Below are 58,731 nucleotides of genomic sequence, written 5' to 3' on the forward strand. Positions count from 1 at the left end.
GAGTTACCACATAATATTAGAATTAGTTGCGAGTACACGAAAAGACGCAATTTGATATTATTTGCTCAAATCATCGAGAAAATTACCAACTCTCATCTCGACTCGTACTCATTTTTAATATTTGTTTTTGTTTTCTTTTTTCTTTTTTAAGAGAGGGATCTTGACGACATTTTCCTCACATTTTTTGAAAAGCAAATGGTTATTACCGGCATTGAGACAATTCTTCTAACATATCCTGTTAAAGTCGAAACATAGTTTAAGGTGCAAAAATATCGATTTAATCTTGAAATGCCCTTAGTGTGAATTATAGTTTTATTCTTGTTTTCTGAATAATTTAGAATGCACTTATTGCGATAAACGACATATATTTCATGATTATTGTGTTTTATTTTATTTATTTTTTGTTTAGACTATTTGGAATGCGTTATCGGTTATAGACGTCTTACATCACATCGAGTTTGAAAGAAATTGCATATAGAAGACAATCACTCCTCTTTGTTGTTGTTCTTTTCCATATTGAGGGGACAACATCTAAATATTATGCATATATCAATCTAGTTTTTCAATCAAATAATGATATCCTTTAGTGCGCTTACTTGGTAACATTTTACTCCTACTATGTTTGAGGGTTCTCCATTGTGCTATCATGGATAAATGTCTTATTGCTTATTTTATTTTATTTTATTTTGGTTTAGTGGACTTAGAATGCACTATTAATGATAGTTTTATTACATCGCGTCGTTATTTGGTTTTTGATGGTTTACGACTCGTCATTGGGGATAAACGTCTTATACAACATCCTTGTTCGAATAGGAAGACGAGCACAACTTTTCATTTTGCTTTTTCCATCTTTTGGGGTTGCATCTGAAGATTTTGTATATGTCAATTTGGTTGGTCATGGGAGTTTTTTCTTCTTTTACTACAAGATTTGGACTCATAGTCCTTTTCATTTGGTTTTCCTAATCTAAGCATTTTCCAAAAATGACTTGGACTAACCTTGTTATTTGGTCAATGCATTGAGCATTTTCGCGCCTTCTCGACGGACCAATTGCGTTTGAACGAATTTAATAATGAAATGCACATTTTAATTAGACATGTCTTGGGTTCTAACAACCGGATATATAGAAACTCTTATGGAAACATTCTCGTTCAGAATCTTTTTTGCGTATAAAAATCTTTGTTTTTTTTCTTATCTTTTTCTTTATTTTTCAAATAAGGATCATTGCCTTATTTATTTTTCACATTTAAAAAAAATGAGGATTATGATCGGGCCTGATAAATAGGCTGTCTACGTATCTTTTTGACAAAAAAATTAGAACATGACGTAGTTCATGGTCATTAATTTTTTTCTTCATATTTTTATTTTTTTCTATTTGTTTTTGTTTTGAAAATTCTCTAGTGTATGAATTATAATTTTATTTTATTAGAAAATTTATTAGCATGAAAACTATGATTTTATTTCCATTAATTATTTTGGTGATTTTTTTTTTTTTCATTCATTCTTTTTTTGTAAGTGTAAAAACTAGGATTTTATTCTTACTGATGTTGAAATTATTATTTTTTAATTATGTTGGTTGATACACATATTTTCAATACATATGATTTTAATGCATGCATACGCAAATGCAATACTAAGGGTAATCATTTTTAAAATTTTCAGTCATGATATTTTCAAAGTTTAGTGTATCAATACTCATTTATGGGAATAAATCTTACTCAGGTTTTCTGAGAGATCTTCCATTGTCTTTCATTATTTACTTTGGATATTTGACTAACTAACTTGAGTAGACATTGAGATTCTTCTTTTATAAGTACTGTTCTTTAGTCTGAGAGTAGACATTGAGATTCTTCTTTTATAAGTACTGTTCTTTAGTCTGAGTTGTAGTCGCAGTAAGTCATCATTTATGATTAAGAGATAATGTCCTAATCTTATGTTTAGGTTTTTCGAAAAATACTACATAGTCTTTCTTATTTTACCTTGAATGTTTGACTTACTAACTTAGGTAGACGATGAGATTTTTCTTCGACAAGATTCGTCCTGGGGTCTAATTTTTAGTAGAGGCCCTAATGCTCCTGCTCCAACTAAGATCATTTTTTCTAGAGAAAAGAGTCGTAACAATAGCGGAAAATCATTGTTTTCTACTTCAAAAGGATCATCCCCTACATAGATACATAGATAGACCATTAGGACTGGCTTGATTTCTTATCATCTACTCCAAAAGCTCACTAGTACGTTTTAAAATCTTTGCATAAGGATCAATCAAAATATTCGATGACAGTTTAGCATCCTTTTTGTTAGATATATCTTTGTTCAAGTTTTTTTATAGACCTGCTCTAATATCATGTTAATGTGTTTGAAAGATAGGTCATCAAAAGTGATAGTCCTTACAGAGCTATCTCCAGTTTATACAAATCAAATTGTTACACATAACTATATATATTAAAATAGAGACTTAATAAGATAGGCATATGTGAACATAATATATAAATTTAACCTGTGGTAACTTTTTTAGTAATAAATGTTGGATGAACTGTGAGCTAATCATATAAATAATCACATGATTAACCTTTAATAGGTCAAACATTTATTTATTTATTCATTTTTTTAAGGAAGTTGATATGACCTAGTGTCATGTCTCCCTTTAGGACGCCTAATCACAACTAACAACTTATAAGTAGGTTTTCCAAATGTATAATACACAAAATGTCTATAAACTCGTTACAATGAACAATAAAATCAATCATTATATTCTCTTTTCTAGTCTAGTGGTAAGCAGATGTGAATATTCTCAATCTCTGTGAGGTCTTGGGTTCGAGTCTGTTCTGCGCCTGATTAAATGATTAAGTGAGTTTGCGAGCTTTATGTTTAACACAACGAAATGGAAAAAAAAAAAATTATCATCGTACACATTACATTCAAACACATTAACTTTTTTTAAACACAAAATCAATTAAAAGTTTCAAATATTAACCCTGTCATTTCTATAACCGAAAATGTCTAACTCAGAACTAACCAAATATGCCACTAGTCTAGTTTGTAAAAGTGAAAAATAAATTCTTCACATACATTCCTTCACTGCTCATTCTGGAGGCTATGTTTGGATTTTTTTTTTTTGAAATTTTGCTTTCACCCTAATCTAGATTTTGTGAAATGGATTCTTCATTTATTTCTTTACCATAGAAACAACAAACTTTAACATCAATAAGCTTTATTACATTGCCATTACTACTCATCTTCTAATATTTAAAATTAAAAATAGGCTGGGATCACCTTATCCCTTTAATAAATTTAAAATAAATATCAAAATAATTATCCATCTAAACTATACTAATCGGTTAAAATATTATAATTGTTTTTAAAATCTCCTTATTTATTTTTTAAATAAAATCGTTATAAAACAAATCACCTCGAAAGTGAATCCGTTTTACATGGTGCTTGAAGTGAAATATGTTTCACTTCCGTTTTACATGGCGCTTGGAGTGAAGTATGTTTCACTGAAAACAACTTCTCCACATTCTCCAATGGGTTTACATACATGAATGAATAAATGTTTTTACATGAACGCTAAAATTACATTGATGTGTTCAGTGGCGGGCCCAGAAATATTTTCTCGGGGGGGCCAAATACATAGTAACGTAACATTTTTTTGGCTATCAAATAAATGCATTTTTTAATTAAAATTTTACTCGATAATTACATAAAAATACTAACAAGCACAATTACTAAATTATTCTTGTCCATGAGTCGGTACAAAAGAAGACAAAATATCTTCATTACGTTGACTATACCAATCAATCAATTCAAGAAAATTAACTTTATTTGATGAACTACTTGACTCATATGTTCTTGAAAAGGTAATCATTGCCTCAACAGAAAGCATGTTACATCAAACATTGTCGTTAAACGGGTGCGATAATTTATTTCTATATCACGACTATGTGTACATAAAACGTTTCTCACGTTTTGACTTTGATCTTAAAATGATTCAAATTGAACTCTAGTTTCATTATGACAACTATTTGAAGTTCTCATATGATGATTGAATCTTTCTAATGTCATTTTCCAATTTTTGTACTCATCTCCTATAAATGTATCATCTACATTTTCTTTATTTAAAGGCTTGAAAAGATAACACCAAAACAAAATGATGCATCTTTTGATATGCTATATTCTAACCATGTATATTTGATCAGTAACATTAGACTCATTAGTAGGCTCATTAATTGATTGAAAAGACTCATGCTGGTCATGTGATGTAGAAGTACAAATTCGTTTATAAAATTCGTTTATAGAACATCCCCATTATTCTATATCATACATAAAATAAATAATTAAAAATAAATATGTGTCAACCCTAGACACCTAAATAAAATCTAACAAATACATTTATTTGTTGAAATAATTTAAAACTAATTTAAAATTAAGAAATATAAAATAATATTTTATCCTTATATTTATATAAATGGTTATTTTACCCTTATATTTATAAGTATTTTGTATTATTAATTTTATTAAAATTAATAAAATATATATATATATATATATAAATTATAATATAAATGTAGTTTTAAAATAAATAATAATATTATATGATTTTCATTATTTTATATATAATTCTTTATATTTTAACTTATATAAATAAATATTGTATCTTAGAAAATATTTTTTGTATAAAATAAAATATTAATAATAATTACTTTAATAAAATTATATTTGAAATTAGAAAGTGTTAGTTTATTATAAATATTAGAAAATAGTGTTTGTATAAAATAAAAATTTTATAAAAAGAAGTGTGAGGTTATTATAAAATAAATGTGAGAGGCAGGGTTTGATCACCTGACCTCTATTATAGAGTTCAGCTCCAAAACCATCAGGACAAAGTTTTATTTAGTAAACATATATATAAAATATGATAAAACTTTTACCCTGGTTGGGGAGGCCTGGCCCCTCAAGGCCCCCTTGTAGGTCCGCCACTGGATGTGTTGGAGGTTTTACATGAACCTCTCTACATTCTCCAATGGGTTTACATACATGAATGAATAAATGTTTTTACATGAACGCTAAAATTATATTGATGTGTTGGAGGTTTTACATGAACCTCTAGGCATATAAATAAATTGAAGCGAAGTATGTTTCACTTTTTACATTGCGCCGGGAGAGAAGTATGTTTCACTCAATATTGTAACTCTACATTCTGTTTTACATGGCGCCTGGAGTGAAGTATGCTTCACTCAATACCGTATCTCTACATTCCGTTTAACGACGTTTGTGTTGAACTCAGAATGAAATCTGGGTTCCGGGTTTTTTCTCTTTCTTTCAACACAGTTTTGATTTATTAATATAATAATGTTTATTGGTCCGCAACAGGGGAACATCCTATTAGATAGCAGAGGATCTGGTTTGCGAGTTAGAGTATTACAAAATTTTCAAAATAAGATAGGTCATAAACTTTGTTTCATGTGTTAATAAGTAAACAAGAAAAGAAAAGATTTGATTGATCAAGTAATTGTCCCTTATTCTCCTTACATGATATATTATCGTTGGAATAAATTCATTTGGTTGTCTTATTTTGTGATTCCTGATTCTTATCTTCTTCTTCTTCTGGCTTATCATCAAAAACAGGAAACCTCAACTTGATCTTTTTAATTGTCGACTGGTCAGTATGCTTATGATAAAAATCAAGAATCTTCATCTTGATCCGTTTAATTTTCGAAGTAGGCATTTCAGCCGACTTCATCAAATTGGCCCGTTCCTTGATTCCTGGAGGAATCTTTTCGTATAGATCAGTTAAAGTCTTCAGATTGGATTGCTTCAGCCTATCAACGATGAACTTCTCCAGGCTATCTTCTCTTTCAATTTCGGAAAAGAATTTCATTAAAAGGGCTTCGCGGCTCTTAATGCTCAATTGTTCGAGGCAATCCACGAGAATTAGTAGAAGCTCATCCACAGCTTCTTTCTCCCCTTTTGGTGTTGAAGAATCAGATGTGGGAAATTGATTAATATCATGAGGAGTGGAAGAAGAACCCATTATAGTGAAAGAAGAATGGTGTAATGAATGAATAATCAAGAAATGCTGATTGATCTGAAATTTTGATGTTTGCTATTTATATAGAAAAATTCAAAGTTGAAAAATAAAATTAAAAGATTTATTTTTTTGGTTAGAAGTTAGGTGGATTCCTAGAGACCTAATTGTTTGTATAGAGGATGTTCAAACTTCAATAATTTATTAGGCTATGTATTTTTATTTGAGATTTGTTCTTTATATTTTTATTTTATATTTGTTTTTATAAATTTTTTTATTTTTAAGACAATATTATATTTGTGTTATATATTTAAACCTTTCTCATCAATTTTCTTTTATCATATATTGATTATTTTTAAATATATATATATATATTTATGTTTAAATAAAAATTTATTTATTTAACACTATATTTTATAATTATTAAATATTCATTAGGTTAATTTATAATATGATTATATTTGTTGAGTTATTTTTATAAAATAAAATTATGTGTTATTATTATTATTAAACAAAAATAATACTTAATATTTGTATTTAGTAAAAAATAGTTAAATTATTATTCAAAATAAATACTGAATTTCGAATAGAATAAAAAATATATAAAACAAAAAGTTGAAATTATTATATTTTACTGTAATTAATTTAAAAAACTATTTCAGAATACAAATTTTATTATTTTTTTTTGTTAATAAAACTAAAATTTAAAAATGCGCGGTCAAAATCAGGTCACCAAACGAATTCACCCAAATATTCTATTTTCGAAAGGTTAGTCATTTGTCTTTCTAAACCTATACCGAAATTTTAATTTGATCTTGATAAAAATGAGAAGCTGAGAGAGATAATAATAATATGATTTAATATTCTAATCAGAATTTGCATTACCAACGAATTTACCTTTTTATACTTTTCCGATAAATACATATTGCGAAATAGATCATAGTAAGTGACAATCGAGCATCTAGAATATCCCCAAACAATCCAAAAAAAAAATTGAAAAAATGCTTAAGTTTGGGTGATATTTTTTTTTTTTTTTTTGTCGGATATGGCCATGTGCTGATGTGCATTAAAGAGAAAAAAAAATCCGAAAAAATGCTTAAGTTTGGGTGATATTTTTTTTATTTCTCCTTCATGCAGGCCAACTCAATTTCGCAACTTTATTTTCGTTCTCAGATCTGTTGTTTCTATTGCGCTCATTATATTAAAAGTTAGTGACAGAGACAAATCGAGCCTACGAATCTGATGTGCCATGTCACCGGTGTCGGCCTCGAATTTTGGGCTACCCTAGCCTAAAAAAATGTCAATTTTGACAGCTAAAAAAATGATAAAAAGAAAAGTTTTGGTCATGTTAGAAACTCATGACCAGATTAAAATTTACATCCTAAACCACTAAGCTATATATATCTATTTATGTTTAAAACATACTAGAAATGTCTTCTTTATTTTAATAAATGAGTTGCCCTAGCCGGGGGACTTGTTGGGCTTACCCCATGGTCGGCCCTGCATGTCACTTGTGTAGTGGAGAGAAATAAAAAAATAAATTCAAATATAAATTAATTTTCCGAAAAAAATATATATTTTTCATTCTCTTGCGTATGGCCAAAAAAATCTCCCAAACATTATAATTTTTCCGAAAAATAAAATTAAAAATAAAAAAATCTCTATTTTCTACACATGACCACAAAAATCTCTCGAATATGGGCATGTTCGGACTAAAGTCTCGGGAAATTTTTTTTTCCGAACATGACCATGTTCGAAACAAAATCTCCTCTCCCAATTTGTTTTTTCTCTCTTCTGCACATGGCCGCAAAATCTATAGACAAAAATCTACTGAAAAATGTTTTCTCTCTTCTGCACATGAGGCCATGGCCGACCAAGATTTGTACATAAGATTTGTGTTCTTAGTTTAGTTTGATTATAATTTTGTTGGGAAATCATTTTTCTTATATTAAATAAAAAATAATTGAATATTAAATAGAACTGTAGAAGTCTGTTTTTATTTGATGAGGAAGTTTCCTTAAATTATTGACTTTTCTCTATATTATAAATTAAGAGTTAATAATGTATAGTCGATCCCTTATGCTACTTTTAAATGAATAAATTAGTTAAAAAGTACAACATGTAAATCACTAAATATTGAAAATAGAAATAGAAGCAAAGCACATTTCTTAATTATATATATAAAGTTATATTATCCCGTTTATAAAATTTTGATGATACCCACCATCTATAAAATAAGAATCGGATAGATCATATCATTGAGCCTAGACAAATTAGCCTAGGGGAGGTAGCTTGTAAAGGTTGGTTGGCTAATATAAATAAGAGGATCACATCAGGAATAACAAATTGTTGAATGACTTTGTGAGCTAATATAAATAACCACACTATTAATAAGAAATTGATTATGTCAAAAACATTTTAAGAGGTTAGAATGACTCAAATCATGTTATATAAATTTAACTTAAAACGGAATTAGTCAGAATATTCAGGACCGGACAGTCAATCCTAGGGTAAGACCAACTACACTCCCATAAGGGCATCTATCCAAAATAAAATAAAAATTAATAACATTAACAAAATTTGATTTTTAGGTCACTAGGTTAAACTAACATTTTAACTAGTTAAATTATGTTATGTTATTAAAATTAATACAAATTTATCTCAGCGAAAAAGTCTCTTAAAAGATTAAAATAGTGTGAGTTTGATTCTACATGAAAAATTTTAAATGGAAAAAATAATTAAAAAAATTAAGTTTTAAAAGTTATTAATAATTTGTTACAAGTTAAGTTGGATCACATTGAATTAAGGGTTCGAACATAGTTGATTCATAGCAAAAGAAACTTTAAATAGACATATTAAAATAATTATATGATTAAAATTTGATTAACCAACATTTATTTATATGATTTGCACTAAAATCACATATTGTTTTTCAAATATTAAATATGGCATAAGAATATCAATCAATAAACGTAGTATAAATTAAATAAATTAAAACATTATATATAATATTAAAAAAACATAAATTTTGTAGTAGAATTATAATATTAACTTTAATCTCTTTTACACCAATGTCATTATAATATATATAATAAATTTGAAAACATTTTTAGAAAACATTAAACAATGTCATGATTTTAATGTATGTGAAAATGAAATTAGAAATAGAAGGGTTATAGATAATAATAATAATAGACATGCCAACTTGTCAACTTAGTTATCTTTTTCAATTAAGCTACATTTAAATAAATAAATTAGTTGTTTTTTTTAAACCAACTTGCCAAATAAACATATTAATTTGCAAATAATAAATACAAGGAAGCCACATTTATATATTATAGATACAAAGTCCACATAATTCCCTGGTTACCTATTAGGAGATGAGTGTGTATAGAACTGCGATTTTGTGTCAGGTCGATTACATAAAATATATTTTTTTTATCAGGTTTTAGTTTTGAGGTTGGTCAACACGATTTTAGATAATCATTGTTTCTAATATATATAATCTTTAATATGGATGTCATCTATAATTATAAAAATAATAATACAAGTAACCAAAACATAGAGCCTTATTTCTAATTTGAGTAACGATAGAGAACGAAAAAAATGACAAGAAGAAAGTGTGGGAAATGATGTGTCATTTTTTAGTAAATTAAAATTTTAAAAATTCTCTCTTTTATTAAATTTTTAAACCACACAGAAAATGACACATTATTTTTCTACATTTTCTTGTCATATTTTTTTCGACTCTCTATTATTTTTATGTCGTATGACATACCTGTAAAATAGGTAACTACAACTTATTTTTTTTTAGACAAATAGGGCTAATAAATAATCACACGAATAACAAGATATTGACATATTATGATAGGAATAAGTTTATATTTGTTGAACATATAATATTAAATTTTTAAAAAATTGGATCATATAAAAGATATATGTATTTTTACTAATAAATTTAAAAATTATATTATAACTTGAAGAAAATTTAATTTCATAAAAAAAAATCTATCATAGTCAAGAAAAAATTATATAAAAAAGATTTTATATATTATCAATTTAACGTTTAAAAATTTACGTGACAATTAATAATATTGGAGGATTATAAGAGATTAAAAGTTATAAATTCGATTTTACCGTCTTAATTTGAAATACAAATCATAAATATGGTGTTATTCTAACCTTCAAGATTAAAAAAATAGATATTATAAATTAATCGTGATTGTTTGTAACAAAATATCATACATTTATAGAAAAAATTAAATCAAATATATATATATATATATATATATATATATATATATATATATATATATATAATATATTTTAAGATCTTAGTATGTAGATAAATAAATTTATCATTTATGAATAGATTAAAAGCTTGAAATTATTTCTAAAGTATTCAAACAATTTAAATCGATATTAGATGCCTCCTTAAAATAAAATTTAAATATTTTAATAAATAATTGAGATGAAAGAACTTTGAAGAACGGTTTACGAAAGAGCTTTGTTTGGCGTTCACTTTCCCAAACTAACCTAGTTTGTTCATTCATTCCCAAACTAACATAGTTTGTTCATTCATTCCCAAACTAACCTAGTTTACTATTCAAACTCAATTTTATTTATTTTTTATTTTTTTTACATTTAAAATTTATTATATATAAAGTTTATATTTTGATATATATTTTAAATTATTATTTATATAAACTAAATTATTTATATTTTGATATATATTTTAAATTATTATTTTTATAAATTAGATTATTTATATTTTAATATATAATTTAAATATAATTATTTGTTATAAATTTGATTATTGCAAATTATAGAATATAGTCTAGTCAATTTATGTCATGTTGATGACATATCTTTAAATGAGGTAACTTGTTGTAGATGACTCATTATATAATCGAGACTAATTAAGAAGTTATTATTATTATTATTATTATAATAGGAAAAAGTTTATATTTGTTGGACTTGTAAAATATAATATTAAATATTAAAAATTGGATCATGTAAAAATTATATGTATTTATATCAATAAATTAAAAAAATTACATTATAACTTAAATTTTGATAAAAAAAAAATTATAAAAAAATTGTATTACAATTATGTTGAATTATAGTCCAACTCATATATCAAATAAAGAAAATTAATAATTTAATCTCCAATCAAACACCAAACCTATACTAATTTTCCACTCTAACCCGAATGACAAACTCAAACTCAAAATATGTATTTCTTCTTTGTATCTAAAATAAAGAAACGTGCCTTGCTTTTAGTTTCTATTTGCAATATTATTATGTTTATTTATTTATTTATTTAAAAATAGCTTTCTTGAAATAGATAATTAATTTGGCATGTTTATTATAATTTGTAACCGAATATCTTAGCGTGGACCATTTACTCGAAAAGAATCATATAATGTAAATGATCGCGGTTGACGGTTGAATTGATTTCATAATAGTGATATTATAAAGGTTTAACCGAAAAACTGGTGGAGTATTCCTGTGAACTCATATTTAATCGTTTTATATTTTCTTGTTGATTAAACTTTTTTTGTTTTTTTTCTCAAATTATTAATATAGTTGTGTTTCGGTCTTTTTTTAGTGTTTTGATGACACCTTACATATTTGTGTTTTTGTATTATTTTTGGCGTTAGGCTTTATAACCCCTTGTATTGAATATTTGACGATACATTCCGTACCCTAATAAAAAACCGATCCTTGTTTACCAACCACACATTGTCTAACCAAATCCAATTCTCTCTCAATACGTTCAAATCCGATTCGTGCGGATTCTTCCCCCATTATGCCTCTGAGATAGCCTAATAGGCCGGACATTCATCCATTGAGTGCAAATGTCATTGCTACTCATTTTATTTTTTTAAGGTTTTCTTACATAAGTCAATAGCTCGGGCTAGCAATCTCGTACTAAAAGATAGTTATTTTATGTTTCTTTTCTAAATATTCATTTTCATAAGTTATTAATTTTTAAACCTCAATAATCAGAATATTATAACTTATTTTTCTCTCAAACGTAAAAAGAGATTAAATTGGAATGATAAATTCGACTAGAAAAAAAATAATTAAATCGATGTTTTCTCTTTTGTGAAGCATGGTTTTTTGACATTTTAGGGCCGTCAGACCCAAGAAATAAATACTTTGCGTGTGAGAATGCATTTTAAGAAAATTCTGATGTGGTTCGATATTTTGTGATCATACCCGAGAAAATCGTTAATGCTATGTCTTTCGTTGACGATCACTATTTACAAATTTTAGCTATTTTAAAATTTTAAATTTTAAATTTTATTTATTAAATTATTTCACCAAAATCATAACAATGTGCCTAGGTTTGACATTTTAATTTTAAAATGATAGATTGAGTAAGTACCTATAGTTCATGTCGTGATGATAAAAGGGTAGCTGAAAATATAAATTAAGGATGTTAAATTTATAAATAAATTCAAATGAGCCCTTAATAAAAAAAAAACTCTTTTTTAAATAATAATATTTTTAACTGTTTTTTATATGTTTAATTTAAAAGGAATATATATCTAGATAGGTTTAAAACCAAAAATAGAAAATTAAATAGAAGGGGCAAGCAAACAAATAAGGGTTATTGGGTCAAGTCTGTCAGCTCCGGTCATTGAGGGAACGCTTCGGTTGGACTTTGGAGCGGATCCATGTACAAAGCTACACGGGCATAGCTTAACACTTTGTATGTATTTGACAATAACGACGGGTTATTGACATGTTTCCTATCGCTAAATAATAAAATTCACATTAAAACTTATTATTATCAAGCTAGACCGGATAAATTTTATATAAAAAAAATTAGACCGGATAGATTTTATATAAAAAAATTAGTCCGGATAGATTTCAAATCCTTGCTCCGTCCCTGGTTGGACTAGAGACCGAAGGAGACTGGCTCGACGCATGGGCGAATCAGGCGCGATGCAAAACAGAGGCTGAGTTTTGGTCAAGAGTTGGGACCTTCTTCAACCTCACACCTCTCCATTTTTATTTTTATTTCAAATCTTCATTTTCAAGATTAATCACATAGTTGTCATAGAATTACATTTTAATTATTATTCAATATTGTAAAATAACATGATCCCCATCGTAATGCAATGGGATTCAACTCTTAAAAATGAATTTTTATATTCAACATGAAAGTCTATATTACTATTTTAAACAAAGTTTATTGTTGGAATGAACTAACACTAACCCAATTATGAACCGAGGTCTATTAGACATGTAGATTGACTTGTCATAATATATATTTATGTTTCGAGTCTCTTACACAATTCAGAAAAATACCAATTACCAATTTGTTCAAAGTTATGAATAATAGAAATCCAGCTTCAGCAGATGAGAATCAAGTTCATGAGAACGGTGAATGCTCGGTCAGAGTATGGGAATTCAACACAGAAAGATTGAAATCAATGAATAAGAACATCAACACTACACCAAATCTACTCTCGAATTGGTCCGGTAAGAATTCCTGCAGCATATTTCGTGTCCCACAGAGCTTCGTCGACGTTAATGGTTCAGCATATCGTCCTCACATCGTCTCCGTCGGACCTTTCCACCGCGGAGAACCCGACCTCCAAATGATCGAACAACACAAATGGCGTTTCCTCGGCGATCTAATCAATCGCACCAAAATCACCCTCGAACAACTCTTGGGAGAAATTCATCCGCATGAAAACACAGCCAGAGAGTCTTACTCCGAACTCATTGATCTCACTTCCGATGAATTCATTGAAATGCTTGTACTCGACGGCTGCTTCATTGTCGAATTCTTTAGAAAAATTTGTAAAGTCGTCAATATTAAACCCGATGACCCATTAATCTCCATGTCTTGGATTTATTCCGTCTTCCTCAGAGATCTAATTAGAATGGAAAACCAAATCCCATTCTTCATCCTCCAAACCCTCTTCGATCTAACGAATACCCGTGAATCGAATCGTTCGCTCTCTTCACTAGCATTGGAATTCTTCAATAACTCACTTTGCCGTCCAGCTGAAGTTGTACACAAACACGACAATCTAGTCGGAAAACACCTCCTAGACCTCCTCCGGAAATCATACATCACACCGGAGCTCGATAAACCGATCAAGGACATTAAGAATATCCCGTCACATGTCATCCAATGCATCTCGAAGCTGAGAAGGGCCGGGATCTCCATTAAACCAGGGAATGGTGAGAGCTTCTTGGAAGTGAAGTTCAGACGGGGAACACTAGAAATGCCGAAAATTACAATCGACGAGTTCATGAGCTGTTTCATGATAAACTGTGTAGTGTTTGAGCAATGTCAGAGGACTTGTTCGAAACAGTTCACAACCTACACGACTCTTCTTGACTATTTGGTGAACACTTCCAAGGATGTGGAATATTTGTTGGACCAAGACGTAATCGAGAATTACTTTGGGACTGATGAGGAAGTGGCGACATTGTTCAATAATTTGGGGAAGGAGGTGCCGTTTGATGTAAACAGATGTTATCTGTCGACGTTGTTTAAACAAGTTGATGATTATCACAAGAGTATTTGGCATATTGATTTGGCAAGTTTTAAGTATATTTATCTTAGAAGCCCTTGGTCTACTATTTCTGCTTTGGCTGCGGTTTTATTGTTGGTTTTCTCTTTTCTTCAAACCATGTTTTCTATGTATGCATACCTAAAGCCTCCACACTAATTGATTTAAATTGTTCAAGAATGAATAAAAAGGAAACCAGTATTTTGATTTTTTTTTTTTTTTTGAGAAAAAAAAAATACTATTTTGATTTTAGTTTGATTTGTGATTTGGACTTAGCCTATAGTTTTATGTATGGGTGTTCAAGGGTTCTCTTCAATTTTTCAATATATATATATATAATATATATATATATATATATATAATATATATATATAATATATATATATATAATATACAATAATGTTTAATTTTGAAAATATTCGAATTCTCGGGTCGAGAGTTATGATTAATTTGGATATATATGCAAGAGTAAATGAATACTTGGGTCGGATTCTGGGTTGACTCGCCCATAAACTTAAAACGGTTAAAAAAAAATTAAAAATATTATAAGTATATTTCGAACTCGCAACCTAATAAAACAAGTACAAGTATTTAACCAACTATGTTAATAACACTTTGTATTTTTAATTCAACACCAAATTTAATGAATGCGGGACGTTGTAACAATATATTTTTATTCGTTTGCATCGCACGAGGATCTTCTTAGTGATAAGTAGCGAGAAATTAGAGTAAATCAATTAAGTCTTGTTTTACCAAATATTTTAAGCTACAGTAATAATTTAAAATAAAATATCAATTATAATATCTTTTATTAAAAAAATGAATAATAGTAAGGTTAAAATAATAAACTACTCGAAAAAGTAATTGAATTAGAAAAATATCTCAAGACAAATCACATCAACTAAACAAGACCATATCAAACAAAATATAAAAAGAAGACACCTTTTAACAAAAAATAAAAATAAAAAATTGGACACATGTAAATGAAATTATTTATTGTTTTCTCCTAATGACCTCAATTTCAAAACTTGCTATACTAAATTCTATATTCATAATAGACTTTATAGCATATATATTTTTCCAAAAATATATTATTAAAATTAGAAAACAAGTTATATGATTTTTTTAAAGGTGAAACCATTTTAATTGAAATATTTTTTTATCATTCAACAATTTGATAGATATAACACTAAACCAAAAAAAAAAATCATTATAACCCACTAAATGAACAAAAAAAAAATAGTTGGGTTTGAATTTAATGTAAAATATTATATATATATATATATATATTAAAATTAAATAAATTAAATTATATGAGATTTTAAAAATAAAATCAATCTATAATAAAAATATATTTATATAAACTTAGCTAAATCTCGTTCAGTATACCCATCTTTGCGTTGGTGAAAATATTCTATTACTAAACATTTAATGTTAAATAAGATGAACAATATAGTCACCCTAACACATTAATCTCAATTGTGGACTGGGAAGAATTAGGTATATATAAATACATAATATAGTTTTCAAGAAAGAAATTAAAGAATTTGATATATATATATATATATATATGCCTCAAACAAACTATGTTCATCGTAATCGAATATCCGATCGAATTTGAATTAATCGCATTCGAATATATCGAATTCGAATTACATTTTTTTTATTTCAAATTGAATTTTAAACTAATTCAAATTTAAATACATCATAATTTTCGAATTGGGTTAAACTCGAAACCAAACCAAATTCATTTTTTATTATTTATTTTAATTATATATTATATAATTATACGTTAAATTAATCAAATTCAATTCGAATTTGGTTTGATTTAATTAGAACTTATTTGAATTCGGATATGTTTTCAAATTGTTAAAAAAATCGAAGAACTCAAAAATTGAGAATTCGAATAACTCAAAAACTAAACCGATGATATCACCCTATATGATTATGATTATGGGCATTTGATGTTCCAGATTTTATATTTCAATCTGTACCCTTTCACAAAAATTAGTCATTTTATAAAATAATCAAACATAATTAAGAGAGAATTAAAGTCAACTTATTTTTTAGGTGCGGTAAATATTGAAATACAAAATCGGAGCAGCAGATTTGATCCCATATGATTATGGAGTTTAGAACAATGAGTTAGAAAATTCTTTTCTCAATTTTAAAGTGTTTTTTTTTATAAAAAAAAAACTTAGATAATGTTGCTACAAAGTTTGATTTAATTTATTAATGTAAGAATTGAAATGGATTGATTATCCCACCTTATAAACAAATATAATTTTTTTTTAAAAAGTAAATTTATTTATTATTTAGATATTTATTTATAAAAAAATCAGTTTAACCATTAAAAAAAAATTATTCTTTAAACTTCAATGTTAATTCCATTTACACCATCTTCCAATATATTTATTTTTCTAAAGAAAATTGGTATATATATATATACTTTTATAAATGTAATAGAAGAAATAATTTTCTCACTCTAAACAAACTAAAAGAGAAGTTGAAAATTAATCTTCTTCTTTTACTTTTTCTTTTTTTTTCTTTTTTTAGTACGGTGTTTTGTTTCCTTTTTCAATACTTAGATTTGAGTTTATATTTTGTTTTATCTTATGTGATAATTTATTTAGTTGGATCAGATTTTTTATTTCAAATTTTTGTAATCCAAATAATATTCTCATTTTTTGTGAGTTGTTTACTGCTCATATCATTCAATTGTGTTGGTGACAATTTCGAGGATGTATTCATCTCTTTCTTTATAGCAAAGGAGATGATGATGTTGGATTTGAAGTACTTTTTTATTTTTTTTGTATAAGGAGTTTTGGGAATTTATCTTACATCTAGAGGTCCTTTTATCTATCTTCTAATAATTTTATGGGTTTCTCGATATTTGACTATATTTGTAAAAGATCCGTTATTATTTGGCAGAACCTTTTCCAGCGTTAATTACCAACCCTTGAGCAAACATAAATTTTAATGTCTCTAATTCTGGTATAGATTTTACCAACAACGCTTAAATTGTTTATTCGGCTGGCTCTTTTTCATCCCTCATTGTTATTGAATTCAAATGAATTTGCCTTTAGAGTTTACCTTGAAGAAACGTGTAAAAGTTTAATTACTTCTTTTGATTTTTTAGATGTATTTTTATTATTTGCAAATTAATGTTCTATATAACTACTTATCTATATACATAATGCTGAAAGTCAACAAGTCACCACAATAATCGACGTCATCAATTCTCTCTCATACTCTCTTATTTAAAGTCAAAAAACACAACAAAATATATATATATATATATATAATATATTTCAATACTTCAATCGACAAAAATTAATACTTCTTCGGCGCCTCTTTCCATTCCAAAGCAAGGTCGAGGAAATGTTCATCTTCTTCTAATCTTTTTCTCAAGAATCACCTCCGAATAATATATATATATAACACAAAAAAATATTTAATATTTTTTACGAAGAAAATTAGTTAGGAAAAAAATGATATTAATATTTATATATAAAATAAAATAAATAAATATGTAAAATTAAATAATTATTATATATTGAAAAATAAATTAGGTGAAAATATTTTTAATTAGAATAAGGTATATATAGAGAGATGAGTGATAGGGTGAGAGAATTTGAGTGAGGGAATGGGGGATTGAATAATGTGTCAGGTTGGAAAAATGATAAAAAGTGAAAGGATAAAAGGTGAGGAGAGAGAAAAGAGAGAAATTTTGTTATTTTTTTGGCTAATCAAATTGCAGCACATCATTCTCTCCTCATTCCCTCCCTCAAGTTCCCTCTCTCGGTCCCCGAGAGAGATAAGAGAGAGAAATTTTATTATTTTTTTGGCTAATCAAATTGGGCACATCATTCTCTCCCTCAAATTCTCTCTCACAATCATTTCTCATATATATATATATATATATATATATATATATATATATATATATATATATATATATATATATATATATATATATATATATAAGAGGAAAAAAAATAAAAATAAAATTATTTTTATTAATATATTTATATAATATATTGAGATAAATTATGATAATAAATTTAATAATTTTAATTATATATAATGATAAAAAACAAAAATAAAAATAGGACAACGAATTAAGTATGTAGCCCCCAAACACACTTAATCATTTAACTAGGCGCAGATTTTGTTGTTTGACGGGCTCGAACCCAAGAACTTAAGGTTTGTATTGACCTTTTATTGTCGCGAGGCTAGAAAAGGGGATTATATATAATATTATATCATTATTAATAGAAAGATTTGTATTTAATATTAGTATAAGAGAAATAATTATTTTTATTATAATTTTTTATGTGTATGAAAAATTTACATAATTTATATAGTTATTCAAAATCTAACTTACAAAATATATATACATACAATCATAAGTGGTCTAGCAATTAAAGTATTAAAATTTCATATTAAAGATTAGGGTTCGAATCCCTCCAAAAGAAGTAATTATTATATGTGAGTGCGCGAACATTGGTAGTTGAAACGGAAGTGAGAATGTTGGCTTGAGTAACGCAAACATTGGTGAAAAATATTTAAGGGTTCGTCTATGGAGGAAATGTTGGCTTGAGTAATGCAAACATTGGTGATAAAAATCTAAGGGTTCGTCCACGGATGATGATTTAGGGCTTAGGGTAATGCCCAAGAATGTTTAAGAATGCACCCTTGAATTTGGTTATTAAATAATCAAAATCATATAAATATAAAAACTTAAATTAATTGATTAGTTGATTTTTTTAATATTTTTATATTTTCAAATAAGTATATAATAATAATAATAAGTAATATTAGACCCCGTTATATAATTTATATAATTATTCAAAATCTAACTTACAAAATATATATATACACACAAAATTATAAAATTATTTCAACAATCGTGGAAATTAGGGTTCGAATTCCTCTAAATAAAGTAATTATATAATTTTATCCCATGCTAATATATAGAGAGCAAAGATTTGTTTTGAGCACTCTAATTTCTTTAAAGTAACAGCGCTGGAGGCACGACCCGATAGTTGAAACAGAACAAACATTGGTGATAAAAACCTAAGGGTTCGTCCATGAAGGGAATGTCGACTTAGAGTAAAGCATAATTGGAGAGAAAACTTAAGGATCTGTTAAGGTTTGAATTATAACTTAGCTTTCTGAGTTCTTTATTTCAAGAATCGAGTTCTTGATCGCTGGGATCGAGTGGGGATTTTATAATCAAAGGGCTGCGGAAGAGTTTTGTAGTGAAGAATTTGAGATGAGGGGAAAAGAAGAATCAATGGTGAGAAAAGAATATTGTTGGTCTATACTAAACAGTCCAAAACAAAGGTTCAAAACCTAAAATAAAATATGGGAGAAGAACTTTCACAAGAGAATTCAAATATTCATTTTCATAGATAGGTCCTTGGGGAAGGGGGATTAGCCTTATATAAGTGTTGATTTACCCTAGAGTATTCAGGATTTATTGTTACAACTACTAACAAAATTCAGTTGGTTAAAAACAGAAAAGTAAGACAAAACAAAATATAAAACTAAAAAACAGAAATCTAGCTCAAGTGCTCCATAGGGTCGTGGCAAGGTGCTGGAATTATATTGGGACCGCAAAACTAATTTGGAGACCCTAACATTATCTCCCTTTTCAAAATTCGTCGTCCTCAACGAAAAGACCATGGCCTGGTCAGCCTCTAATTCGCATCATCGGAACTTCAAAACGAACTCTTGCTGTTCGGTCGGATTTTCAACAAGTCTAGCAAGTGTCGGAGTTTAGGACTGCAATCCTTAAAAAAACATTCGGCAGCATCCTTTCAATGGAGCTGGTCGGGACTTAATGCATATATAAAAATAAAACGTCTTTCAGTTTCGCTTATACATTATGGTGTTATCAAAAATTCAGAATCAGACTTTCTTTCGGCTCAGCACCACAGTGGCAGCAAAAGAGTCATTCTTCTTCGCTTCAAACATCCAAGCCTAGTCATTTTTCCGAACCAGCAGCGCAGAGGCAGCCAAACAGTCATGTCTTCTAATTACTCTCCTGGCTGGTGGTCAGTCTTTGGGTTGCTGGAATAGAGCACTGAAGACTTCGATTATGTGCTGGAGATCTTCATGAGTGTCTCCCAATATCGTTGCCGCGAGTGAAACAGTTAGGCTTTCATGCTTGTTCGTTATTTGCACCATGGCAACATCACTACAATTTTCCAAGGTCTTGTCCAATTGGTTTTCTTGTACCATGTTGACCTGCGCTTGAGGCATATTCTGCAAGACCGTGGCTTTGTCTTGGTTCTCATAAGAAAGGGTCCACGCATGACGCATGCAAAGAAATGGCAAGTTCACTTCTTTCCTTAAGCTGCATCGGAGGATCATCAAAAACTGATTCTTGAGTGGGTTCTTGGATGAGTTCTTGATGATTAGCCGAGTCCATGAATAATTTAGATTTTCTGCTTGGTCAGGTTGTGTTAACATTGGATGTAATGGGCAGCAGCGACGATCCAACATTGTACAAGGGCTTGCTGCTCATTAGGGACGCCTATGTTGCTTCTTGGACAGTGCTGACCTACTTCAAGTTCATCCGTTTCTCAAGGGGGTGTTGTGTATGGACGGACCAAATTGAAGCAATAGATCTCTTTTGAATATCCCACGACAAGGTTTCTCTAAGGTTGCGGTTCTGCAAATACGACCCATACCACATTCTTGCTTCTTTTGAAAAGTGAATGGGGGCAATGTAAAGTTTCGTGGCATCATTCGCCTTGTCCACCCTAAAAAATTGCTCGACAAATATGAGTCAGCCCTCCAAATTAGTCCCATCAAATTCAGGAAAATCAACCTTTGTGAGCCGGGTTGGAGGACCGTAGTGTTGGCCATATTGGAAGGGCTTGTTCGTAGAAGGACCGTAGCAAGAAGCATTAACATAGGGTCGGGTGCGGGAATCTTGGCCATTATTAGACGCACCAGTTTCAATGACTGCCCTTCTTTCTTCGTCGGCATTGAACGTTCTGTCCATTGAAACTTACATAGCAGCCATTTGTTGGGACAAGCCTTCGATTAGGGTCTTTAGAGCGTCCATCTTTGTTTGCTATCGGGTTTCTGTCATTCGAGAATCGTATAACTCTGATACCAAGATGTTAAGGTTTGAATTATAACTTAGCTTTCTGAGTTTTTTATTTCAAGAATCGAGTTCTTAATCGCTGGGACCGAGTGGGGATTCTATAATCAAAGGGCAGCGAAAGAATTTATAATGGAGAATTTGAGATGAGGGGAAAAGAAGAATCAAGGGTGAGAAAAGAATATTGCTGGTCTATACCAAACAGTCCAAAACAAAGATTCAAAATCTAAAATAAAATAGGGGTGAAAAACTTTCACAAGAGAATTCAAATATTCATTTTCATAGATGGGTCCTTAGGAAAAGGGGGTCAGCCTTATATAAATGTTGATTTACCCTAGAGTATTCAGGATTTATTATTACAACTATTAACAAAATTCAGTTGATTAAAAACATAAAACAAAAACAAAACAAAATATAAAATAAAAAAACAAAAATCTAGCCCAAGTGTTCCATAGGGCCGTGAAAAGGTGCTGGAATTATATTGGGACCGCAAAACTCATTTGGAGACCGTAACATAATCCATCCACGGATGGTGATTTAGGGTTTAAGATCGTGCCCAAAGAATGTTTAAGAATGCACCCTCAAATTTGGTTCTTAAATAATTAAAATAGTTATAGATATAAAAACTTAAATGAAATGGTTAGTTAATTTTTTAATATTTTTATTATTTCAAATAAGGATATTTTTTTAAAAGTTAGTGTAAGAAAGAAATATTCTTTTGAATTTAGAAATGAATTTTTGAGTTAAAGATGAATTATTTTTAATGTGACATTTACTGCATTTTGAGAATAAGTTTGTGAGTGGGAGATGGTCTTACTTTACCGAAATCCCCGTAAACTTAACAATAGTGATTTTTACTTTAGGCCCGGATGACTTATCACGCCTATGTCCATTTTTTTTAAGGCCTAGTTTAGCGTTGCGCTTAGCCCGATTTGACTTGGTATATCATTTTTTTTCTTTTAATCTCAAAAACAAAACCAACTTAAACTAAAAAAAATATATATATAAAGTTCATTTAATCCTATTTTAATTTGTTTAATTTATTAAACTATTTTAACTTATTTATACAATAAAAATAATCAAAATTTTACTTATAAATATATTGATAAAATTGTTTATGCCTAAATGAACTAATTTCACCTTTTAAAAACAAAAGTAAAAAGTAAATTAGAAAAATATATAAATATATAAATATCAGGATTAATCTACCAAGGTAACATATATATATAATATCTTTTTGTTGAAAAAATTGAAAAGACACTGCACCCGTGAACAACCCTAGATAAAACTATTGGCTGTCCAAATCGCCAAATAACCATTGTTTTATTCTTTGATAAAAATCCAATTTCATCATCGACGAGGATGTATGTATGAATACATAGAATAAAAGGTTTGAAGGAAAGACATAATCAACAACAAAACCGCAGCAAAAGCAGAAATAGCAGACCAAGGACTACTAAAATAAGTATACCTAAATGTTTCCAATGTAACATGCCAATTGTTCTTGTAATAATCATCCACTTGTTTAAACAACGTCGACAGATAACATCTGTTTATATCAATCGACACCTCCTTCCCCAAATTATTGAACAATTTCGCCACTTCCCCATCTGTCCCAAAGTAATTCTCGATTACGTTTTGGTCCAACAAATACTCCACATCATTGTAAGTGTTCACCAAAGAGTCAAGAAGAGTCGTGTAAGTTGTGAACTGATTCGAACAACTCCTCTGACATTGCTCAAACGCTACACAATTTACCATGAAACAGCTCATGAACTCGTCAATCGTCACTTTCGGCATTTCTAAGGTTCCGTGTTTGAACTTCACTTCCAAGAAGCTCTCACCATTCCCCTGTTTAATGGAGATTCCGGCCCTTCTCAGCTTCGAGATGCATTGGATGACGTGTGACGGGGTATTAATATTGCGGTTTATCGGTTTATCGAGCTCAGGCGTGATGTATGTTTTCCGGAGGAGGTCTAGGAGGTTTTTTCCGACTAAATTCTCGTACTTGTTGAGAACCTCAGCCGGACGGTTGACTGAGTTATTGAAGAATTCCAACGCTAAGGAAGATAACGACCGATTAGATTCATGGGTATTCGTTAGATCGAAGAGGGTTTGAAGGATGAAGAAGGGGATTTGATTTTCAATTCTGATTAGATCTCTGAGGAAGAATGAATTAACCCATGACATGGAGATTAATGGGTCGTCGTGTTTAACAGGGATGGTTTTACAAATTTTTCGAAAAAATTCGATGATGAAGCAGCCGTCGAGTACAAGCATTTCAATGAATTCATCGGAAGTGAGATCAATGAGTTCGGAGTAAGACTCTCTGGCTTTGGTTTCGTGGGGGTGAATTGTCGTCAAGAGTTGTTCGAGGGTGATTTTGGTGCGATTGATTAGATCGCGGAGGAAACGCCATTTGTGTTGTTGGATCATTTGGAGGTTGGGTTCTCCGCGGTGGAAAGGTCCGATGGAGACGATGTGAGGACGATAAGCTGAACCATTAACGTCGACAAAGCTCTGTGGGACACGAAATATGCTGCAGGAACTCTTACCCGACCAATTAGAGAGTAGATTTGGTGTCGTGTTGATGTTCTTATTCATCGAATCCAATCTATCTTTGTTGATTTCCCATACTTGGATCGAGCATTCATCGTACTCATGAACTTGATTTTCATCTGTTAAAGCTGGATTCTTCTTATCCATAACTTTGAACAAATTGGCCTCCCAGATAATTGATTATTGGTCTCTCTGTCTTGTATGTATGAAAAGATAGACAATTGGGTGGTTGGATTGAATTGTGTAAGAGACTCATATCATAAATATTATGACTAGTCAATCTTGTCTTATAGACCAAGTCTTCGGATATTTGATTTAATTTGGGACTTGTTTGAATTTGATATGTTGGTAATTTGAAGTGAAATTGGATGAAATCACCCTCATAATTACTTTAATTGGGCAAACGATCAGCAGCGTCTAATAAAAATTGTACAAATGATCGTTTCCTATTTTCGGACAAAAGTACCTCGGTCGCGTAAAGCAACAGAACCCTAATTCGTGAGTGTGTCATCGAATGGGGTATTTTTGTCCGAAAAATAAAAAGGGGTCATTTGCATAATTTTTGTTAGGCACTGATCACCTGCGCAAATTGCCTTTATCAAATTTCCCTAGTTTAAATGATTGGTAGTAATTTTAATGTAGAAATTTAAAGATTATTAATATATAATAATAAATAAAAAAATAATAATTTAAAATATTAAACAAAGTTGAGCATGAGTGTTGATGCTCAAATGTCCGGATCTCAAACATCTCAGAAAACTTACCTTTCACAGCCCGCAAACTCCACTTGCATGTCTCATCCAAACATTTGAGTTCCCAAAGATTTTTTCTTGACTTCTCCACTTTGAATTCAAAATGATTGGCCATCGCATATTTATATAGAGCAAGTTGAAGTTCTTTTTTATTTTCAAAGAACGAACCAACTTCCAATACGGTTTCACTAGTTAATGCCATCGCAAATGTGGGGTCTGGCGGTGATGTGTCTGTCGGGTCTGTCGATGGTGTACCCATTGAAGATCGTCTTGCACTAGATGGTGTACCCATTGATGATCTTCTTGCACTTGTTGGTGTACCATTTGATGCCTTTCTTGCACTAGTTGGTGTACCCAATGATGATCTTCTTGCACTTGGATGTATAGGTATTGATGCTTTTTCACCACTATTAACATGCAAGTCCTGAGTAAGTGGGATGTGAGGCAAAGAGGTTTCTCCGGCTTCATTTTGACTTTCAACAAAGAATTCCAAGGGTACAACAGGTGGAACAAATTTCTGAGTAAGTTGTGGTGGTAGTATACTTTCTTGAGTTGGGTATGTAAGTAGTGGTATCTTTTCTTTAGTAAACGCTGACTTCTCCACTACAGATACACACAATGGTGACACTGTTCGACCCAAAATCAAGCGTGATAGATATGTGTTCAAATCCCCATCATTATCAATAAAAACAGGTTTTGGATTTCTGATATTCGGAATATCATACTTCACTTGGAGCACTAAATCGTATGCTGATATCTGGAGATTAAGTCTATTGTAGAGTATATCAAGTAATTCAGCATAACGAGTATTTTGGGGTAGATCAAATGTTTTGATTGAAGATGCATCAAAAAACAGTATTCCATCAGCATCAAGTTTCCACTCTCCATTATAGAAAACGAAAACTTCAGCTGCAATATAAAAACATGATTTGATTAAGAGACGGATAATTAAGACTTAGCGAAACGGGAAGGCCTTCGCGAATCGCTATGAACTTAGCGAAACGGGAAGGCCTTCGCGAATCGTAAGGCACTTAGCGAAACGAGAAGTCCTTCGTGAATCGTAAGGCACTTAGCGAAACGGGAAGTAAACCCTAATCAATCTCAGAAAACGAACATCAATAAAACATGCTTCAAATAGACGTACCTATTGGAACAGTGCTCGTGCACGTCGTCGAGCTCATAGTGGATTTCGAACGAACTTCTCCGACGAGATCGCCGCCGCCGCCGCCGGAGTTTAGAGAGAAGGAGGAGAAGAGCGGGAAGAGAGAGAAGGAGAAGAAAAAAATGAAAAAAAAGTACACCAGGTTATATTAAATAGTAAGGGCAATTTGGACATTTCACATGTCGTCACTTCGCGAAACGCTAAGTGACTTAGCGTTTCGCGACAAGGGCAAAATCGTCCAAAAAAAATAAAATCACCACGAGCGCAATAAAATTATCACTTTACCATCAGATCAAATAACCTCATCTTTGAGGTTATTTGATCAAATTTCCCTACAAATAGTGTTAATTCATTCCAAAATTTTGATTTAAAATAATAATTTAGACTTTTATGTTGAATATAAAATTTCATTTATAAGAATGTTATTATTATTATTTAAAATGCTTCAAGTTCACATTACATATATCGCATTCAAGGTAAAAGTCATATATTATGACATTTGATATATTAATAATAACTATTCTTACATTTTTCAACTATTCTTCATTTTGAAAAGTTTTGATTTGAATGACTATTATATTATTGCTCTATCATTGTTTACATGATTATTTATAAGAGAATATTGTTTTTATATTTTATTGTTTATTTAATACCAAAAAAATGCTTTATGATGGTAAGTTGTAACCGAACAATATAAAATGTGTTCTACATACAAGCAAACCAATGATATAACACTAATATCACATCAATTATATTATATATTTAATTTAAATATAATTTATTTATATTTTACTTAGGTTAACAATTTATATAATTTTACAATTCCTTTGACCTTATGCTAGTTTATTATAAATTTCTATAAGAATAATATATATTTTTATATTTTAATGTTAAAAATTAATGTAACATTCACAATTATGAATTGAATTGTATTATAGTTTAAAACATTTTAAATGAAAATGACGTTTTATCTAATCGTTTCGAACTTACGTCATTTCTATTAAATGAGATCTATCTACAAAAAAATTTTATTCCGAAGGTAAGAAATAAATATAAAATTAACTCATTCAAATCTTTTCTTAGATGACAAACTTTATTAGTAACAAAATCAAATTCAATAAAATATGATGGGTAAATTTTGAAAATATATTTAATTCTACCCAAACAGATACGTCTAAACATCTGTAAATATAATTTCAATTACAAAAGTGATAAAATAAGAAGACTGAAATTTTGTCTATTTTAAGAAAAATCTCAAATGTCTAGAACTTCATATATCAAATATTTATGTATGAACCAACTTATAAAAAATATTCCTTATTAAGTAATTTACTTTAATCTACTTCAAATTATATAAACACCATAGTCTATTAACAAACAAAATAATAAAAGACTTGTGATTATAACATAATTCAATCTATAACATTACATATTTTAAAAACAATCATTAAGAACATACATATTTCTAAATGAAAACTTATCATCTCTAAATGATTTCATAACCTAGGACCAGGGGCAGGAGATTGATAAAATGTAAGAATTGCATAAATGGTTTGAAGTAAAGAAAGTATCAACAATAAAGTTGCAGCAAAAGCAGAAATTGCAGACCAAGGACTACTAAAATAACTATACCTAAAAGTTTCCCATGTAACATGCCAATTATTCTTATAATAATCATCAACTTCCTTAAACAACTTCGACAAATAACATCTGTTCAAATCAAACGAAACCTCCTTACCCAAATTATTAATCAATTTTGCCACTTCCCCATCTGTACCAAAATAATTCTCAATTACATTCTCTTCACACAAATACTCCACATCCTTGTAAGTGTTCACCAAATAGTCAAGAAGAGCCGTGTAAGTTGTGAACTGTTTCGAACATGTCCTCTGACATTGTTCAAACGCAACACAATTTACAATGAAACAGATCATAAACGCATCGATGGTTATTGTCGGCATTTCTAGTGTTCCATTTCTGAACTTTACTTGTAAAAAGCTCTCACCTTTACCAGGTTTGATGGCGATCCCAGCCTTTCGTAGCTTCGAGATGCATTGGATAACATGGGATGGTATTTTATTAGAATTTTTCGGTTCCTCAAGATTTGGGTCAGTGGGTATGAATGTTTTACGTAGGAGATCTAGGAGATGTTTCCCGTTCAAATCACTGTATTTTTTTAAAATCTCATCCGGTCGTTGAATTGAGTTTTCGAAGAATTCTAACGCTAGGGAAGAAAGCGACCTATTAGATTGATGGGTATTCGTTAGATCGAAGAGGGTTTGGAGGACGAAGAATGGGATTTGATTTTCGATTCTGATTAAATCTCTAAGGAAGAATGAATTAACCCATGACATGGAGATTAATGGGTCGTCGGTTTTAACAGGGATGATTTTACAAATTTTTCGAAAAAACTCGATGATGAAACAGCCGTCGAGTACAAGCAATTCAATGAATTCATCGGAAGTGAGATCAATGAGTTCGGAGTAAGAGTCTCTGGCTTTGGTTTCGAGGGGATGAATTGATCTCAAGAGTTGTTCGAGGGTGATATTGGTGCGATTGATTAGATCGCCAAGGAAACGCCATTTGTGTTGTTGGATCATTTGGAGGTCGCGGTGACCGTGGTGGAAAGGTCCGATTGAGACTATATGTGGGTGATAAGAGCTGTGGCCGTTAACTTGAACAAAGCTATGTGGGACACGAAATATGGAGCAGGAATTGTTACCTGACCAATTAGTAAGTAGATTGGGTGTAGTGGAGATGTTTTTCTGCATCGATTCTAATCTCTCTATGTTGATTTCCCATACTTCGACCGACCGCTGATCGACGTGATCGTGCCTATGGTTGTGATTTTCGTCTCCTATATGTGGTGGATTATTGCTGATATCCATAAAGATTAGATCTTTCGTTTCCCCTGTTTTTTATGATAATTGTATTTGCAGAAAATCTTGTGAGAGAGAGATAAGAGGCTTCTGAATTTTCTCTATTCTAATAGTTTTAGACTTTTGACTTTTACAAGTACACAAAAATTCAACGAAATATTGAGCATGATTATATTTGAATTGACTTTTCTTTTTTACTTTATTTAATTATTTATATATATATATATATAAAAGTGTATGGAGTATCGGATCGAGAACTATGATTAATTTATATATATAAGTAAATAGATATTTGAATCGGATTCTAAGTTAACCCATTTATAAACTTAAAACGAATTAAAAATGATATAGATATGTTTTAACTCGCAACATAATAAAATAAGTACAACTTTTTAACCAATTAGACTAATAGCATTTCAACATTAAATTTGATAAACGCGGGACATTTTTAACTAACTAATCTATATATATATATATATATATATATATATATATAATGATGCTTAATTTTGAAAGTGTCTGAATTGTCGGGTCGAGAGTTGTGGTTAATTTATATATATGAGTAAATAAATATTTGAATCGGATTCTAAGTTGACCCATTCATAAACTTAAAACGAATTAAAAATGATATAGATATGTTTTAATTCGCAACCTAATAAAATAAGTACAACTCTTTAACGCGGGACATTTTTAACTAACTAATCTATATATATATATATATATATATATATATATATATATATATATATATATATATATATATATATATATATATATATATATATATATATATATATATATATATATATATATATATATATATATATATATATATATATATATATATATATATATATATATATATATATATATATATATATAATGATGCTTAATTTTGAAAGTGTCCGGATTGTCGGGTCGAGAGTTGTGGTTAATTTGGATATATATATATGTGAGAGTAAATGGATATTTGGATCGGATTATGGGTTGAACCCGCTCATAAACTTAAAATTGTTAAAAATAAAATTAAAAATGCTATAGGTATGTTTCAAACTCACAACCTAACAAAAACAAGTATAACTCTTTAACGAACTAGACTAATTACACTTTATATTTTAAATACAACACCAAATTTGATAAACGCGGAACGTTGTAAATATATATATTTATATTTGTTTGCATCGCACGGGAATCTTCCTAGTTTATAAGTAAAATACGATGTAAAATAAAACTTTGTTCAATTCTCGCAATTTTTTTTTTAGAAAATAGACCAGACAAAAAGCAAAATATGCTTTGGCCAAACAAAAACTCAAAAAGAAAGTGAAAGAGAAAGCAAAACATTTTAGAATATACATTTTATGTAAACTAGCATGTAAATGCACGAGTAATAATATAAAAAATCGTGAAAAAAAATATTACGATAAAATTTTTATAGGCGGGTCAATCCACAATCCGACCCAAGTATCAATTACTCTCACATATATCCAAATTAACCAAAGTTTTCGACCCGACAATCCGGAAACTTTAAAAATTAAGCATCATTATATATATATATAGATTATTTAGTTAAAAAGTTGAAATTATATTGTTAAAATGTCACGCGTTTATCAAATTTAAGGTTGAATTTAAAATATAAAGTGTTATTAGCCTAGTTGGTTAAAAGATTGTACTTGTTTGGTTAGGTTGCAAATTTGAACCATATTTATAGCATTTTTAATTTTATTTTTAACCGTTTTAAGTTTATGGGCGGGTCAGGGTCAACCAACATCCGACCCAAATATTCATTTACTCTCACATATATCCAAATTAACCACAGCTCTCGACCGACAATTCGGAAACTTTAAAAATTAAACATATTATATATATATATATATATAAGAGATATAATTCTAGTTATTGTTGGTTGATTATCATTCCAATAATAATAATAATAATAATAATAATAATAATAATAATAATAATAAACGAAATGTTATAAATAAATAATATTTAATATTGACTCTTCAATTTACCTATCTATTGATCACGCCAAGCCAAGAGTTTATTTTTAAAAAAACTGAAGAGACTTTATAAAGAGAAACCCAAAAGTCTCTAAAATTAAATTCAAAAGTATTTTGAAAGATGATTTTCAATTAATTAACATTAATGATGATATAGTTTTTAATAATAAAAATACCATAAGAAAATGTTTTCTTTTCATAACCAAACTTGAGTTGGGTTGTTGAGAAAATAATTTTGATATGTTGGGTTGTTTATAATTTTGATTAGTTAAATAAAATATATTATTTAAAATAATTATTTAATTTGTAATTTAATTTAATTATTATAATGTCTTTTATATTTAAAATTTTAATGTTATAAATTAAAATAAAGATGTATTGATGGACTAAAAAAATTATGAAATGATTATTGATAAAAAAAAATGTAAACATAACTCTTTGTTTGTAAGTTATTTTTAGATTTAAAAAAAAAAAAACATTGTTGCAACCATACTATTTCAACCACAAATTTTCTTTATTTATCAACTAAAATATCTTTAATACTTTTATTAAATTAAATTTTTAAATATTAACATCACAAAAAAAATTCTAAAATAACCTACTTTATCAAATAAATCTTTCAAAAAAACAGATAAAAACCCCAAAATCAAACAAGCTCTTAGGGGGAATATTAGAAGGAGAAAAAGAGAGCTTGTCATATTTACAAACATGTTTAAAAAGAAGAAAGTACAATGATAAATAAAAATCATAATTAAAACATCATCATCAACAAATTTTCTTAATAAAATAAAAAAACTAAAAAGGATGAAAAGAAAACACATAAAATACAAACCAGCCCCTAAAAGAAGCAAACATATGTAAATATTAGACACAAGTCTTCACCCCCTAAATACATACACCCAAAAAACACACTTAGAAAATTTCCCTTCCCTGCCCTAATCAGTTTAATCTGCAATCAGGTTTGGTTGGTTGGTTATCCACTATCATCATCATCAACATCTTCATCTTCTTCATCATCATCTTCTTCAATTCAACTATCTATTCTATGCTCTTGCTGATCTCTTCCAGCTTCTTCATAGTGGTTTTCTCATTCTCACTCACCAGCTGTTTATTCAAATGGAAAATCTTGTTAACAGAAGATCAATTGTTTCAGAAATGAAAAGATGAACAACCATTATAACTGTTACCTCCATCAATCTTGAAATTAACTGAACTTTCTCCTTGTTCTTTTCATTGAAAGAACCAAGAGCTTCTTTGTATTCCTTTTCCTGTAAACAAATTGGAAACCCATTCACAAATTCTACTTCTAATACTAGCTAGGCTAATCAATCTGCAAATCTTACCTTCTTCTGGCAAGCCTGACCCAATGGTTTCAACTCTTTGTTCACTACATCAATCCTCTTTCGAACAACAGAGACTTCTTTCTTCATCGGATCGGACAACCCTTCAAGTTCCTGAATATCATCCAATTGTTTCCAATAAACAACAAAACCCACATCTATTTTTCTCTAGATTTATCCTAAATGTTCTTGATTTTCATGAATCAAACCATAGATCAAGACCCAGTTCGAAAATTTTAAAGGGTTTGTTCTGTTTAGCTAGAGAAAAAGTTAACATGCAAAATTTACCTCACGAATAATGGCTAAACGTTTAGTTTCTTCTTCGATCCGGCCTAACTGAAGTTGAACTCTTTCTTTCACCTCCAATTTCTTCTTCTCGATCTCATCTTCCTTAGCTCTGAAAGTTGAAAGAGCTGATTTTGAAATCTCTTCATCTTCTGCAGTCAAGATACCGTTGAAGCTAACGGTCCCAGAGATTTGACCAACCGATTGATCTGAACCCACTTGTTGTAGTTCACTTGTCTGCCTCTGGGGTTGCATCTTTCTTTCTTTCTTTCTGAAACCTGTGAAGAGAAGAAAGAAAAGAAACCCTTCTTCTGCCCTTGAGTTTCTTCTCTTTCTTGTTCTTCCTTTTTCTCTCTCTATCTCCTTCCGCTTTTGCTTTGGAATGATTAGCGTTTTCTCGTGTCCTTTGTCTTAGCCGGCTGCTTAAGATCAGAGGCTGCAATTGAATGAAACCGCTAGTAAAAGTCCAAAGAGGGGTTGGGTTCAATTTTCATGTAACCCCAAAATTTAGATTTTATAATATTTTTAAATTGATCCTTAAATTTCATAAATTGTTCAAATGAATCTACCATTTTTTTTTATTTTTTTTTTTTCATTTTAGTAGTTAAATTTTTTAAAATATTTTATTTATTTAAGAAAAGAAAAAATACAAATTGTCATATTCATATTCTCATCACGGGTTAATTTGAATTTTAGATATTTTTTTAAACACACAATTTGAGACAGTTAAGATTATAAAAAACGATGGTGTGTTTTATCTAAACTTTATAAATAATTAAAAAATTAATTATACTAATTTAACAATCGAATTTAAGTGAAGGGGGTTTTGACTATTATTTTTTTTTAATTTCGTAATTAAAACCTCTAAGTGGTTGAAATTCGATAGTTAAAATTAGTAATATAAATTATTTGTTTGTTTATTTAAGATAATATGTTAAATGTGTTACTAAATGTTAAGGTTTTGTACAACTTTATAAATAATGAGTCTCAAATTGTAAATTTAAAATAAGAGGTCCAAAATTTATTTCAAATCCAAACAAATTTATAACATTGTTGCTATTTTCTATTGTTTAATAAATTACAAATTTAAAAACTAAATCACTACCTACAAAATCATATGTTTATCAAGACAACCATAAACTCAAAACTAAATCAAAAATACAATTATCTCACATTTGCACAAATGTATATTCATTTGTAACCAATAATAAATATAAGATGGACTTATGGATTTAGAAAATAACCAATAATAACATATGTTACAATGGTTAATTATATATTAAAACTTTAAGGTAAATTCTTAACTAAATTGATTAATCTATAATCATAAGTTGTTACCTATCAAACCTACTAATAAACTATATGGTGGTTACCTTTTTGATGGAAAAGTTCTTACATGTTAAACAATCAACAAAAGCATGAAAATGGTAATTAAACGTTTTGGTGATGAGAAAATGACATGAAGAAGTGGTTATAAGAACATTCTAGAATATGGCTTAGATATTATTATTATTAAAAAAACAAAAACAAAAACAAATATCAGATGTCTTTAATGAATTGGGGTCCCATATTCACACCACTAGATGAAAAGCAACATCGACGGCCTAGATGGATCGATCTATCATCTATCAAGATGATAATGATCCAAGAATAGGAAACTGTCAATGTAGGACCCACACACAACGCCCTCCTCTGCAATTCAAGTAATTACGTTATTGTTTGGATTTTGTCATTTATGTACGCCACACATATTCAATCAATTTAGAATCTTATTTATTTTAATAAATAAAATAAATGCATAAAATATATGAGCCTATTAAATATTAAAAGTTTATATAAACGAATACAATATTCAAAATTAGTATAGCATAAGAATAACAATGGAGTGTATCGAGATAAAATCTTTTTTTTAGTTTGTTATATGTTAAGATTCTTTCATTGATAGTTTCTCAAATAAAAGTGAGATTTTTTATAATATTTTGAAAGAACGAGTGATAAATATAGTTAGTTTTGAAATTGGAAGAATATGTTGGATAAAATTTGTCGTCGGTCTCTAGATCAATCAAAAATGGGTAAGTACATTCATGAGAAGAGTCCGTCATTTTTCCACTACGATAGAAAGTTGTCTATTTAAAGAAATTCTCCAAACAAATTGATTAATTAGATGTGATACGAAAATAATTTGTCACTTTAGCCTTATTTTTATTAGAAATCACAAAAGGTCATGGAAAGAGCTTAAAAATTTTTCGTTGGGTGCTACGGATAATTGCAAAAATCGATTTTCTTACCATTGCTTAACGTGCGTAGAAGTGAGAAGGAGGTGAAGTTTCTCCCATGTTTTAGTGATACGGCCCATGAGGCTTCTACGCATAAACTTTCTCCTAAAGCGAGACATCCATTCGTAATATCGAAGTTCGTACTTGGCGATGATTGATTTCTTCTAGATTCTTGCATTGTCGTTGAGAAATCTCCACCACCATTTATAAATGAGAAAAGTGTTAAAAAGGGAGAAGTCATTGATTTTGAGTTCGTCGTCAACAACATCAAGCTTCGATATGTCTCATCTCACAAAGTAATTGATTTTAAAAGAGTTGGAGCTGATAAAATAAAGAGAGAAAGGCTAGGGTTTATTATTAGCAAACATAAAATAAACTGAATGTAATGAAAGAGTTTATATAGTTAGTGATTACAATAGACTGAAATACCCTTAAGTGTTAATAGACTAAAATACCCTTAAATGCTAATAAAGATAATAAAACTAATGTATTTAACATCCCCTCTCAAACTCACGATACAACAACAATATGCATTGAGAGTTTGTCAGTCAGAAAATGAAAGCGCGAAGTCGGATGCGCTTTTGTAAATACATCATCAATCTGCAAAGAGGAAGGAACGAATGACAAAGTGATGGTGTGAGTCTGTAGATGATGACGAGTGACATGACAATTAATCTTGATATGTTTGGTTTGCTCATGAAAGACAAAATCCCGTGCAATCTAGATAACACTTTGATTATCGCAATGTAGCGGAGTGGGTGAGAAAAAGAAATACCCATATTAGTAAGTAATCTGCGTAACCAAACAATTTCACAAGTAATCGAGGCCATGGCACGATACTCAACTTCTGTAGAAGACCGAGAGATGACATCTTGTTTCTTACTCTTCCATAAAATAAGAGAATCACCGAGGAAAATACAATATCCAGTGGTCGACTTGCGGTCCGTAGGATCACCAGCCAAATCCGCATCAGAGTAGGCACACAAATCTAATGAAGACGTGGAAGGAAACATGAGACTATGAAATTGAGTGCCCCGAAGATACTTGAGAATACGAAGAACAACAGCCCAATGAATTATAGTAGGGGTAGTGACAAACTGACTAACCACATGAACTGCATGCGCAATGTCTGGGCGAGTTACAGTAAGATAAACCAAGCTGCCAACAATGGTACGATAAAGACCATAATCCTCCAAAGTAGTTACATCGGACGGAGAGTATCTAACATTGGTCTCAAAGGGTGTATCAACAATTCGGTTGTTAGTTAGTCGAGCACGCTCAAACAAATCATCAATGTACTTAGATTGAGATAAGAGATAACCTTTTGGAGAATAAGCTATCTCAATTCCCAAAAAATAATGTAGCATGCCCAAATCTTTCATAGCGAATGAGTGTGCTAACTCAGACTTCAATGATTCAATACCATCATGATCATCACCTGTAATAATCATATCATCAATATACAAGGATAGAAGAATGTATCATGTTGTTGTACGCTTGACAAATAAAGCCAAATCATGGTAACTATGAAGAAAGTCAAGCGAAGTGATCACCATAGAGAATTTTTCAAACCAGGTACGTGGTGCTTGTTTGAGACCATAAAGAGCTTTGCGAAGCTAGCAAACTTCACCAAGTTGATGAGGAACACCTGAGGGAGGCATCATATAAACCTCTTCATGAAGGTCACCATTCAAGAAAATATTCTTCACATCCATTTGATCGATTTTCCATTGGCAAACCGAAGCAACAACAATCAAAGTGCAAACTTTTGTCATTCTCGCAACAGGAGCAAATGTTTCCTCATAATCCATGCCATATTTTTTAGAATAGCCTTTAGCAACAAGCCGAGCCTTGTATCGCTCAATGGAACCATCTGATTTTGTTTTAATCTTGTAGACCCAACGAGAGCCAATGACATTTTTCCAGACGATAGTGAAACCAAATTCCATGTATGAGTCTGATGTAAAGCAGTAAGTTCCTCAGCCATAGCAATCTGCCAAAGGGGATCGCGAACTGCCTCCTTATAGGATGAAGGCTCATAAAAATGATGAACATAAGTGACAAAGGAAGAAAATGAAGTAGAATAAGAGGAGTACTTAAAATCAGGAAGTTTAGTAGACTTACGAATGCGAGTTGAGTGACGGGGAGGAGGATCCGCAATCTCATCTGGCAATTGGGTGGTCGTAGGAGTAGGGACATGGGAGGTGGATGTATCATGAACCAAAGTATCAGATAGACTAGGAAAGGATCCGTAATCTCATCCGGAATTTGGGTGGTCGTAGGAGCAGGGACATGGGAGGTGGATTATCGTGAACCAAAGTATCGGGAACTAAAGTATCAGATATATATTCATCAGACTTAGTGTCAAAGGGATCAATACGAACTAGATCTACTTGGGTCATATGATTTAAACTAGCAGAAACATAGAAGAATGAAATGTGCTCTAAAAACACAACATGACACGAAACATATAATTTTTGACTAACTGGATCAAAACAACGATACCCCTTTTGACCAACACTGTAACCCAGAAAGACACATAAGACAGACCGGGGAGACAACTTATAACGTTCAACGTGTGGTCGAAGGACAAAACAAATACAACCAAAAACACGCAACGAGAAATAATCAGGTGAATGACCATATAATTTTTCAAAAGGGGACAAACTTGAATTATGAGATATTGAGATTCTATTAATTATATGAGCAGTGGTAAGAACTGCTTCCCCCCAAAACACACTAGGAACTTCGGTTGATAGCATAAAAAAATTAGCTATTTCAACAAGATGACGATGTTTTCTTTCACCCACACCATTTTGTTGAGGAGTGTCAGTACATGAGGTTTGATTAATTGTACCATCAGAGTCAAGTAACTGAGAGAAATAATTAGAAGTGTATTCACCTCCCAAATCACACCTAAAACATTTAATGACTGAAGAATGTTGTGTTCTCACAAGAGCTCAAAAATTGGTGACTATAATAAAAAATTCAGACATGTGTTTCATTAGATAACCCAAGTATATAACGAGTGAACTCATCAACAAACAAAACATAATATCGAGAACCTCCTTTAGAAGAAACAGGAGAAAGTCCCCACACATCAGAATGCACGAGATCAAATGGAATAGTGGAAAAAGAAATATTTTTATAAAAGGGCAATGCTGAAAATTTAACCAATTTACAACCACTACAATCAGAAATTTCATGACTTTCTAAACTACCCAAAGCTCTAGTAGACACTAAAAACTTTAAACAAGATCTAGAAACATGACCCAAACGAGAATGTCAATGATAAAATTCCAAAGATGAACTATTCAAACGAAATGATGACAAGTCAATGCTGGAGGCAGCAACATCTAATACTTTGAGTTCATCTAAAACATAAAGTCCTCCTTTCCTACGGCCTGTCTCAATCACCTTTTGTGACTGTGGGTCCTTAACACAACAATTGAAAAAAGTAAACAAAACTGTGAGACCAGAATCACACAATTGACTAACAGATACAAGGTTTAAAGAAAGACGGAGAATATGGTAGACATTTGGGAGAGAAAAACAAGATGTATTTATAGAACAAATTCCTTCCAATGGCATTGGAGTACCATCGACAGTCATGACGGAAGATGGTGGAACAAAATTGACTGACACAAATGAGTTAATATTATGAGACATATGATTAGATGCGCCTGAATCTAATATCCATAAAGGAGACGATTTACCTAAATTATCAGATGATGACAAACCATTATGAAAGAAGGCGGACATAGCATGTGGCTGTGAGGCGAGGGACTGCTCAAACTGCTCAAATTTCTCAAGCATATATGGATCCATGGCTGGAGAAGTAATTGTATTATCAATATCAAACGAGTACAAATCTCCAATGACAACCCAAATACAACATCACAAATATTGGCAAAACTATGTAAGGACCTGGTTTACCAGCCCAAAATCAGCAACAACAAATATTGCACGACACAACACGATGCAGCACAAATAAAAATCTCCAACAACAACTCAAATACAGCAGCACAAATATGGCACGAAACGGCACGATGCGACACGACACGGCATGACGCAACACGAATACAAATACCAAAATCAACAAAAAAAAATACAATAACATGAATATAGCACGACGCGTCACGTTGCGGTACGATGTGGCACGATGCAACACAAATACAAATTTCAAACTAAATCAGCTAGAGAAAAAGGAAGCGAAAACGAAAAATATCATTGACGATTGCAGACTCAAACACCAAATTCAAATTGAAAGATGTAGATTGAATGATTTAAGTTGAACAAAGAGAATCCATAAATGGAGGCTCTGATACCATGATAAAACAAAGAGAGAAAGACTAGGGTTTCTTATTAGCAAACATAAAATAAACTGAATGTAATGAAAGAGTTTATATAGTTAGTGATTACAATAGACTGAAATACCTTTAAGTGTTAATAGACTAAAATACCCTTAAGTGCTAATAAAGATAATAAAACTAATATATCTAACAAAAGCTACCCCAAATTAAATTTCTAATGATATTTTTCATTATGTTGGTCATCGAATTAAGGATACACTGGTGAAAAAAGGGTCAAAACCGAGAGTTAAAACTCTCGGTTTTGACCCTATAACTTTCGGTGAAGACACCTTACCGAAGGTTTTATTAACCCTCGCCATCCCTCGCTATTGACACTCTCGGGACTTCCATAAAGAGAAAAACCGAGAGTTATATGAAAACTTTCGTATTTTTCTCTTTTTGAAAAAACCGAGGGTTTTACAAGAACTTTCGGTTTTTCTCTTTTTGGAAAAACCGAGGGTTTTATACAGACCTTTCGGTTTTTCTCTGTGTGGAAAAACCGAGGGTTTTGCAAAGAACTTTCGGTTTTACCCGAAGAGGAAAACCGAGAGTTATATACAAAACTTTCGGTTTTCCTCTTCGGTTAAAACCGAAAGTTTTCTAAATAACTCTCGGTTTTCCTCTTCTTGTAAAACCGAGAGTTCTTTGCAAAACCCTCGGTTTTCTCCTTTTCAAGAAAACCGAAAGTTATATGAAAACTCTCGGTTTTTACCCGAATAGGAAAACCGAAAGTTTTGTAAATAACTCTCGGTTTTCCTCTTAAGGATAAAAACCGAGGGTTTGTCATATAACTCTCGGTTTTCTCATTGGCTTAAAACCGAGAGGTTTCTAATATCTCTCGTTTTTTTCAAAAAGAGAAAAACCGAGAGATTTCAATATTACTTTCGGTTTTTTCCCCTAAATTTTTAAAAATGTGCGGATTATTTTGCTCGCAACCAAAACATAACCAAAACCTGTTCAGCCAAACCAATATATTAATGATAAAAGAAATGCAGCATACATTAAACGATCACATTAATTGATCGTGAACATTACAAAATTCGAAACCAAACAAATATTCCGAACAATCTGTTATAAGTTCAACTACTATAATGAAAACATGTTCATAATCGAAACAACCTTAGCTTGTGGGGGGAGGAGGTGGTTGTTGCCTCATATATAATTCGATTCTCTCCATTCTCGCGTTCATCTCTGACTTCTCCCTCTCCATTTTTTCGGTAATCTCTAACTTCTCCCTCTCCATTCTTTCCACAATTTCTTGCTTTTCCAATTGCATTTCATCCATTTTCCGCCTTCTTTCTTCATCTCTCTTCTCCAGTTCCTCCAGCTTGAGCTTCATTATTTGATTCTCTTCTAACAATCGCTCATTGTTTCGCTGTGAACTGTTTCCACTACGACGATCCTCACGAAAGTGTGTGGGTCGGACGCCTGATCCCATTCCGAAGACGACCCCGTGTTTTTGTTGTCCGAACACCCTCTCCGTCAATTCAAAATCAGATATTCCCGGTTCGTTACTAACAACCTCCTCCATCTCAGCCTGCACAATTAAAATAAAATATCATTTCTATAATAAAAAAACTAGGCATATTCAATTCACTTACAATTTTCTCTTGCACGTGTTCGTCCGGGACGGGTGTTGGGTTTTCTTGTGTCGGTTTTGGTGTACGGGTCCTCTTGAATACTTCAATTACAGACGGTGGCCGTCCCATTTCAATCGCCTGTTGAAATAAATGATTTATATAATTAATAACAATCTTTATATTAAGTTATTACAAATAATGTACTTACCAACTCGTCTTCAATTTGTGCAAACGGTCTACTTCCCGTTCGATGTGGGAATTTCAGATTCTTCCGATTCTTCATATTTGTAGTATTGTGTCTCTGTATTTGAAATAACAAATGAAGTTAGATTAATTAATATCAACTCTTATTTGAATTATGAAACCGTACCTTAAACGTTTCTGTGAAGAAATGGTTGCGACACACAAACTCCCAATCATCTCGATCGTAGTCCGGTGGAGGATTAGCCAGTACCGCCGCCTCGTCTCCTTTGTGGACGCGGATATAATTCTTGTTCAAATCCGACCGCCATCTATCCCATATCTGATTGGCGTGTCCCAACCCCCTCGTTCGAAAAGAGTCAATGTCACCATTAGTCGCTTCGAACGGATCCTGAAAAAAATAACATCCAAATGTGAAAAATAATTATTTAATGACGTAATGTATAATCAAGTAATAATTATTAACCTTGATAGCAGTCCACAGTGAATCCAATTGGTCTGCACTTAAAGCCTTCCACTTGAGAAGACGGTGTGAGACGGCTGCGGGGCTCCGGATAATCGACCCCACATGTCTAGACCACAGTGTCCTTCCCACGTCTGTACCGCCTGGCCTCCCATCCTTCTCTCTAAACGTTAGAGGGATCCTCGTCCCCGCTAGCCTCTTAGACAGCGCAATATTCTTGTTCTTCCCCCGTCTCTTGCGGGCAGAAGATTCTTCGAAATTATCAAAATCTTAATTAAATATGTCAATCAATTGAAACACTAACTAATTTGTAAACGAAATACCTGTCGATGATGGGTCGGGAGTGGTCCCGTGCTCCTCCTCGTCATCCTGCTCCTCGATAGGCTCCTCAAGACCCTCGTCTTCAGCCTCATCGGTAGGCACGTTATCAGCGAATGTGCTCTCTATATACTCTGCGAAGTCATCAATATCGTCATCCGTCTCGTATGTTCGGGGAGGCGCAGTAGCTATCGGGACCACAGGAATCGGTGGTTGGTCTCTCGAAGACGATCCTCGTTGCTTTAACGACTCGGATTGGGCAAGTAGGTTTTGGTAACTCTTATCCAATTTCTTGGGTGTCTTCCTCATACTCTTCCAAGTTGTTTTAGGACCTTCAGACATTCTTAATTCACACCATTAATAAAAATGAGTGAATACTTGAAATAAAGTAGTAATAAAAATGAATTTAAAGTTAAAAACATAATTAAATCTACCTAATTAATTAATCTCAACTATATGTTTGTAAACCGGGGTTTTATTTTTGTCACAATCTTCCAACCGGGTCGGGCTGACATATCAGGGGCGTAGAATACTTGTTTTGCTTGACTCGCCAATATATACGGGTCTTGACTTTGCGTTTTCAAAATTCGGTTTACATTTACACTTACGAAGCCATATTTATCCACTTTCACTCCTAGTTCCCCCGAGTGTGTATCAAACCACTTACATTTGAATAAAACAACTCGTTTGTGAGAGTAATATTGTAATTCGATTATATCCGTCAAAACTCCGTAGTATGACATAGTTTCAGAACCGTTGTACCCCTCAACAACCACCCCACTATTTTGAGTTGTCAAACCTTCGTCGTGTTTTTCTGTACAGAATTTGAATCCGTTTACTTTACACCAAACATACATAGACGAGTACATACTTGGACCTTCTCCTAAGATCTTGAGGTCTCTTGATATGTCGTTCATTTCTGTTAAATGGGCGACCTATATATGTATCCGAAATGAAGTTGTTAATATGAATAAAAAGAGTTAGGATATATGGTTTGTAATTTACTCACTCGATGTTTGAAATATGCGGCAAACGTTTCTCCACTTGACTCGTTGTTATAATCTCTGCAAATAGATCGAATGCTAATTAGTAACACTCTTTAATGCTAATTAGTAACAGCAACTTTGAAACTTACATGTAAAAAGGTTCTGCTTCGGGACAATTTTTCAAAATGTAAGAATGGGCTGTCACTCGATCTATATAATCCAAGTTGTATACTTTTCCGTTGGATAGGTCTTCCAATGATGCAAATATTGAAATCCCCGAGATTTCAGGTTGTGCATTTTCTTGATCTTGTTCCTCCATATACCTGGCACATAAGCTAATACTTTCGTTAACAAGATAGCTCTCGCTTATAGAGGCTTCGGGGTGGTTATTATTCCGCAAATATCTTTTCATTGTACCCATGTAATGTTCAAAGGGATACATCCATCGATACTGAACAGGTCCTCCAAGCAAAGCCTCAAATGACAAGTGAACCGGGAGATGCATCATGATGTCGAAGATTGACGGCGGAAAAATCATTTCAAATTTGCAAAGTGTCAATGTAATATCCATGTACAATTGTTCCAGGTCCTCTTGAATCAACTCTTTGAAGCACAACAACCGAAAGAAACGAGACAGATTTACTAACGCATCATACACATACTCTGGAAGCAATCCACGAGTTGCTAAAGGAATTAGATATTCCAACAAGATGTGACAATCGTGACTCTTTAATCCCGAAAGTTTTTTCTCTTCCAAATTTACACAACCCCCGATATTTGAGCAAAACCCATCAGGCAACTTGAGATCTTTCAAGAAGTTACAAAGACGTATTTTATTTTCGGATGTCAAAGTGAAAGGCGCTTCTGGATAATGAACAACTCCTTCATCATTTATAGGATGTAACCATGATTTTATGCCTAAGAGTTCTAAGTCTTTACGAGCTTTAGGACCATCCTTAGTCTTCTCTTTCACATTCATTATTGTTCCCAACACGCTATCACAGATATTTTTCTCAATATGCATCACATCCAAATTATGTCTCAATAATAGCGATTTCCAATAAGGTAGACGGAAGAAAATGCTAAGTTTGTTCCAATTGTCGCCCCGCGTTTCATGATATATCTTGGTTCTCTTGCTCATATCCGCACTAAGAATAATGTCTTCTAGGTCTCGTGCTTGCTCATAACTTTCTTGGCCCGTTAACAATCTAGGGGGATCCCTATAATCAGTTCGACCATCAAACGACTCTTTATCCCTTCTGTATTTGTGCTTCGGTGGAAGGAAACGTCTATGACCCAAGTAACATTGTTTGGAACCATGGACCAATCGAAGGGATACCGTGTCGTTGTTACAACAAGGACAAGCAAATTTACCTTTCGTACTCCAGCCTGATAAATTCGCGTATGCGGGAAAGTCGTTAATGGTCCACAACAACGCCGCTCGCATGTTAAAGTATTGCGAGGTGTGTGCATCAAACGTTTTCACACCTGTTTGCCACAGTTCATGCAACTCATCGATCAATGGCTGGAGAAATATGTCAATTGCATCTCCCGGACTCTTTGGACCCGGAATTATCATAGATAAAATGAAATTGCTAGAATCCATGCAAGTCGTGGGTGACACATTATAAGGGACGAGAATTACCGGCCAAACACTGTATGATTTTTTCCCATTTGCAAATGGTTGAAATCCATCGCTTGATAAACCAAGTCTTACGTTTCGGGATTCTGAAGCAAAATCTGTATAATTTTCATCAAACGTCTTCCAAGTTAAGGAATCAGCGGGGTGTCTCAACGTATCACTGTCAACTCTTCCTTCTTTATGCCATCTCATCATTGGAGCCGTTTTTGAGGACATGTATAGTCTTTGCAGTCTTGGTATTAAAGGGAAATATCTCAACACCTTTTTTGGAATGAATTTCCCGTTTTGCTTCTCACGAACTGTCCCACTTGTTTGGTCGACTTTCCATCTTGAAAGACCGCAAACTCTGCAAGAATCTTCATTTATGTCGTCCTTCCAAAATAGCATACAGTTGTTCTTACATGCGTCTATCTTGTCATATTTTAGCCCGATATCAGTAATGAATTTTTTACTTTCGTAGTACGAGTTTGGCAATTGAGCGTCAATCGGTAATATGTAGTCTTTAAGCAGACGCAGCAACATATCGAACGAAGAATTCGTCCATTGACATACATTTTTTATGTGAAGTAGTTTCAGTAGTGCCGATGATTTCGTTATTCGAGCACCTTCATACAATGGCCGTTTGCAATCATCAAGCAATTTATAAAATCTATGCGCATCCTCGACTGGTTCATCGTTATCCGGGCCGTCATTAACGTTGGGGAACATATCGTTTATAAATTCGTGCATATAACGTTCTTCGTTGACCTCTTCATTAACTGTATTATTCATCTCCGGTCTCGCATCGTTGAATTCCGGCACGGCATCCTCCGACTGATCATCGTCATCATCATCATCATCGTAGTCATCGGCATCTTCATCGACATCTTCATTAACCACTTGAGTAGTACGTCTCTTTTCTCCATGAAAATACCAATACTCATAATGGATATTTATTCCATAAACGATGAGGTGAGTCTTCACTTCGTCTATTTCCAAAAACGGCGTGTTCAAGCATTTCACGCAGGGACATTTCACGGTTTGTCGGGATGTATTCCTAACAGCATACTTGAGGAATTTGTCAACACCTTCCTCGTAATCTGGATGATCTCGACGTAAGGTCATCCAGCTTTTATCGGGTACTTCCATATTTCTAATAAAATGGAAAACAACCCGGATTATTATTAACTTAAATTTGTCTAAATTAATTAGGCTTACATAATGCTAACATAATTTATATCTAATCTATCATTATCCAACCAATAATCAATTTCATCTAACATTATCGAAGCCCAATTCAACCTAAACAAACAATATTTCATTCATATACATTTCAACAATATCTAACATTATCCAAGCCAAATTTCACCTAAAGAAACCTTAATATGTCATTCATATACATTTCAAACATAATCTAACATTATCCAAGCCAAATTCCACCTAAACAAACAATTTTTCAGAATAAACATTTCAAATCTAATCTAACCTAATTTAACAAATCTAGCACGGCATTCTTCAATCTTGCCTAATTCAAATAACCAATTCATACCTAAAATTCAATATAGTGCAAACAATGCAATTCTAACTTAAAATCTAATTTATTCATACATAAACCAAATCTAACATAATAAAATCTAATTCAAACAATTCAATTCATACCTAAAATCCAATATAATCCTAACTACATGAAATCCAAAATCAGACAAAATCAAACCATAATGTCAAACTTAAATTTGACATAAATCCACCAAAGTTCAAACTAAATCATAGACCAAACAAAATATAATCTAACAAACCTATATAAAAACCAAATCTAACCAAAATATTGAACATATAACCTAAATCTAACATTAATCAAACAATTTCAAACCAAATCTAATAACCAAAATCCCAATCTAATCCAAACAATTCAATTCTAACATAATCTCAAAAAATATCAATGAAACCAAATATCCAAACCTAAAAACCAACTCAATATAAACCAATTTTGTACATTAATCAAACCTAATAACCAAACCTAAATCAAAATCAATAAACAACCATCAAACCTAATAACCAAACCTAAATCAAAATCAATAAACATCAATCAAAGCAATTAACCAAACCTAAATCAAATCCAATGTAAACCAATTTTTCACATTAGTCAAACCAAAATCAAACCTCAAAATAACCAAAATCAAGCCAATCTAAACTAATAAATAACAATCTAAACAAAATCTAACATAATTCAACCTAAATCTAACAATTACAAACCAAATATAACATATATAACATGAATCTAACATATACATAACCAAATGCTCTCACAGACATTTTGTCAAACAGTTGGCAGGCTTCAAATATAACTAACCCTAAATCTAACAAATCCTAAAAACTAACCCTACATCTAACAAATACTAAAAACTAACACTAAATTAAGAAACTTACCTTCAATCAGGTGGACGGCGGAGGCACGGCTGAGAGCGGCGGAGGTGCGGCGGCAGTTCTTCAACCGGAGGGAGTCAGATCTTCAACCGGAGGGAGTCTTCGAGGCTTCAACAGGGGCGGGGTCTTGGCGGCGTAGTCTTCTACGGGCGGCGTCGTCTTCTTCTACCGGACGGAGTCTTGGCGGCGGCGCTGGAGAAGAGGATTGGCTGGAGAGGGCGCGCGGCTGGAGAGGAAGAAAGCGGAGAAGAAACGGGGAAAAGAGAAAGAAAGGGTTTTTTTTTTAATTAAATACTTGGTTACCGAGAGTTATAGCAAAACTCTCGGTTTTTGAATATAATAAAAACCGAGAGTTATATGAAAACTCTCGGTTTTTATTATATTCAAAAACCGAGAGTTTTGCTATAACTCTCGGTTTTTATTATATTCAAAAACCGAGAGTTTTAATATAACTCTCGGTTTTTAATGTTTAAGTACATTTTTACAATTAAATTTAAATACACAAAAACGAGAGGCTTTGGTAATCTTTCGTTTTTTATGCATATTTCCGAAAGTTATATATTTAACTTTCGGTTTTACAACATGAGAACTTGTTAAATTATTTGGATTCTCACTTTCTAATAACGTTGAACAACATTAATTTAACACATTTGATATCCTTAAAACATTTCTCAATCCATATGATCAAACATTACACAAATACATAGGATTAAACATAAAACATTCATATACACTTCTATATATAATCAAACACATTCATAAACATTTTTACATTAAAGACAATTTAAATTTTTAAAATAAAAACACACACTTGATTATATTACTTAGGAGTCTAGATTGGAAGGTAGAAAAACAAAGAATTTAACAATTTGTCAAGTGCTAATTCCGAAAGTTATATAATTAACTTTCGGAAATATACATCAAAACCGAAGGTTTTATTTAAAACCCTCGTTCTTGAAAAATGTAAAATCCGAAAGTTTATAGAAAACTTTCGGTTTTGATGGTTATTTCCGAAAGTTAATTATATAACTTTCGGAATTAGCACTTGACAAATTGTTAAATTCTTTGGTTTTTCACATTCTAATGACCTATAACAATATTAATTTACCACATTTGATGTCTTTAAAAATTTTCACAATCCATATGATCAAACATTACCTACATTCATAAGATAATCAAACATGAACATTCATATAGACTTCTCTATAATAATCAAACACAATCATAAATATTTGAACATGAAACACAATATTAATTTTTAAAATAGAACACGAAAATGATTATATTAGTTAGAAGTTAAGATTAGTGGGTTAAAAACAAAATAATTGAACAAACTAGGTAGTGTTAAAACCGAAAGTTATAAAATTAACTTTCGGTTTTGATGTGTTTTTGCGAAGGTTTTAAATATACCTCTCGGTCTTGACCTTGATCAGAAGTTTTTTGGGAATTGTTAAAACCGAAGGTTTATTTGAAAACCTTCGGTTTTTACCCTTCCCCATACTTAGAAAATTTTCCGATTTTTTTAATGTAGGGTCAAAACCGAAGGTTTATTTGAAAATCTTCGGTTTTTACCCTTCCCCATACTTAGAAAAAAATCTGATTTGGTCAAAACCGAAGGTTTATTTGAAAACCTTCGGTTTTTACCCTTCCCCATACTTAGAAAAAAATCTGATTTTTTTAATGTAGGGTCAAAACCGAAGGTTTTCAAATAAACCTTCGGTTTTTACCCTTCCCCATACTTAGAAAAAAATCTGATTTTTTTTAATGTAGGGTCAAAACCGAAGGTTTTCAAATAAACCTTCGGTTTTTACCCTTCCCCATACTTAGAAAAAAATCTGATTTTTTTAATGTAGGGTCAAAACCGAAGGTTTTCAAATAAACCTTCGGTTTTTACCCTTCCCCATACTTAGAAAAAAATCTGATTTTTTTAATGTAGGGTCAAAACCGAAGGTTTTCAAATAAACCTTCGGTTTTTACCCTTCCCCATACTTAGAAAAAAATCTGATTTTTTTTAATGTAGGGTCAAAACCGAAGGTTTATTTGAAAACCTTCGGTTTTTACACTTCCCCATACTTAGAAAAAAATCTTATTTTTTAATGTAGGTGCAAACCCGAAGGTTTTCAAATAAACCTTCGGTTTTAACAATTCCCCATACTTAGAAAAAAATCTGATTTTTTTAATGTAGGGTCAAAACCGAAGGTTTTCAAATAAACCTTCGGTTTTTACCCTTCCCCATACTTAGAAAAAAATCTGATTTTTTTAATGTAGGGTCAAAACCGAAGGTTTTCAAATAAACCTTCGGTTTTTACCCTTCCCCATACTTAGAAAAAAATCTGATTTTTTTTAATGTAAGGACAAAACCGAAGGTTTATTTGAAAACCTTCGGTTTTACCCTTCCCCATACTTAGAAAATTTTCCGATTTTTTTAATGTAGGGTCAAAACCGAAGGTTTATTTGAAAACCTTCGGTTTTTACCCTTCCCCATACTTAGAAAAAAATCTGATTTTTTTAATGTAGGGTCAAAACCGAAGGTTTTCAAATAAACCTTCGGTTTTTACCCCTGTTTATTTGATGCAATTTTTTACCCGATGCAATTTTTTTTAAAAAAAATATGAAAAGTAAACCAAACATAATTATTTAATAAAACATATTAAACCAAACCAAATAAACATAATAACAATAATTCATAAATATTAAAACATAACTGTCATAAACCCATAATAAATCCATAATAAATCAACAAATTAATTATTAGATGGGGTGGAAGGAGGGGGTGGTTCATTTAGTCGACTCCTCAACAAGACAAGTTCCTGTTCGAGATTCTCTAATCTCTGAGACATTTCGGCCCGGTCCGCTTTGATTTCACTGAGCAAACGACCTCTTTCGGCATCCCTTAGTCGGATTTGTTCCATTTCCAGCGTCATCTTTCTGACCTCTTCCTCACGTGCCGCAATTTCTGATTGTCTTATCAGATTCTGGTAACACGGATGCAGTTTCTCCGGTGTACGCCGAAGTCTCTTCCATGTCGAATCATCACCCATATCCTAAATGCATTTCAGATATATGTATATATATATATTCATCAAACAAAAAATCGTAAACTAACATAAATCTAGATCTACAATATATATATATACAAACTTAAGAAAAATCTAAATCTTACAATAAACAAAACAAAAAAACCAAATCAAACAAATTACCTGAAGAGAGGAGAAGAACGCGCGGCTTGGAGGAGGCAGGCGGCGGCGGAGGCGGAAGAGAGAGAAAGGAGGGAAGCGGAATGAAAAAGAGAAGGGTTAGGGTTTGTATTTATAGAGGTTGAGGCCGAAGGTTTTATAAAACTTTCGGTTTTGATATTCGTCAAAACCGAGGGTTTATTAAAGACCCTTCGGAAACAACCATTTCAAAATTTTATTTTTTTTTTAAATGAGCAAAACCGAAGGTTCTTTGTACAACTTTCGGAACTGAAATTTTCAAAAAAGGCAAAACCGAAGGGTCTTTGAATAACCTTCGCAATTAAAAAACCAAGGGATTTCAAAACCGAAGGTTTTTCCTAAAACCTTCGCAAATAACCCACTCCCAACACTTAGAATTTTTTTGGGTTTTTTGGGAAGGTAAAAACCGAAAGTTCTTTGTAGAACTTTCGGTAATAATTCATAACCCCGAAGGTTTTACACCCCCCTCGGAATCTATTTTTAATCCCGAAGGATTTGTTCCTCTCGGGAGTATTTAGGAGAGGTTTACAAAACCTTCGGGAAAAACCGTCGGTAAAGATCCTTTTTTTACTAGTGATAGGAAAGAGTAACATAGTGAATGTTGAGATTATGGTGAGGGAGTTCTTGATGTGGACCAACATGTTGCCTTTAAATAGAAGTTTTTCTTCCAAAGAGCCAACTTAATTCTTATTTTCTCGATAATAGGATTTTTAATCTCCTTGCAACTAAATTTGGCTTCGAGGGGAAACTGGGATACTTCGATAGGAGAAAACCAATTCTAAACCCCAAAATGTCATTTATAATGCCCAATTTCGGTTAAATGTCGGTTTATACTAATTTTAGTATTTTGTGAGTCATCACCAAATTTTATTAAAATTAGGGGAAAAAAGTTTCACGCAAATTTTGAGATTTTATTTATAGTTCAGTGCTTGGTTACACATGAGAAAGTGTATCGACAAAATGTCCCATGTGTCCACCCAAAGGGTGATCTATATTACAAATATTTGGTCATTTATTAAAAATACAAATTCTACACGTTATTTTTATCCATGTCCTAACATGCATCTAAATGTATAGAGTATTCCAATTCTACCATGCGCCTAGGTTATAATTATGGTGCATCAGAATTAAATATAGAATAAGAGGGTACCAACCTTGTAGCAAAGCGAACTCAAAATAAATACATGAAATTTCAATGATGAGAGTTAAAAAAAGAACACAACTTAAAGAAATCTTCTATATTTAAGTTATTTACTTCAATTTTAGGCAGTTTTATAAGTCTTCTTTATACGCGATTATGGACAATTTAGAAGTCGAACTGGAAAAATGATCACAATATGAAATATGTAGATAAACTAGTTATCTAAATTTATGTTCACGATTCAAAGCATTTGGATCATTATTTGAATTGATATAAATTTTGACGAAATACGTTCATCATTTTCCAGAATTTCAAACTCACCGTGTGAGCATCATAAGTCCTACGTAGAGGCAGAATCAATTGGAGAAATATACATTAAAGTTGAAGAAATATGTTTTGTGCATGTTAGTGTGAAATTTCAGCCAGTTTGAATGAATATCCAATGTAAAATTGACAATTTATCAAAATGTGACAGAAAGTATCAAGAAATTTCTAATTTAGTAACCTTATTATCTTGGCTCTATATGACCTGCATAGAGTTAGAGTTGATCAAAATGTGCATAAATAAAGTTATAGATATACAAGTCAGTCATATACGGTGTGTCAAAATTTCAAAATAATTAACGTTAAAAGGAATTTTTAGTTAACCCTCTAATAAATTTTATCAAATAATCAAAATCAAGTTTTACAGAAAATTTATTTTCTTGTGTTATTTCCTAACACAATTTAAAAAAAAAATACAATATTTTGGAATTTGAAATTAAATTTAGGCAAATTTTATTTACAATAAATTAATGAAATGTAATTCAATAGAAAGTTTCGAAATCATTTAAGGAACATATTAGATTATCAAATTGAAGAACTACGTAATTATAAATAGTATGAAACTCAATTACATACGTAATTATAAATAGTATGAAACTCAATTACATAAAAATTGAAGTTGATTTATATTACAACTACAAGTAAAATGGAGTCTTAGAATTAGTATGAAAATTCTTCTTTAAGTTCTCTCTTACTTTACAAAGTTTTCTCTCAAATTCTTAACATTATTGGAGTTTAAACCAATGTTGGACATCTTAATTATTCCAACTCTAAAAATGCCAAGGATCTAAAAATAGCCTCTAAATTCTCTCTTATAAAAAAAAATTTGAGGGCCCTTTGATGGTTAAAAATAATTCTCTATTTATAGTTACATGTGATTTTAGAAATTCTTTAAATTTTTAATGTGGGACAAAGTGCATACAAAATTATATTTATAATGTGAGACAAAAAGAATAAGTTCATTATTCATTATTTTTTACTCTCTTTTTTCACTTTTTTTTTATTTTTAGTAATTCCCAAAACGACGTCATTCTATATTATTTGTGTCATGTGCCATCTGAGTCCATCACTCGCGGTGGTCCTATGATCGCCGCCAAATTTGTTGGCAATTTATTTTTATGTAAAACAAACAAACCAACATTAATACACATCATTATTTATACCTCTTTATTTATTTATTATTACTATTATTACTATTATTACTACCCTTATTATTAGTATCATTTTTTGTTTTATATTTTGTTTATTTATGACTTGTTCAAAATATAATCAATTTGGAAATTGACTTGATACAAAAGCTCCTCCTAAGATTCATTATTTTATTTGAAATTCGTGCAATGAGCCAAAACAAATATTTTGTGAAACAAATTTTTATAGGCTCAGGATTATTTTTAAAAATCATAAAGTGGGGTAAAAAATAAGTGTCTACATCGGCCAATGACTGGAGTGTTGAGGATGTTACCGATGAAAAAAAATAGATTTTTCTCTATTAATCTTCAACCCTAAGCCTACCACAAAAAGAAAAAGAATCTTTCGAAAAAATGAAAGTTTTTCATTGTGGGCTCAATAAGATAAAGTGTCATCAGCAAAAAGTAAGTGAGCTATGTAGTTTGGTCTTCTCGTCGTCCCCATATTAACCCCGTGAAAAGACTATCATTCATTGCTCTCTCGAATAGTTTTGACAAACCTTCTATAACCATCGTGAAAAGGAGAAGTGATAAAGGATCCCTTTGTCTAAGTACACTCAAACTCTTGAAAAACCCAGACATTGTGTTGGTAATAATTGACCATTTAGGTTAAGTAACACAAGTTTTGAACCACCTCCTTCATTTCACTCCAAAGTTTATATTCTTAAGGAGAGAAATAAAAGAAAATCCCAACTAACATGCTCGAAAGCCTTTTTGATATCAAGTTTACAAAGACATCTTGTCCCCCCTCTTCTAATAATAGAGTTAATGCCCTCATTTGCAATGAGAAAAGCGTCAGTGATCTGTCTATCTCGTACGAACGCCATCTGATTAGATGAAATGAGTTCTAGTAAAAGAACTTTAAGCCTATTAGCTAGAGTTTTCGTCAAGATCTTATAGAAGCTCGTCACGAGGCTAATAGGTCTGAAGTGTTCGAGTTCTTTAGCCTCTTGAATCTTCTAACAAGGAAAATAAAACTAGAATTCCAACATTTCTCAAAAGAAGTCGTAGTTTGAAAATATTTGAAAATGCTGAAATAGTCCTTCTTAATAAATTCTTAAGACTTTTTAATAAAAGTGATTGTGTATTCATCTGAACCAGGTGTTTTATCTCCATCACAACTTATAATAGCTTCTCAAATTTCTTCGATGGTGAAATCATGCTCGATAGAGAACTTTTGTTGCTCGCTAATTTTGTTAAAGCCGTTTTCTCTCAAAATTGGCCTCTCGCAAGTCGGTTATGTGAGAATGTTCTCATAAAAAGAAAAAATGAAATCCCGAATGGAGTTAGACTCGGCGATCTCAATCCCGTTCACCTTAAGGATATATATCTAAATATATTTTCTTTGATAGTTCGCAAAGTTGTGAAAGAATCAACTATTAGAGTCCTCTTCTTAAACCATTTATACCGTGATTTTTGTCTTAATTTATAAAGAAAATTAAATTTTTCCATAAAATATGAATCTGTAGATTTCAGTTTCAATCAGATTTTGTTATTCTTTCATTGAAATGTTATCAATAGCTTAGAAAACGCTAGTAATATATGATAAAATTTTGATTATGTTATAAATAAAAAATAGAAATTTATTATGAATAAATTTTAATAAATAATAAACTGAATTTAAATAATTAATAAAAAAAAATAAGAGAGACTAGAGAGACTAGAGAGACCAGACGAAAGATGATAAAGATATAGTATTCATTTTAAGACGAACAAAAGAGAAAATTAATACTATTAAGAACTCTCACCTTACCGATGAGAGACATTTAAAAACGTTTAAATTAGCTACTTAATAAAATAGTAATGATATATACAGCACCCTTATACAGTACATTCGCATAGTACATACCTCATTTGGAAAGAAAGAGAAATTATTTTTGTCTCTCTTGTATTTTTTTAAGATATATTTTCTCTTCCTTTCCAAATGAGGTAGGTGATATGCGAATGTGCTGTATATATCATTACTCTTAATAAAAATACATATCTCTAAATTAGTTTTATTCTTTAAATATATATATATTTAAAAACATAAATAATTAAGAAAATAAAGAGTTTTTGTTTGATTTGGTATCATATTTGTCTGAATGGATTTTTAAACTCATATTTTTAATATATAATTAATATTATATATTTTTATATTATTTTAAAAAATAAATAAAAAATTATATAAGACTAAATAACACAACAAGCAAAATATATATTTTAATTGTAAGGCTAAGATTTTCTGGGTAAAGATATCAGATTTGCTTTCCCGACACTAGGGAATATCATAGCCACTCAATTATCTCTACATTTGAACATTATCCAAAAGAGTACTCACAAAACAAATACTTCTAAAAATAAAAAAAAAATAAAAAAAAAATCTTTACGATTCACCACGGTCCAAGTGATATTTGGTTCAATCCTACTTAAATTAATTGAGTGTATTATCATTTTATTTTTTTAATCCGCAAAGATTAATTATACTTTAAAATTAAAGCGAAACTCATCATTTAAAAATAAAAAATAGTTTCACCCAAATCGATTCAACACTGCGATATGCATATTTGTTGAGATCATATAGGGTAACTAGAAAGGTTAATTACCTAATTAGCAAGTATTAGTACAAAATAAATCAAAATTTTAAATAACTTTATTTTAAATGCTTTAATTGAACTTATATTGTTTTTCTTAACCGATGTTAATTTTGACTTTTTTTTTATAGAAAAAGGTCATGCAATTGATTCTATTTTATAACGTTTTAAGTTGAAGTGAAAATAATGGTTGGGAATAATGTTAGTTTCTAAAATAAATAAATAATATAATGGATCTTTTATCGCAACTCATAATTAATTTATTGGTTTTATTATGAAATTTTTTCAAATTATAAAAGTAAAATGTTCAATTTTGTTTTCACTTCTTGTAACTTATGTTCCCAAGGAAATTTATAATATGATAATTTGATATGTTACCTTGAATTGCAATTTTTAACTTTTAGACTAATTAGAAAAAAATAGAGAAAGAATTGTGATAATACAATATTAAGATGTCAAATAAATAAGAGACTACAAAAAAAATATTGAAATCTATTATGAAGTTCTACTTGAATTCAGTGAATTATATCATCTTCCTTTCTTATGATATTTGGATTGAATGAAATTATACAAAATATTTAACTAACTCAGTCATCTTAATTTTATGTTATATAAATTTAGATCTAAATAATTTTTTGTTTGATTATATGATTCAATTTGAATTATTAGTAATTATATTTTTTTAATAAATTAGACAAATAATTATTTTTTTCTGTAAATATATATAACTCCACTAATCTCTAAAAGAAGCTATCAAACAAACAATCTAACATTTACTGAAATAGTCTTAATAATAAGATCATAGTATAATATTATTAATGTTATAGTACTTGGTGATAATACAATAATAAAAATATGAATAACTCGTCAACTATACACATAATTTTATTTTATTTTTGCTGAAATTGAAAACAAAACACAGAGCTCATGAATTCGCTCCTAATTAATGGGCAATAACAAAATTTAGCATATATATCAAATTTTATTCGATAACTTGTATGTGTTCTTAAATTTCGATACAGTATTATATTCTCGATCGTCGATCCATAAGTAACTTCGAATCCATTTTGATTTTTGTGTGTTCATTTGACTAAGTAGAATAGAAAATTATTTAAAAGTAATGTCTAACTCAAGAATTTAAGAGCACAATAGGAATTTGAGTGGCTTTGTTTCCATTTTTCATTGTTTTTCTGCATTTTTTTAAATAATGTTTTCTTGCATACTATTGATGCTTTATTTGTGATATATTTTTTAGATTGGGCTCCAATTATTTGTTTTATAATTCCATTGAAGCCGGGCCCGGGTTACATGTTATATTGTGTCGATGACATTTGAATTATTTAGGCCCATTAAAATATATTTATATTGGGCTGGACTAATTTTTGTTTCCTTCTCTATAAAGACAATTATCTTAGTTAATTATTTTAGCAATCAAATTATTCACATCATTATTTAAAAAAAAAGTATAAGTATTCAAGTTACTCTTATTTCATCAAATATGGGTTTTAGAGAAAATCCCAAATAAAACTTAATAAATAATAAAAAATTTTTTAATATTTTATAATTTAAAAAAAAAAACAAATTTATATTAAATAAACTCTTAAATAATTAAACTCTTTTTATATTTATGTTGATAAAATTTTATAAATAAATTTGAATTTATTATTTTATATTAAAAAAGAGAAAATTATATTTATAAATTAAAATAAATAAATTAATATAATTAATTCTATAAATATAACGTTTTTATTAAGATTATTTTAATTAATTTTATATTTAAATATATATATATTTATAACATACTTAATTATATATATAAATAATAATATAATATAACTAAACTTTTTTAAAATTAAACTCTTACACTAATCTAATAAGATTTTAAATAAATTATATTATATTAGTCAACAAATTTTTAATTTTGATTGTATTGATTATTTTTTCAAACAAAACAGATAATAAATATATTTTTTATTTGAATTAAATATTTGTAAATTTGAAATGTATAAACAGTAAAAGAAAGATATTTTCATATCTTATTTCATAAATAAATAATTTAATTAAAAATTGGATGATGATAATAAGTTGTTTAATTAGATTAAGTTAATAAAAAGTAAAGTCAAACAAAATTTGATAGGCTATTAGCATTTATAGCTTTTCAGGAAAATTAAATATATAATCATCATAAAGAAACCGCCTCGATATTATAAGTCACGTGAAGGCACGTGAGAGACGCGCAGAAGCGGACCGCTCACTCGCGTGCGGGCGTGCTGCCTTTCTTATATCAGTTTAGAGCTTGTTTGATTGTGTTTATAAAATAACTAATTTTTTGATTGCATAATTAATTTTAACGAATAAACTATAAGAAATAAATAAAATTAAATAATAAGATGGATAAATTTTAAAAATTATAAAGATAATCTGGATCAATTTACCCTGAAAGATAAAATTTATGAGAGAATGATATGTCGCAATTTAATTAGCCCAAAAAATAATAAATTTTCTCTCTACTTTTTATTCATTTTTTTAACTAGTGTGACATGTCATTCCTCCTCAATTCCCTCTTAATATCACAACTCTTGTAAAAATAATGTAGATCAATTTTGATATTGAAAAAACTGGTATTAATTAAGGAGAAATAATAGAGAGCGGTGAAATTACAAAAATATGTATGGAAATGATGTGTCATTCTTTTTCATTGGATTGAAAATTTTAAAATTCTATCTTCTATTACATTTTCAATCCAATAAACAATAAAGAAATGACACATCATTTCCATACATATTGTCAATTCTTTCTCGTTCCCTATCATTTCTCTTAATTAAGTGATGAAATTATAAATAATGATAAATGATACTTAAATAGAGTTCGATTTAAAAAAAAACTAACACAATAATTTAAAAAGAGAAATAATTGGGGAGAAAATTATGAAGGTAATGACTTGGAACAATCTCCTCATCTTTAATTTTTTTTTTTCAACCAATGATATAGTGACACATCATTCTTTCTCAAATTCTCTCTCCTATCGCTCTTCATTCAAAAAATATGAGTCTTTAATCAAAAGGAGTGATAGTGGTAGAAATTTGGGTAGAGAATGCGAGAGTGAGAGTGAATGATACATTACCTGATTGGTTAGAAAAATGAAAAGATGAAATCGAAAAAAATTATTTGATTTTTTTAATCACATTACACCACATCATTCGTATCCCATTCTTTCACCTAAATTTCATCCCTCTATACTTTCTTTTTAATCAAATAAGCCATTATTTTCTCTTAGTTAAAGTTTTGGGTTAGTTTGATAATAACAATTAAGTTAAGTTTATTAATTAAATTGATTAAAACTCAATTAATTTTAAATTATATAAAGGAAAATAATAAAAGATTGAGAAAATAAAGAGGTCCCGCCT

At 30.6% G+C, this 58,731-nt stretch overlaps 4 protein-coding genes across 4 annotated transcripts; 1 reads left to right on the forward strand and 3 right to left on the reverse strand.

Moving 5' to 3' along the window:
- The first annotated feature begins 13,369 nt into the window (after positions 1-13,369).
- On the forward strand, positions 13,370-14,725 carry LOC124911293 (UPF0481 protein At3g47200-like). The gene has a single exon (XM_047451759.1). It carries the CDS (start codon positions 13,370-13,372, stop codon positions 14,723-14,725), a length of 1,356 nt encoding a protein of 451 aa, XP_047307715.1.
- Positions 14,726-23,033: 8,308 nt separating this feature from the next.
- LOC124915505 (UPF0481 protein At3g47200-like) lies at positions 23,034-24,463 on the reverse strand. The gene has a single exon (XM_047456234.1). The coding sequence runs from the start codon at positions 24,390-24,392 to the stop codon at positions 23,037-23,039; it is 1,356 nt and encodes a 451-aa protein (XP_047312190.1). The 5' UTR covers positions 24,393-24,463; the 3' UTR covers positions 23,034-23,036.
- A 3,080-nt stretch (positions 24,464-27,543) lies between these two features.
- LOC124915515 (UPF0481 protein At3g47200-like) lies at positions 27,544-29,102 on the reverse strand. Its single transcript, XM_047456245.1, has one exon. The coding sequence runs from the start codon at positions 29,045-29,047 to the stop codon at positions 27,656-27,658; it is 1,392 nt and encodes a 463-aa protein (XP_047312201.1). The 5' UTR covers positions 29,048-29,102; the 3' UTR covers positions 27,544-27,655.
- A 2,741-nt stretch (positions 29,103-31,843) lies between these two features.
- On the reverse strand, positions 31,844-33,118 carry LOC124915523. Its single transcript, XM_047456258.1, has 4 exons — positions 32,667-33,118; positions 32,382-32,492; positions 32,226-32,306; positions 31,844-32,142 (listed from the first exon to the last, which is right to left on the reverse strand). The coding sequence occupies exons 1-4, from the start codon at positions 32,916-32,918 to the stop codon at positions 32,077-32,079; spliced, it is 510 nt and encodes a 169-aa protein (XP_047312214.1). The 5' UTR covers positions 32,919-33,118; the 3' UTR covers positions 31,844-32,076.
- Between the last annotated feature and the right edge of the window lie 25,613 nt (positions 33,119-58,731).

Source organism: Impatiens glandulifera, chromosome 1, assembly GCF_907164915.1.
Source record: "Impatiens glandulifera chromosome 1, dImpGla2.1, whole genome shotgun sequence".
Lineage (NCBI taxonomy): Eukaryota > Viridiplantae > Streptophyta > Magnoliopsida > Ericales > Balsaminaceae > Impatiens > Impatiens glandulifera.

Bases quoted from the DNA above. Each gene is read 5' to 3' on its own strand.
- LOC124911293 (XM_047451759.1), top strand. From the start codon at position 13,370: ATGAATAATAGAAATCCAGCTTCAGCAGATGAGAATCAAGTTCATGAG.
- LOC124915505 (XM_047456234.1), bottom strand. From the start codon at position 24,392: ATGGATAAGAAGAATCCAGCTTTAACAGATGAAAATCAAGTTCATGAG.
- LOC124915515 (XM_047456245.1), bottom strand. From the start codon at position 29,047: ATGGATATCAGCAATAATCCACCACATATAGGAGACGAAAATCACAAC.
- LOC124915523 (XM_047456258.1), bottom strand. From the start codon at position 32,918: ATGCAACCCCAGAGGCAGACAAGTGAACTACAACAAGTGGGTTCAGAT. The intron at 32,493-32,666 runs GTAAATTTTGCA...GATGATATTCAG, and splicing joins GTTTAGCCATTATTCGTGAG to GAACTTGAAGGGTTGTCCGA. The intron at 32,143-32,225 runs GTAACAGTTATA...TTGAATAAACAG, and splicing joins TAATTTCAAGATTGATGGAG to CTGGTGAGTGAGAATGAGAA.